General features: G+C 33.5%; 1 protein-coding gene and 1 pseudogene across 3 annotated transcripts; one reads left to right on the top strand and one right to left on the bottom strand.

Annotated features, from left to right (window-relative positions):
- Nucleotides 1-6134: 6134 nt before the first annotated feature.
- Nucleotides 6135-8186, top strand: LOC149534676 (cellulose synthase-like protein H1; annotated as a pseudogene).
- A 14435-nt stretch (nt 8187-22621) lies between these two features.
- LOC149534675 (E3 ubiquitin-protein ligase RHF2A-like) lies at nt 22622-59700 on the bottom strand. 3 transcript variants are annotated; one of them, XM_089807138.1, is made up of 9 exons: nt 59424-59700; nt 59146-59289; nt 58153-58199; nt 58010-58072; nt 57545-57653; nt 57032-57411; nt 56664-56771; nt 56192-56564; nt 22622-23204 (listed from the first exon to the last, which is right to left on the bottom strand). In XM_089807138.1, exons 2-9 carry the CDS (start codon nt 59275-59277, stop codon nt 23133-23135), a joined length of 1284 nt encoding a protein of 427 aa, XP_089663264.1. In that variant the 5' UTR covers nt 59278-59289; nt 59424-59700; the 3' UTR covers nt 22622-23132. The 3 variants fall into 3 exon arrangements, with proteins under 3 accessions (XP_089663264.1, XP_089663265.1, XP_089663263.1); XM_089807139.1 differs by having other exon boundaries at nt 59522-59700; XM_089807137.1 differs by having other exon boundaries at nt 59146-59700.
- Between the last annotated feature and the right edge of the window lie 12389 nt (nt 59701-72089).

Below are 72089 nucleotides of genomic sequence, written 5' to 3'. Positions count from 1 at the left end.
GGCCCCTAAAATGTTTTTTTTTCGGCCAAAGCACCTTTTTCAAGGCCTAGGTGTCCTTTTGGGCCCCCAAACACCTTTTCATAGGCCTCAAGAGTGCCTGTCTTAGCACACGCCTAGAGAAACATCCCAATGTTGGCTTGTAATCATCTATAAAGGATATTAATATACACAAAATTATGCCTTATACATCATAGCTCTCCAAATGTTATGCAAATCTGTACTCATCTATCATTACGAGCCCACACAGACATTCAATTCCCCCCATACAAGTAAGGTTTTCCTTACTCTATAGATCATATTGTTCCCACTTTTATGAAGATTAAAACTTTTCCAACATTTTTCAAAAATCACAAAAACATTTGAATATTCCCAAAAATCACAAAAACATTTGAATATTCCCAAAAATTCCAAAAACATTTCAATATTCCCAAAAATTCCAAAAACATTTCAATATTCCCAAAAATTCCAAAAACATTTTAATATTCCCAAAAATTCCAAAAACATCCACATATTCCTAAAAATGCTAAATATGTCCAAATACATTCCAAAAATATCAAAAACAAACACAAACAATGTTCATTTGATACCTTAACATTACCGCCAGTTGTCCTTTTTCTTGCCACAAAAACAAATACAAATTTTATTCTATTATGACAGCAATGACAACATTACATTCACATATCCTCTGGCAAATCATTTATTCTAGCCTCCCTAGGGGAGGTGGCAAGACAAGATGTCAAATCAATGGCATTTCTTCAGACCTAGCTCCTGAAGAAGAAGCCCCTAGCATTAATCCTCTACCCACATCGCATCCATGGGAATCAAAAACTTACCACCACACAACTACACATTTAACAGTTGTACAATTTCCCTATCCACAAACTATGTCTCCCATCAGTTCTCATTCAGGAATGTCTGATGATAAAGTCCCATATAATAGGCACCTTCCTGGTGTACCTATGTCATTTGTTGCATGTCCACGAACACATTCTCTACTAGCTTGTTTATTCCTAGTACAATAATCACTTGTTGAGCTACATCCTGCTCCTGCTACATTTGATCAGTAGCCATTCGCCAATGCTCCACATCTTCTTTTGTCTCACCAAACCGCTACTGCAACTATCTCACCTTTGACTCACTCAATGCTAACCGCTCATGTAGCTTTAATGACAAGGAGTTCGATTTTGCAATCACCTCTTTGAATGACTTAGACTGTGATTGCAACAACACCAGCTCATTTTGCACACTTGCCAACCCCATTTGCACCATCTTTAGGGAATCCTAAAATCTCTGAGCTCGTGACCGCTCCGCCTACATCCCTACATCATTCCCTTTAGAATGCAATTGCTCTACATGAAGTTTTGCTTCTAGTGATTGCACCCACGCCCGCTCTATATTCACCACCACTTTGAGTGTTCTATCTTCCCGTGCCTTCTCTGTTAATCCCAGCAAAAACTCAACTTCTTGTTTGGCATTCTTTGCTTGAACTCTCTCTATAACCAACATTCTTCATAATTCTTCCATGTCACTTGATGATTGATCTCTACCCCCCGCCTCTAGCCGTGATTCCTCCACATTTACATTGCTTGCTTCCCTTCCATTGATCTTTGTCCCAAAATTTTGAGGCTAATCAACTGACCTACTCCACTCATCCCCTCACCCACATTACTATCTCCCACACTCCTTGGAGCTTCTTTCATGGACTTTTTAGAGATTTTATCCCCCCTGCCTCCTCCTCTGCTCTGGACATACTCTTCGTCATCTCAGGAAGACTATTCTCTGCTTAAGTCATTGGCTCATCATCATCTAATACCACCTGTAATGTCTATCGTGTTGCAGTCCCCGACAACATCATTAATGCTAACAAGGGCATTCCTTCTACCATGATCCCCACATCTTCAGGTTGTGCCAACCCCTATCTTGCCTAACTTGATTCACCTTGCAGTTTGAGCTAATACACTAGTTCTTTAGAGGTTCACTGAATGTGATTTGCTATTTGCCCTTTCCTAATCCACTTTCCTTGGCTAGCATCACGCTCTTGCTATTATTGATCTAGTGAGCCTGACCTACTTTCACTTACACATTACCTCAAACTTCTTAATCAATCAAATGATGATGTTTTACTCTTCACCTTACTTCATTCCATTTCCATGTTATCTGCCTGTTTATGACCATCACTCGCTTGGACTCACTCTTTAACGACCTTACCATGTCTCTGCTTCCTGCCGCACCCATATTAAGTACACTTCTGCCATTCCCATGCCATAATTACCACTGAAATATTTTTGGCAACCTTCTCTGCCAACACACACTCCATGTATGTTGCTACCGATTTCCACTTACACATTCCATAATTTGTTGCCCAACCATTACAACCACTTTATCCATGGTTTGAACAAATTTTACACTATTGCACACACCTGTCGACACTTCTGGTCTGCAATTACTAGTTTTTGTATTGTTATGCACTTCTAGTACCTCGATGATGTACTTGACTAGAGGTACCAAGATGAAGTCATGATACTTTATTTTCCTTTGATTTTTCACTATTCAATTCCTGTGATTCTCTGATTTCATGCATTTTTGGTGTCCACTTGTAAGTGCCTCCTCTTGTTTGGAAAGCCATGTGTACCTTAATCATTTTTTTATGATATCTTAGGTGAGGACTTTATCTGACATTTGATTGTTTGTGTGTCTATTTTTATTTACTACGGCTATAACATTTATATTTCAATAAATTGTCATACTTTTCATGTACATTATCTATGATTGGTGGTACTTCTTGGCATGACACAGTATTCATATCACCATAGTTGAGCTAGTGGTGGTTGTACTTGGTCACTTTTTATTAAATGCTCTATGATGACAGTTAATTTGCATCTCTTTACAATAAAAGTGGTAGTTAGTTGCATTCATTTAGTTTGCATTTTCATCTTGGGTCTCTTGTGATCACGCATTGGCACATAAATCATGGATAACACACACATGGATCTCATCAACGGTGCTTAACAAAAAGGCTACAACCAACGAGTTAGGTTAGTCAACAATAAGTCACCATGATAACATACTCGGGTACACTTCAACACTCAGCTATTGTGGACTTTCTTTCATCACACTTCATTCTCGCCTATCATCTATTCCACCTATTGCATTATGTGGCTTTTGAATCTCAAACAATTATGATCACTAATTTATCCTATTTTCACATCATATTACATTGTGTGACTTTCAAATCTCAAACAACTTTGGGTCACTATCCATAACAACATTAATAATATTTCATGTATTCATTATTTCACCCATTCTTAGTTGGATCTCAAGTTTCATTTGTAAGTTTCAAATCTCAAATGTTGAGCCTCATTCCTTCATGTCTTTTCATCTCCAACATAACCCTTTGCTTCCATACGTTTCTTTCCATCTATCATCTCATTTACCATTTCATTTCCTTGCATTTCACCTTTCATTCACTTCATTTATCTTTTTCTTTCCATTTATCATTATCCTTTCATCTCATCATATTCCATTTATTGCATTTCATTTCATTCCATCATTTTCATTACCCTTAAACATATTTCATTTCTCACATCAGATATATAAAGTCCATGATATAACAAGTACACAAGTTTGAACATCAGAAAGCTCGAACATCTCAAATATCGAAAGGATTGAATCATCAACATCAACATCAAAAGGTCATCAACATCAACATAACAAGGTCCTCATCATAAATGACATACATGACAAGCCAATAAAATAAACACAAAAGCTCCACAAGTCAACCCTATGTCACACCACTTACATCATATGTTTGTGTCTGATCCAAAGGTTCCTACTCACTGGGGGCACTCATCCCATCTCAAACAATCGAACACCAAACAATGACTTCAATTTTTCATCAAAAGTGATCATCTTACATCAATTGAATCTCAACATTTAGCTATTCAGCTAATGGTTCTATCTTGAACCTATTATTTGTCCTACTCTATATCCTAAGATGGACATGTTAGTTTTCCCTACTCCATATCTTGAGGGGGCACTATTTTCTATCCAACATCACCAAATTTCTTTTACACATCACTTTGTTGAAACACATTGTTGAACCTATTATTTGTCCTCCTTTGTATCCTAAGATGGACATGTTTGTTTTTCCCTACTCCGCATCCTAAGGGGGGCACTTCTTCTATCTACCCAATATCATCTGATTGATTCTTCACATCATGTTGTGACTACACATTCCCTATCAATTGTTCTCATCAACATTTTCAGAAATAAAATTGGAATATTCCTATTTTGCACATTTATTTTTTCCAATTTCATTTCTAAGGGGGCAGTATACTGGGGCATCAAAAATTTTCAAATATCAAAAGCATTCTACTCTGGGGGCATCAAAATTTTCAAATATCAACCCCAGCCAAAATTTTAAACATTGAATCAAACAAAACCAAGGCATCCAAGCAAAACATCGCAATATCAAAACATTGAATCAACAAAATCAATGACACTCAAACATCAAGTTATTGACAATCATACATCATATCAATCTCGAAACATCAAAACATAATCGATCAAACATTCAATCATCAGAATTTGACCTAAAATCAAAGAATCAAGACAGCCTTTGAACTATTATGCTTTGCATATTAGCTCAAAGAGGAGCATTTGTATACACTGAAAAATTGGCGAAGACCTAAATTACGCAATTTTGATCAATTAATGTAAATTAAGAAGGAAACAAGAGGAAAAAAATGAACTTTCAAATTAAGGATTGCATCAGGTCATTAATTGATTAAATTATCTATCAAATTAATAAGAAAAAAATCAACTTCAAAAGAGGAGAAAAATAATTCAAAATCATAAAATGAAATTCAAAAGGGAGAGGGAAAAAGACAAACTTTTGAAAATAAATGGAACTTTTATTAAATCAATAAATTGATTTATCCTCACAAAATGAAAATCCTCCTTTTATATTATAAAGAATGGAGAAAAATCCACATTTATCTTGAAATCAAGACTTTTGGACTCCTCCTCTTGTCTCTTATGAGACATTTTAGTTGAAATAAAACCCACATTATCCTCAAATCAAAACTTTTAGGCTCCTCTTGTCTCTTATGAGACATTTTCAATTTCACTTATATCCACCAATTAAAGGTAAAACCCAAATTCTTATCCCAACCCCTTCTAAAATCCTATAAATAAAAGGAGAATTCAAGAGCAAAGGGACCCAAGTTTTAGGCATCTGCATTATAGACATATTCAAAGTTGTCATATTGAGCATATTAGCATTGTTATTCTAGCAAGTTTATGTAATTTTGATAGCATTTTAGCTTTGTTTTCATGTTATTTAGTATCATCTTAACACATTTTTAGCTCATTGCATGTCCATTTTGATAGTATTCTAAGAGTTTTTATTCACACGTAATCTGCATTTTCATCTTAGATCTTGCATACATATTGATAGATCTGCATTTTAAGCATACTTATCATTCTAGAATTGTCACTGAGATGCTAGTCTGAGAGCATTCTTAGCAGTTGTAGTTAGAGAAACATGGGACGTTCATAGAGTTTACATTTGGACAATGATTTCTTGGGTTTAGTCTAGTTCCTTGTCATTTTGTTTGCACTCTACATCAAGGTTTCATGAATACATGAATATACCATGTACTGCACTAATTAGTGATCTTTATAAATATATAGTCTAACATGTTTAAAAAAATTCATAGACAGCACATCAAAAGCTACACAAGCGAGACTACAAAAGGTTGGCCAACACAAACTCGGCTCTAGTGGCTATATGAAACTTCACTCTCAACTTGTAAGTAGCAGCAATGGAACTTCATATTTAAAAAATTATATAATGTTGCAAATAATTTTGTTTAACTGATATTATTAAGAAAAAAATACAAGGCAAATTTACCTCTTACAAATTTTGAAATGAAACTTTGCTAAATCTGGAAAACCAATGAATTCTACAATATAACGTACCCAGATTTTTTGTTTTCTTGCCCTCCTTATCTCTAATTTTTTAAGAGACTTGCTTGTTGTTGTCTAAATTGGCCCTTCCTAAAAATTCCCCCCTCCCCGCCCGCCCTTTAGATATTTCTCTTCACCTTATGATAGATTATTGCTCTTTTAGGATGAGTTTATTGCAATACCCAGAGAGGCCTGTCAAGAGGTAGAAATAAATGTTGTTCATTTACACATTTTTTTATTATCATAAAAAAAGGAGGTCTTATATGTTTATTTCTCTATGAGTGAAGGTCTTATATGTTTATTCCTCTTTGAAACACTACAAAAACTTGGGTGTTGTGTTATGTTTTTATCTTGTAGATATAGTGGAGAATCTATTTCCAAGCTTCTTGTTGTAGATGTTATCATCACTACCATAGATCCATTCAAGGAGCCCGCTATGATAATTGCCAATACAGTTGTTTCTATTCTTGCACTTGATTATCCAGTAGAAAAATTTGCTTGTTATATCTCAGATGATGGTGCATCTCCCATCACTTTCTACTCTCTTGTAGAAACTTTGAGCTTTGCCAAAAAATGGGTACCATTCTGTAGAAAGTTCAAAATAAAGAACAGGGCACCCTTTATGTATTTCTACAATAAAAATGAGTCATTTGATCTTGATTTTGTCTAAGAATGGCTAGATATGAAGGTGATGATGATGTGATTAAAATACAGAAATCAATGGTTCTTGTGTTGTTAAATCATCATGCCTCCTTAACATTGCTAAATGATATTTTGTAGGATGAGCATGAAGGTTTCAAGAAAAGGATAAGTAGAACATTGGAAGAAAAACAAGTTCCACCTGATTTTACTTCTCATTACAGTGTTGATGGTTTTATGTATAGAAGCTCGGGTGTTAGAAACCATACAAGTATAGTACAAGTAATAGGGAGAGTATGAAGTTATAATGATTGTTTACTATGTTTTTGCAGTATAAACTTTAATCAAGATATAAGAGCTTCTCTAGAGGATGAATATCTCAGACTATTAATTCTTTATATGTACATGTTATTCATGAAAACAAAATGGTTCATGACAAGAAAGTTGATGCTCTGCCCCACCTAATATATGTTGCTAGAGAGAAACACCCCAAGGTTATCCATCATTAAGGTTGGCACCATGAATGTCATGGTTAGTAGATTTTTTTTATTTATTTTTATAGAACTTATTTACAAAGTTTTTGGTATAAATTGTGATTGAAATATTTTTTGAATAATTGTTTGGAAATTCTAATAGTAATGTCAACTATGAAGAATGACATGAAATATATAAATATTGTACTGACATCTATGAAGAATAACATGAAATATATAAATATTGTACTGTCATCTATGAAGAATAACATGAAATATATAAATATTGTACTATCAACTATGATAGGTTTTGATGGTATTGAAAATATATATTGTTTCTTAACATGCTTTTTATTGATCTAATGTGGTGTTGGATTTTCAGGCAAGAGTCTCAGCATTGATGACAAATGCTCATTTCACACTAAATTTGGACAGTGATATGCATGTCAGTGATTGCAAAGCTATACAACATGCTATTTGTTTTTTCCTTGGATGTAAATTAGAGAAAGAATGTGATTTTGTTCAATTCCCTCAAGTATTTCATGGAAGTCTCAAGGATGATACCTTTGGAAACCAATTGAAAATACTCGTAGAATTAAGAAATAATTTACGATCTTTTCTAAATTGATTATTTAAGAGCTCTATAGCATTTTTATGTGAGTTATTACATGATTATATATGTAATAATGGAGATGTTGGGTGTATGCAGACTATTGGGAAGGGATCAAATGCACTCCAAGGCCCTCTTTATGTAGGAAGCAACTACTTTCATAGAAGAAAAGGCTTGTATGGGTTGCCACCTAAGATTGATCAACACCACAAGAAAGGAAGTGAAAGGCAAACACAAGGTAATAGGAAATTTTTGGCATTAAATTGGTTTAGAGACTGAAGTTCAATATATGGCATTTTGTTTTACCAAATTTAAATAGTTCACATGAAATCATGATATATATTACTAAATGTCTTTTAATATCTTAATGTTCATAATAGTATTTTATATTAACAATAAATGTTTAATTATTTTTATATTTAGGTATAATCTTGATATCTTTGCTGATTTTTTTTTTGTTATTGACTGCTTGTTGTGTACTGACAGCATTGTAAAACTGTGGGAGTCCTTTGGAAACTCCCTAGACCTAATTAAAAAATAATAAATTATAATTTCAATCCTATTTGAAGCAAGCTTTCTATAAGTTACTTTTATAGTTGTACACCACTTTGTTTTCAGGTGCACAACAAATATAGTGTCTAGAAAATGTTTGAGGCAATTATGATAAGGACTCCTCTTTTTTACTTTCTTTTATTTACTAAGATTTTATTGCATTCAATCCTATTTTAATATATTGTTTTTTAAGAAGCTTCATATGATAATGCATTATTATCTTTTATTAAATAAAATATATTTATAGAAAATGGAATGTGAGGAACAGTCATGTTGACATGTGGTTGGAATAGTGATTCATAAAAGGCTTATAAAAAAAATTATAAACCCTTTAAATATTCAATCAATAACATGCATGATGTTTCCTAAGTAGAGATTCCAAACTTTGCATCATCTTGTTCGTCTGTGGCACTGAGGAAAGCATATGGAGAATCCCATGCCCTAGTTGAAGTAGCTCGGGCTATGCTAAGTGACATTTCATGTAATAGTCATACCATTCCTTCCCTGATTACAGAGGAAGCTTTGAAGGTTGCTAGTTGCAAATATGAAACCAAAACTGCTTGGGGCAAAGTGGTAAAAGATGCATAACCTTGTTTTTTTTCTTAAAAATAATTCCTACTAAAAGATTTCCCATCATCTTATATCAATCTTATCAAATGTCCACTATCCATTTGAAATGTAAATTTTTGTTTTTGGATTTGATTGTGTATTTCTTTTAGCATCAATTTTTTGGATCACACTCCACAATCCATCATCGAGATAAGAGAAAGCAAGAATGGAAAAGTGAAATATGCAGACCAATCCTCTTTTTATTTTCATTTCCCTTTGGTTGGGCTTGGTCTGTATATTTCACTTTTCAATGTATTCTCTCATCCTGATGATGGATCATGAAGTGTGATCCAAAACATTGATGCTAAAAAAGCATACAAAATCAAATCCAAACACAAAAATTTACATATCACCTTATATATTAGATATTTGATGCAACCCACAAAAATCTTCCATAGCATAGATGCTAACTCACTTTTGACCAGTTGTAGGTCGGATGGATGTATAGATCTACAGTTGAGGATGTTATGATAGGAATGAAGATTCATAGTCTAGGTTGGCATTCCATTAGTGTCCAACCAGAGGAATCAGTTTTCGTGGGATGTAAAGAAACCACTAGTCCAGATACCCTTGTTCATCAGAAGAGATGGGAAACAAGACTACTTGAAATATTTGTAAGCAAACTTTTTCCTTTCATTGGACTCAGAAGAGGCATTAGCCTAAGGCAGAGGATGCTTTATGCTTATTTCTACCTATGCGTTGTTTGGTTAGTACCAGTTATGTGCTATGCCTTACTTCCTACCATGAGTTTGCTATATCATAAATCATTCTTGATGCAGTACAAATATACTTGAACTCTTGAGATAACTACCTAATATAAACTATAGTTGTCTTATTATTCTTGAGAATACTATAAGCATTCACTCTATTGGGAATTCAGTGTCTAGTTAAAAGTTAAAACTATATGCATGGCTCTCTGTAAGTGCACTGTATCCCTTAATAATATATTATTAATATAAATTATAAATGTGGATCTATACCGAGAAATTTTATTTTTTTCTTTAGTTTCCTGTAACAGTATGATATTAATTCCTTTTAGATCAACAACTTTGTATAAAAGCTAGACAAGTCAATGTATACACCAATCATGTTATTTAGGAATCATGTCTAAAAAAGATAGCAATAGAAAAACTACTGACAGCAACAAGTAAAGAGGCATCATAGAGTATTAGGCTCTAGTTCATATCATAATGAAGAACACATTGAATAACCTAGGTATGATAGGAAACTTCTTGTAGTTTTGTTCCTACAATTTAAGTTTGATCATCCTCACATGCAGAAAGAAATTGGTAACATGCATCTATTGTAATGTCCCCTGTAGAATAACTTAAATTCTACCCTCAATCTAAAATATCTAGAAGGATCCAAGGTTGCGAGCAACCACTAATTTTTAAAGGTTATATAAGATTATATAACTAGCTATAGAAATTTACTAGTTCACCCTTGGTTTTAATCAAATTTGAACTCCTTTACACTAGAATTTATTAATAAACACCGTATATGTTGATAGAGGAAGGTAATAGATAATATTATCCACACCCAAGTTTGCACCCTTGAGTTTATTCGAATTTGGACTCCTTTACACTATAATCTACTAACAAACACCTTATACATTGATAGAGGAAGGTAATAGATAATATCATCCACACCCAAGTCTAATATGATTTGAGGTAATTTGTTTTGAGCACTAGTTCGATATTGAGACTTGACAAGAGTATGAAGTTGTTGTTCTTGATATATTTTGATATCTATAAGATAGCACTTATCCAATTATTTTTTATTAGAAAAGTAGGTTTTACAGGGATCTTGAAACCCAAAAGTTAAAACATATCAAAAGGTTGATACTAAGCAACAAAGGCCCAGCCATAGTCCATACATACCAAAAGGCTGATAATAAGCACAAAAGCCCAGCCACAGTATTACGGCCAACCAAAAGGCCAGAACAACAAACAGAAAAAAAGTCAAAAACCAAAAACTATAGAAACCAGTCATACCAAAGGACAGGAAATGAAAAACCTATGTTACTCCTTTGTCTTTCTCTCCAACTCCTGCATCGTTTCGGCCACTTCATAGGCCTTCTGGATCTCCTCAACCATATACTCTTGCTTCTTCTGACCTGTCTGATCCAAGTTGCTGAAAGTAATGTCTGTAGCCATGTCCTCATCCATCCTATCTCCAGCTCTATCCTTTTCCTCATTATCCTCCAAGAAGCCCTTGGCTTTCAGCTTTTCGGCAAGAGAAGAGATATTTTCATTAAGAGAATTCAGTATTGAAATCATCTAGTTTGCCAAATTATGATTGCACTTATCCAATTGTTGTTTTCTATTTAAACCTCTATATTCTAGGGTGGCCAGCTAATGATTTATCTAATATAATATCACAATACTAGTGCATGCTTATTCTAGTCATAGATGGGTCATGTACATTGTTCACTGAATGTGTGCTAGGTTATGAAGTCTTTCCTATTTGAATTCTTCAAATATGTAATTGATAATTCTCCTCCAATCTACTAGCTTATATATATATATATATATATATATATATATATATATATATATATAATTTATTTGTCTTTCCTCCTCAATATGTTTCAATGGACTCTTGCTTGATAACATTAAGTGAACCGACGAATGCATGAGTAGATGTGTTTTGCACCGTTGTTGCATTGTACAGGTCACGTTGATTGAAGGTTGAAGGCACAAACATTGTAACCCTCATTCAACAAAACATTGGTGGGTTCATAGAAAACACTAGGTTTATCTTTATTGTTATATCTTTAGGGGTGGATGGCATGACTCACCTGGATGTTATGGTTAGAAAATGTGTAAGCATTGGCCACACTAATTCCACCAAACATTTAGCAGATGTTGCAAAACCCTACCTTGACTTCTTTGTATAGTTCTTCAACGCCCCACCTCACTCGAACCATCGAATAAGCATTGGAATCTATCATTTGACATTTCGTTTAACCATTAATGAGATTAATTTCGCATAGGCATGTTAGAAACCTCAATCGATAGAAATGTTGTTTCTTCCTTCGATGTTTCATATACTACTATAGTTACAGCGATTAGGCTTCATAAGTCGAGATACATTATAGAAATCGCAGTATGGTCAAAAGAGATTTTGGGTACTACATCGCTATAAAATATAGTGAACTCTTCTATCACTAAACAGAGAAGGCCTAATCTTGACATAGCGATGAGTGATGAGGAAAGTATATCACTATGAAATATAGCGATCCTTTTTATCATTATGCAAAGAAACTACAAAAATAATATAGCAACAAGTAATAAAGGAGGCTTATCGCGATAACATATAGCAAGCATCAACAAACAAAAAACAAAAATATAGTCATTACAGCAATGAGCGATAGAGATGTTGTATCACTATAAGTCATGGCAATGAGTGTTTTGTTGAAATCTAATTAAAAAGATCATTGATTAGAAAGATTGTTATAAGGGAGATTGTTATGTGTTTCAATCATTGTTTTATCACTGATGTCAAACCTGCTATTTGTTGGTAAGACAATTGGTTATATGTTTCAAGTACTATCACTTAGTTGATTGATGAGGAGGATTTGATCAACAAGATGTAACAAAAGCACCTAGAGGAAAGGTTGAGTTATGATTATATAATGAAGTACAAGGATCAGTCAAGACAGCGATGACATGATGTATTGATGATCTACTTAAGGTTACAAAATGGTTGGCTACACTTAGAAAGTTTAGAGGAATAAGTGAAACAAAGTTTATCTGTCAAGCTTAACTGAGTGGATAGTAGGTGCTGAGAAAAGTTAGTAAAAGCCGAGCAAAAAGTCAGTTGGAGCTGAGTGAAAGAAAATTGTAGTGGATGTCAAGCAAGACAGTAGATGCCAAGTGAATTTCAGTTGATGCCGAGTGATTTTACATTTGATGCTGAGTGATGCAATATGTATCAAGCATCAAAAGATTGATAATGTCGAGCTACTGCATTATGATAAAAATCATAGATTTGTCAAATAAAAGTCAACAAGTTTTTTTTCTTGGAACTTGTGAACCAGGGGGAAGATAAGATTGATGAGCTGGTGGTACAGAATTTTATGTAAACCTTTTTAGAGGCAAATTCAAATGGATTCTAGGAGAAGTTTCTAGAGAAGACAAGATATGGGGTAGATACATTGTATCCTACCTAATCCATCCAAAACCCTAATTTAGACAATGGATAATGAGTGGGAAAATATTCTAATTTCCTTTATATAGGAATGTTTGGTCATGAAGCAAAAGAGTTAGAGAGTTTGGTGTCATGTGTGAAAACCTATGGAGGAGAAGGAATTAAGGGTTTTGCTTCATCAAGTGGCCCAAGAGAAGTGTCTGCAATGGCATATTAAGCAAGAAGGCTTAAGGAGATGAATGCTTGAAAGGTGAACAAGCTATCAAAACTACAAAGAATGAAAGCCAAGCAGAATTGAGGACTGAACAGAGATCTATAATCTGCAAGTGAAGTTGTAAGTTGTATCAGATCAAAGCTCTACTGTTACTTTCTAACAATTGTATCAGTCTAGGGTAAATCCGTTGGATTAAGGTTGACTTAATAGTCATTGGAAAATCCTTTAACAAGGTGGCATTCCAAATGAATGGCCTAAAGTCCTCTAACAAGGCTCACTTTTAACAGGGTGATTGAAATCCCTTAACCAAGTAACATTTAATAGTGTGTATTGTAACCTTTAACAGGGTTGGCCTTTCACATGGCATCACTTCAGAAGAGTGAAAAGGAGGAGCATGTTATTAGTGGGTTTTCTCAAATTGGGTTTCCACGTTAAATCATTGTATCAAATGTGTTGATGAATATGTTGTGTTTCATGCTTTATATTTTCGTAATTTAATTAGACAGTAACCTACAAGTTTCAAGTATTTACATATTCATTTGGATGAATGTATGGATAATGGGTTCACTAGGTTAAGAAAAGTTTTATTTGTACATCTAGACCTTGAATAATTGATTTACCGCGCCCCCCCCCCCCCCAAGTTATTCTAAAAGATTTCCAACATGTATTCAATGATAAAAAAGGAGGAGATATCGCTATAGAATATAGTGAACTCTTCTATCACTACAGGGAGAAGGCCTAATCTTGATATAGCAATGAATGATGAGGAAAGTATATCACTATGCGAAGAAACTACAAAAAATAATATAGCAATGAGCGTTAAAGGAGGCTTATTTCTATAACATATAGCGATCATCAACAAACAAAAAACAAATATAATCATTACAGCGATAGAGATGTTGTATCACTATAAGTCATGGCAATGACTATTTTTGGTGATTGAAAAGGAGGACATATCGCTATACGAAGAAGGCCTAATCTTGATATAGCGATGAGCGATGTGGAAAGTATATCACTATGACATATAGCGATCCCTTTTATCGCTATGTGAAGAAAGTGCAAAAGCAATGTAGCGATGAGCGATAAAGGAGGCTTATCGCTATAACATATAGCGATCATCAACAGACAGAAAACAAATATAATCATTATAGTGATGAGTGATAGAGATGATGTATCGTTATAAGTCATGGTGATGAGTGTTTTCGGTGATCAAAAAAGAGGAGATATCGCTATAGAATATAGTGAACTCTTCTATCACTATACGAAGAAGGCCTAATCTTGATATATTGACGAGCAATGAGAAAAGTATATCACTATGATATATAGTGATCCCTTTTATCACAATGTGAAGAAACTACAAAAATAATATAGCGATGAGAGATAAAGGAGGCTTATCACTATAACATATAGCGATCATCAGCAAACGAAAAACAAATATAATCATTATAGTGATGAGCAATAGAGACGTTGTATTGCTACAAGTCATGTGATGAGTGTTTTCGATGATCGAAAAGGAGGAGATATCACTATAGAATATAGCGAACTCTTTTATCGCTATACAGAGAAGGTCTAATCTTGACATAGCAATGAGTGATGATGAAAGTATATCACTATGACATATAGCAATCCCTTTTATCACTATGCGAAGAAACTACAAAAATAATATAGTGATGAGCGATAAAGGAGGCTTATCGCTATAACATATAACGATCATCAGCAAACGAAAAACAAATATAATCATTACAACAATGAGCGATAGAGATGTTGTATCGCTATAAGTCATGGCAATGAGTGTTTTTGGTGATTGAAAAGGAGGAGATATCATTATAGAATATAGTGAACTCTTCTATCAAAAAGGAGATATCACTATAAGTCATGGCGATGAGCATTTTCGATGATTGAAAAGGAGGAGATATCGCTATAAAATATAATGAACTCTTCTATTGAAAAGGGCGAGATATCTCTATAAGTCATGGTGATGAGTATTTTCGGTGATTGTAGAGGAGGAGATATCGCTATAGAATATAGTGAACTCTTCTATCGAAAAGGAGGAGATATTGCTATAAGTCATGGTGATGAGTGTTTTTGGTGACCAATAAGGGAGGCGTATCACTATAACATATAGCGATCATCAGCAAACAAAAAATAAATATAATCATTACAGTGATGAGCGATAGAGATGGCACATCGCTATAATTCATGGCGATGAGTGTTTTTGGTGATTTAAAAGGAGATATCACTATAGAATATAGCGAACCCTTATATCGAAAAGGAAGAGATATCGCTATAAGTAATGGCGATGAGTGTTTTCGGTGATCAAAAAGGAGGAGATATGCCTATAAAATATAGCAAACTCTTTTATCGAAAAGGAAGAGATATCGCTATAAGTTATGGCGATAAGTGTTTTCGGTGATCGAAAAGGAGATATCGCTATAAGTCATGGCGATGAGTGTTTTCGGTGAGCAATAAAGGAGGCTTATCGCTATAACATATAGCGATCATTGGCAATTTGGTCAAAATTTTGACCAAAGCAAAAATTGGTCAAATTTTTTATGAGGAAAATAATGATAAAATAGTTGGTCAAAAATTTGACCAATATGAGTTGAAAATTCGACCAATTTTTGTCAAAAAATGAGTCAAAATTTACTAGTGATCACTTTTGTTTTAAAATGAAAAAGGTGTCAAGGTTTTTAATAGCTAAGAGTTAGGTGTTACAACTTGATGCTTCATTTTTTATAGTATATTTTCTTAGGCTCATGCTTTTCCTAGTTACAGAAAGTGACATAATATAGCATTTATCTCAAGCATTTATAAAATGATTTTGTTATGAATTATCTACTTCTTGTGTTGAGAGTTATTACCATGATCATTATCTTTGGGGAGTCAATAGAATACTTTTCCCAATTTTATTAGGGACGCGTAAGACTTGGTATCCTCACAAATTTATTGTGGGATAGAAAACATAGTGGGCATAGATTACATGTTATTTACACCACATATGAGTGTGAATTTTTAAAGCCATCATGATACATATCATGACCATTTCATCCCAAGATGATTAGCCCAAGTTGACCAATACTAGTTGTAAGAGTCTAGGATTGGTGGAGTTACAAAATAGCTACCAAAGGCTCAAAATTAATTTTGATTCTCTCTACATTAAGGGAGTGCATTGGATACTTGTTAATCAAAATATGTACTACTTATGCTAGTTAATGTGGTTATTTCTATAAGTTAGTGTTAATTTTGAGTAGGTAGTTGCACAGGAAGTTTTTTATTAAGTGAAAGATAGGTTTTGAAGGGACCCAAAACCTTGTACAAAGCAAGTTTTGGATAGATATAAAGATATTCAAAACTACACACTAATTGAAATAGGACAAAGATGAAATGGAGCAAAGCCAAGAAAGAGGAGAGAAACCAAAGAATTTCCCTCAACAAACCAAGAGGATGCATGAGAGGAGAAAACAAACCCATGAAAGTCCAACATGCAATCCAAACTATCCAAAACCCCTTACAGTTTTCCAACCAATTCACCCTTATGAGAGATAAAGGTCATATCAAACATGGCTTGAGGTGTTAACCATGATCCATCCCTTTTCCATCTTTGCAATTGCACTTTTACAAGAAATTGAATCTAGTGCAGAAGTACCCCCACCCTGGGAAGGAGGACCAATAGAAGAACCTGAGGCAGGGTCAACATAAACCTTGGGAGTAGAATCAATAGAAGCTTGAAAGGCAGAAGCACCTAGGATAGGTACAATATAATTCTTATAAGAAAGACCAATGACAGGAAAGGAGGATAAAAAGACCAATGATAGGAAGGGAGGATAAACCATCACCCATCATTGGGTCACCAGAAGTGCCAATAACCAAAGACTCATTAGCACTAGTAGGAGTAACACAAGTAGCACCAATAGCCAAAACCATGAGTTGTTCCATATGAAATTTTCCATATAAAGTTTGAATAATGTACCTTTATAAAGGCATCTTTATAGACAATGTTTAATCAAAAGTCACTAAAAATCTGGTAATGTGTTTCTTTGTCTAAAAATATACATTTTGAATATGTATGTTGTATTAATGTTGAAGCTTCAAGGAAAGAGGGTGCCAAGATTCTAACCATTTGTATTGTAGGTAGATTCCACAGGTCTTTATCATTGCTTGCCTTATTTATCTTCTTTAAAGAATCAATTGAAATTTATGTTAGACCATATTTCACATCTAGTGTTGTGGGAGATTTGAGTATTTAATATGAGTTTTGTCTAAAAAATCAATAAAATTGTTCACCTGTATCTTAACTTTTGTATTGTAATTATTTTTCACTTGTCCAATCTCAATAATGAGTATGGTAGGCAAACAATTCTTAGAGGCTTGTAGTCTCTAGAAATATCGAGTTTTTCCCATGTGCAAAGGGATTTTTATTGTTATTTTTTATTATGTTGGAGAACGTGATTTTCTATTGAGAAATTTTTGGGTAGAAGCAAGGATATGATTCCACCTCTTTGATGTAGAAGATACTTCTCTTTTGATCATTAGGCTATAGATTGTTCTTGCTTGTGTTGTAAACATGTTGCCACTTTGTGGAAGGATGCAAATGATGATCATTTGATTGTCATGGCCTCTAACTCCTCCACTAATGACTCTTTACATGCTAATGGTGTCTACCACCTAGGTTGTGTTGATTTGTCTCAAAAGGATATGATTCCATCTCTAGTTGTTGCTTTGGATATGAAATTTTTGGGTGAATGGAAATCGTTCTCATGGCCAAACCTTGGACAATTTCATTTAACTCTCTAACTAAACTACTCATTGCGTGTCCAATATGGGTTCATCTCCACAATTTTCCTTTTCATTTTTGGGAGAATTCTCGCTCTGAGGTCATTTGTGACTCTATTGATCATTTCTAAAAGGTAGATGAGGTTGCAAGTACAATGGGCCCCTCTAACTTTGCTTGCATTCTAGTTGACATTGACATTTTCACATCCTTTGAAAGGATGTAATTCTCATGTTTGGGGATAGGCCTTGGACCCAATCACTAGATTATGAGGGTAGTCTCTTTGATGTAGAAGATACTTCTCTTTTGATCATTAGGCTATAGATTGTTCTTGCTTGTGTCGTAAACATGTTGCCACTTTGTGGAAGGATGCAAATGATGATCATTTGATTGTCATGGCCTCTAACTCCTCCACTAATGACTCTTTACATGCTAATGGTGTCTACCACCTAGGTTGTGTTGATTTGTCTCAAGAGGATATGATTCCACCTCACAATGTGGACCCTTCTCTTAAGTGCTATTGTTCCTAATTAGCCCCAATCTTTGGTCATTGAAGTTCAACATTGTCAACACTCTATTCTTAATGTCATTGCAAATTCTCTCTTTGGGATTCCTCCACCCTCCTCTTATGGTGAGGTAAGTTGCATGGCCACTCTTGATGTGGGTTACTTATTCTGTTGCTAGTCAATTGTCAATGGTTTCCTTTGACTTTGTTGTAAATAATTACTTTGGTATGTGGTTTTTATTCGAGTTGTAGTAGTGTAAGGGACAACACCCTTGTTTTGTTGCTTTTAATATCAATAACAATGAGCAAGAAAGTGCAAAATTCATTAAAGATAATATGTCGAAAAATTTATCTTATAGCATTAAGACATTTGTGTAACACAAAATTAAGAAAACTTACAATTTAATACCAATTAGCTAGATTAAGGTAAGACCCTTGAATTCGGTGCCACCAATATAGACCTATCATCTAAGTGTGGAAAAGGTAGATTATTAAAAGAGGTGATAAAGAATAAGTAGCGTAACAATTGAATCAATGGAAGACTTTCAATCTACTTATATGGTCATCGTTGGGGATCAAGTACATAAACTTATTTAATGCCTACCCTCCAAAAGTGCCACCCTTCATGGCTCTCAATAACCTCTAGCTCTTACCATCCATATAGCCCTTCCTATGTAACATAACCCCTCCAAAGGACCATTTAGGAAATCTACAATTTATTAAATAAAGATGATTCCGAATAATAGGGCCAACGAATGTATGAGCCACTCCTCTTTGGAAAGGAACTCGCATTTTAGTAACAATATGATGTGCTCACTCCCTAAATGCAATGAACATTTTTAACCGTGCTACATAAAGTAGCAACAAGAAGTAAACGGAAGAGGCAAATCTTGGTAGTATTTAACGCCACGATAATGGATAAAGTTTTAACCCTATATAAAGTAGGGATAATAAGTAAAATGAAGGAAATAGAATAAATGGTAATTATGCCCTTTGATAATCTAGTCTTAGCAACTAGAGACAACCAAGTGTGGATAAGGACCGCTAATATAGTCACCATCTCGACACTTGACTTTCATAATCAAGCAAAATCAAATTTAGAAATAAAACTAGTGTCAAAAAATTATATCTTTGTCTTTTTCATTTTTAAGACCAAATTGACCCCTAGAAAAATACTCTTGAATCTCAGAGGAAAACTATGGTGTAATGGTTGAAGAATTCATCACATTTAACCTATATAATCAAAGAGAAATCTATTCAGAATGGAGTTTGAATTGTACCATTCAAACACCTTCTTCAAATACCTTCATTTCTAAAAGAAGACATTTAAGGCCTATTTGGTTGATGGATCTGGAAATTGGAAATTGAAATTCTGGAGCTTAAAATCCAAATTGTGATTTTCAGAATTTAGTTTGAGACCAATTGGTTGAAAGCCAAAAGCACTTGATATTCAAAATTTGTTATTCCGGACCTGTTTGGTTCAAACCCAAAAATCTGACATTACCATCAGATTGGGATCTCTGCCAGCAATATCATGAGAGATGGATAGATTGAAAAAAATTAAATACCTGGAGAATAGAGGTGTTTCCGTTTGAATGCAGGATAGTTTACATAACAAGAGAGAGTTGGGGGAATCAAAAGAATGAGACAATGCGTAAAGACGGGTATTCAAGGGCCATAAAGAGTAATGGAAGAAATAGACAATCAATCAACGGAGGATGGCACCAAATGTTACCAATGCCCTTCGATATAACAGCCATGAATATCATGTATGTAGACATTCATTTAAAATGTAAGTAATTAATCAAGTAATCACATTTATTATTAAACAAGTTGGCTACTTTGGTAATTGAGGAACCCAAAAAAATTGTTAGCTATAGGTGTTCATAGACCACCATGGACCACCTCACATAGAGCTTCATATGGAAAATGCTTATCAAACAGCAGATAGCTCGCTATTTTACCAAATCCAACACAAATTCATTGCCGAGAAAGCTGAACCTAATGAGCTAAGGTATCAACAGATTTAATAGTTCACTATCTTATAATCAGGCACAAATGCATTGACGAGTCAGCTGAAATAAAGCAAGGATATCTTTCCCAAATTTGTAACCTAATAATGGCAATCAAGCATAAGTTGCAGCTAGCTTTTTTTGTGTGGGTGATTTATCATTATTAATTTTCTTGGTATCAAAAAGCTACTGGTACCTTGCCAAACTATGAATCCAGGGGCTTTAACCCCGAAAAACCTTTAATCAAACATTATATATCAAAACGAAATATTACTGCCCTTTATAACTGTCTATTTTGAATCTTACAGACTCCTCAAAACTCCTAATTGCTGACATACGATAAATTCAGAAATATTTTAATAATAAATCCAATTAGATTTGCTGTGAAAGATCTCTTCTACTTATGGACAAGAGACTACACCATTATAAGCAAATCACGTCATCCAAAAGAAAACTATTATTGCACAGTCGAGAATTTAACTCACATCAACCAAGTAAGAGAGTAGATTATAACTTAAAGAAATGAAATATAAAACCCAAAACTTGCACATTATATATTGATAATAAAAACAAATGTAATATTGCTATCAGGATTCAACTGTCATTTTTTTACTCAAATTCATTGACTCTTGTTTCATGAGTAGTGATTCACACGAACCCATCTCACATGAGAATGAATGGAACACTAAGCACTCATTGGATCTAGGTGATGCTCACAGAGGTGAGTGTTAGTAAACTATAGCATCAGCTAGATCCAATGAATGCTTCTCATGAGAGATGGGTCCAAGTGAACTACTCATGAAACATAGGTCAATGAGTTTGATTCAAAAAATTACACAGTTGAATTTTGATAGCAATATCCGACTTGTAGAAAAACATATCTACTTATCACAGAAATCAAAGCTTGGAGATTTCGCTTTAGATCTAAGGACTCATAGAAACATCTATCAAGACAGATAAACACAACATCCAGCACGTATAATGTTAACAGACATCTCTCAGTTTTGTTTTGATTTAAATTGTTTCATTATTCTTCACAGTTAATTAGTAGGCATTTGCAAACAGTCAAAGGGAGCGGATGAAGCACATCACAAAAATGTGAAGACAATAAAGCCTAAAACATTTTAATCATCCTTGCTAGGTTTAAATAGTGCTAGAAGTTATCATCATATCACATATGTAAATGTAAACATTTTCATCCCAATTAGGTTTCATGGTATAGATACATATAATATCTAAGTTTTCTATGCAGTTAGATTTCAACTTCAGGGAAAAGCGTAGAACCTTAATTATCCTTTATAGTGCTAGAAGTTGTTATCATCACATCACACATGTAAAAGGTAGAAATTTACTTTCCATGGTATAGATACGTACAAAATCTAAGTTTTCTATACTGTTAAATTTCAACCTCAGGGCAAATCCTAGAAGTTTAATATCCTCTGGTGTGCACCTCCGGCTTCACCTACAATTGGAGACTGAACTGGTTAGAATAAGATTATTGCTAAGCATATCAAGGGCATAATAAGAGAGAACTTATTGAAAACGTGTTTATTGAGCCTCAAACAAAAAGCCATCAAATACACACTCGTTGAAATCTTGTATGCAAGTAATTATGAACGGGAAAACCGTTAAAGGTCTTTCTTATCAATGAACATCTCCCATGGGCTAATTTCTGTAGCCGTTTGCCCTCATCTCCTTACCTTACCACATTACGACCTAATAATGAGGCACCACCCACCACCATAAACCATTCCCTGGACTTCAAAATGTATTTTAAATAATTTGATCCAGCTTTTTGTCTAGCAAGTTGCTAACATACAAAACAAACTTACCTAGACTTCATGCATAAAATAGACCTTTGCAAATGGCAATAAAACATAGACCCTATAAAAACACAAAAATGATATAATAATCAACATGTAAGTGCAATCCAACAAGCATCACAATACTCAAACTTGAATTGAAACTGCTGCCATCTGACAAAGATCTATTTATTGATCACTTGAACACGTCTAACTAATTTTTTGTCGAAACACAAACAGCAATAATTAATTTAGAAAATGGGAAAGTAAATCTCTAAAATCTCTGTCCATTCCAAATCAATTAGTCACCCGTAACATGAAAATCATGTTGTTATTTATTATTTCCTTGTCCATAAAGATAATTGCACCACAATTGTCTTTTGAAGGCAGTCCTAAAAAATCTATACATGGCAAAAGTTTGTTTTCTGCATCAAGACCTTTTAAGGCATTTGTCATACATTTCCGTCTTCATGGTTGTTTCTTACACTTTAATACCATCATTAAAGGAGTAATCCAAAGACACTGCTGGTAAAGCCAATTTCTGCTGATAATCACTTCTGAGAAACACCACTTCTGTGATTTGTTACACTCCAATCTAAAAGTTGACTCCAACAGAAAGAAAAGGATGATCAGAGTTAGATTAAACTTGAGATAAACCACTTAAAGGATGAGGAATCCCAACTGTTTGAACGAGCTATACAACAACTATGATGAATTTGAACCGTAGCAATCAGGATCACTTCTTCCAGCTCACCGTGAATATACATAGGTATTTTTTTAAATAAAGGAAACACTGTGTTTCCGTTTCCTCTGTGTGCAATTTTCATGATATGGGGGAGATAACAACAGCAGTATGTTGCACGCAAGCTTCGCCTCCACTGCTATCTTCTCTGTCCTGTAAAAAAACACTAACAATGCAATGAAAAAATTCTCTTCGATGGATGACATTTTTAGTTGTCTTTGGGGGAAAAAAGGGCAATATCATGGCATGTTACATAAATATACAGAAATTTCAGATTTCTATTAATAACAATGTTAAAGTAGAAATGTATCTCACTAAAACCACTATGACATTACACTGAAAATAAGTAATCATAATTCTGCTACATTGTGATATTATATTCTCATTTTGAATGACAGTTAAGAGCCTGACTTCTCATGCGGAAGCACAAAGATGGGAAGAGGAACCAAAAAGGACCTAGATAACATGCAGTGAGCAGGCTCACTTGAACTGGAAGCAAAACTCATTTCAACAAAGTGCCACAACTTAATCCGAGACTAGAGCCTAATAAAGTGCCGCAACTTAACCTACGATTCACTGATGATAATCCACAACATTTCATCTTCAGGATGGGGCTGCAGCTCAAAGGTTTCCTTCTGTGTCCAGGCAGCCTCAGCATCAAAGGAAAGGTCGGGGAATCGGGATGGGCATTGGACAACTCCTCCCTGTGGAGTTCTGAAAATTAACGCTGATGGTTCTTCCCGAGGGAATCCAGGCCCTGCTGGTATTGGGGGAGTAGCTCGTTGCAATTCTGGTGATGTTAAATTCTTTTTCTCAGTTCATAAGGGTGATTACACTAACAATCTCATGGAAGCTTAGGCTATTTTATATGCTGTGGAACAATGTTGCTTGCGGGGATGGAGTAAGATTATCTGTGAGTCTGATTCCCAAGTGGTGGTGAACTTGCTTTCCTCGCAGGAGCTGGAGAATGTTAGTTGGCAGCTGACCACTGTTGTTAATCAGATTATTCTCTTTTCTACCTCTTTTCAGTTCATTAGGTTCACTTATATTCCTCGTGAATGGAACAGAGCTGCTGATTGTTTAGCCAAATGGGCTTCTAGTCATGCTCCGGGTTGGAATATTATGGATAGGGGGCAACTTTCCTTTGAGATGGTGCAAGAATTTGATGATCTTGTTGCTCAGGATCGAGCTCCTTGTTGAGCTCTCCTTGTTGTATTTCTTTCTGTCTTAATAAATTTTTACCCCTCTTTTTCCTCAACAATAAATCTATATTTTAAACATTCCCATTCTTCCATGTGTATAAGGTTTAAGACTTGGCTATTAAATTTCTGAGTGTGCGTAGTCAGAAGCTTGCCCTCAAAAAACTTGTCTTTACTTTATTCTTGCAATTACTTCAATCAATTTATATAACATTTGAAACTAGTCTTTATATAGTATCTGAATATTGGTCCAAACAACCGCCCAGCCATATTTTAAAAAGAGTAACTGGATGCATGTTTACTTGCGTAAACTAAAATTTGGAAATTAGAGCGAGTAAACCAGAGGTTAGGAGGTTTAGTAAACAGATCTTAGTTTACTCTCTTCAGGTCATTTCAGGGAGATGTTTTAAAAAAATTATACCCATGCCTATTCTCCCAATATGGTAAAAAATATTAGTATATTATTCACCCAATAACCGAAGCTTCAACTTGATTAACAACTTGATTCTGAATTCAAAATTTTGTATCTAGATACTATCCACCATGATGTTAAGGGTGGTGAGCCTAGTGGCGACAAACATTCAAATGAAAACCACCACCGAGAAATTCAAATGGAAAATGGCTGTCACCTATAATTTGTATAGAGGTCAATGACAAAAGCATTCTACTTGGAGCAGAAACACTCCCAAAACAGAACAAACTTTTAACATTGACAAGAATAGCATCATCACTATGTAGTCAAGCTAAATACAAATCCTTCTGAGACTCGAAATATTTTACCCATGTTAAACAAAACCCAGCTGCTCCTTGTGGGCTTGCTTTCAAGACAAAGTTGATGTCTTATTTAACAATCTCATTCGCTTGGAGACACTTGGCCAATTAGGAAAAACAAAAATATTGAAAGCATATAATTCAATTGCCTATTATTAGAATCCTATCCTACGAAAATTAAGATACAAGTCTACTTTTCAGAATGCCCCCCTTAACTGGTAACATAGCAAAATTTCAATCAGGATTCAATCTTGTGAGTTAAAACGATACCTTGTGGGGCTTCTTAGTTTCAAGAAATAATGATGTTTTATATGACAAAACCAGTTCTTTGGGGACTCTTGGATGATTAGCAAAAATAACATATATCGAAAGCACATAATTCAGTTGCCTGTTATTAGAGTGTTCTAAGGAACTTATGATGCAAGTCTACTTTTCTGCCCCCATGTGGTAGCATAGCAAAATTTCAAGTAGGATCCAGCCTTGCATAAGTTCAACAAAACACTGGCAATACCTCGTGGGCTTGCTTTGAAGACAAATTGATGTATTATTTTACAATCTCATTTCCTTGGGAGCAATTAGATAATTACGAAAAACAACAAATACTAAAAGCACATAACTCAGTTGCCTATTATTAGAGTCCCCTGGAAGATAATATGCAAATCTACTTTTCAGAATGCCGATCTGGTAACATAGCAAAATTTCAAGCAGGGTCCAGAATTGCTTAAATTTAAGAAAACAATGCCGATACTTTGTGGGCTTCCTTTCAAGACAAAATTATGTTTCATTTACCAATCCCTTCCATGGTGCCATTCAAATGATGAGGTAGAAAGCAAATATCAAAAGCACATGATTCAGTTGTCTTTTATTAGAGTCCTATGGAAGTTGAGATGGAAGTCTACATTTAAGAATGTCCCCTGGTCTGGTAACATAGCAAATTTACAAGCAGGATCTAGCCTTGTCTGTTAAAGTGAAATTCAAATGTTCTGCAAAGAAGTTGATATATGCGATCAATGATTCAACCTTTGATCATGTACTATTCCCAGAGTTCTTTGATAATATCTTATGTCATCAATGATGCTAGTACGAAAATCTATACGTGCAAATGGCAGCAAACATGTTAACCATGAGAAAAACAAAACATTTGTTCATAAAAATTGAATGGGTGTATTATCCCAAACAAATAAAATGGGGGAAGAACATGCGGCAAAATAAATGATATCATCCATAGCAAATTCCCATCAAAGGGACGTAGAATGGAAGCAAATGTTCCTTCCAGTGACCACATGACTTCAGCAGGACAAATATAAGATAAATCGACATTAAATAAATCATATATGAGAATACTTGTATATTTCTGATAGCAAGAGCTAAACTGCAATACTAACATCATCATTGATTATTTTCCATATAGGAATTGATTCATAACAAAACTTGAAACAACAAGTTATAGAAAGCAATAAAGAAACAATGGAATACAATAATAGAAGAAGAGATGGAAGCTATTTTGGGAGCTTGTAAAGCTGCCACAAAACAAAAAATGATGGAAACTAAAATGGATTTGTAAGATGAAGCACAAAAGTGATGGTACAATTGAAAGATACAAAGCTAGATTGGTTGCGAAAGTGTATGCACAATGGCATGGTATAGATAATTAAAAGACCTAGGCACCTCTCCCAAGGCATAACAGTATTAATAATCATATTATCACTAGCAGCCTAGAAAGGATGGAATGTACAACCATTGGATGTGCGGAGTATACTTTTGAATGGTTAAATTGATGAGCAAGTATATGAGGATCAGCTCACAAGGATTTAACGAAGATCTAACAAATTGAACAAAAACATTATGATTTGAAAAAACAACAAGAGCATGGCATTCAAGAACGATGCACAACTCTTACCAAATGCACATATATTATATTTCAAGAAGGAAGGTAGTGGAACAATTTATGTATGTCCATATAGTTCAAGACATAATCTATTTAATGAACTAAAACAAGATAAAGAAAGAATGGAATTGAAATGACTGATGTAGGAATTATACAATATTATATTGGCATCAAGGCATACCGATCTGATGGTAAGATATTTATTTGTCAAACTAAGTGTGCAAAATAGGTTGAAGAAATTTACTATGCTAGATTGTGAAGGAGTTAATAAACAAATTGCAGAAGATATAATGAAAGAAGATAGATTGCAAAAGTAGATAAAATGGAAATATAGAAGTTTTCTTTGGAGTTAAATGTGCACCGAACATGGTACTCAAACAAGATTTCCTCTAATTTCTCATAAAGTGATGCTGCAAAGGTATATTTGGGCACTATAGAGGTTGGGGTGACAATAAGGGAAAAAATAATATTATTTTATTTTAACATATATAAGAAGTTTACAGGTTTGCTTCATTCAAGCGAACTGGTTACAAATGAGGCTAATTCTTAGTACCTTACAAGCACTGATGAGACTAACAGTAACCTCATTGTGTGCACTAATAAGACCAATACCTAGCTCCTTTCAAGAATTACCAATAGATAAATATCCATGCTAGAAGACAACAATGGAATATGAAGAGTCATGACATAGGAATCCACATTCGATGTCACACAAGAAGCCAATAAAAACATGAGTCGCCTCTTAGTATTCCAAAGTCATGTCCTTTTGGTTTGAACTTGGATCTCCACAATGATTTAACCAATCGAGCTCAAACCCTTAAAATTCCGCTAACAATTTTCCTTGCCGTTTTCTTCTCTTACATTTCTACTCTTCTTCTCTCTCTCCTTCTGACTTGTCATTCACCAAAAATCCAGCAAAGTGGGATCACAATGTCAAATAGGAAACCATGTACCATCACTGTTCCACGTGCCTTCAAGTAGATAGGAAAGCGTTGTGTATCAAAGGTCTGGTAAATTAAAAGAATTGTTCTTTTAGAAAATTTGACATGGGAAGTCTTGGTATATTGGAAGGTGGGAGTGACAATGTCCGACCAATAAATGTTTTCTTTTGAAAGTGTTAAGACAAAAAATCTGGCCTCAAAACATATGAAATGCTGAACACATTATTTTTGTAGACTTATCATCATGCCATATCGGAGAAACTTCATCTGGGGATGTTGTATTCAGATCTTGGCTGCAACCAAGGTCTAATGTCGTCATTTTTTCTCGAGTAATATTAATGGAGGCATGTATCACTTCAAATGGCATTTGGTAAGAGCCAAGACATGACACCACTACTTGCCCAAATTGCCTTCCAGATATTATATAACTAGCAATCGCACCTTAGCGTGCAATGGGTATGCTGTAAAGGTATGTAAGATCAGATAAATACTTATCCTTGGTCTATTTCTTCCTCTCTATGTCTATCTCTTTCTATATTAACCTATCAATTTATTGCTCTCTATATCTATATCTATGCTTTCATTGTACATCCAGTTGCTACATCATAATAATTTCCATAAAATTTTGTGTTTTCATCCATTTCTCCACCATGTCCTTCTAAATAGTTTGTGTTATATGACATGTGACATATATCCATACATGTTAATAAATTTTGCACCCACCGCCAATACTATCCTTAGACCGACTGGCATTTAATTGAGTCCATGTTCAGGAATGAAAAATAATATTTTTAATGTACTCATTCCTAATTAGATTTAGAGAGATTGAAGATATGTTTCACATTAAACTTGACTAAGACACTCCTACATTTCTTATAATTAGCAACTTGAACTACTACAACTATTTTGCATCCCTATTTTCATCATGCTTCCATGCCAAATCACTGTAAAGAAAATAAAAGTGTGATTTCAAGCAAATGTAAAGGGCAGACATGGAGCCATGTTCTTAGCTATTGTCCTCACTACATGTACCAAATGGGATGCGGATTTTCTTGACAAGACACCTCAAAGAGATGTGTCATGGGATGGAGGAACTGCAAAGTTTGTGGAATGGATTTTGTCTTGGTCATAAAGCTTATGCGTACTTAACAGCATACTCATTTAATAAAGAGTAAAATTATGTTCAAAAGAAAATATAAACAATGGTGATGTCCAATATTTCTGCATTGCTGGTAGGATAAGATTGATCGAACAAGGAAATATGTTATATCCTTATGTAAATGTCATGTCATGATAAGGAAAACAATTGTGCCAAAGAAACGATTGTTATTAGTTGGAGCATAGTGATTTAAATAGGTTATATATATAGGAAGATATGTACATAATTTAAATGATTTTATAAATAATTTCGGAAAAAGCAAATCTAATAATAGAGACATACTATTTTTTAATGGTTTATATTCAAACCAATTTATGATATATATTTTGGAAATTCTTTTAAATCTATTATTGAGAGATACTACGGATCTAATCTTAAATCAATTTATCATCATTGCCAATAGTTTGTTTTATACTATTTCAAACTCTACCGTTAAGTTTGTAACCAGATAATCTACAGGTCTGAATGTGCAGACCGCACTTGATCTTCTCCATCTTAAATATCATATGAATGGCATTAAGTATACTCCTCTTGTGATAGGCAGCGACTTCTTAAAGGGTTGTTTGATATTCAATACTAATCTAACACATTGTGTGTGTTAGTGATTAGCATTAAGAATCTTGCAGATCACCGATTTCTAGGAGAGGTTATATGTGCCGACTTAGGAAGGGACATGTCCCTTTGAGGGACATGCCCTTTTGTCATGATATTTAGGGAGGTTATTGTTGTAGTTTTGAGGACATACAAATACATTTTAAGTCTGCTCCCTCAAGCAACAATTTCCACTCGATTTATTTGTAATGTCCCCATTGGTTGCTAGCATCAACATTTCTGGGATTAGCCTAATATTGGATCCTCGTGGGCTAATGAGGATGGTTAGAGGGTCTTCTGAGGATTGGTTCATCTCCAACATTCAGCGATTCATGGATTTGGCCTTCGTACGATGTCATTCAAACTCTATTTGCCATACTATGTATAGTAAGTCAAGGGTTATAGAGATGGACCCTTCGTATTTTTAAAAAGTGTATTTGGTCACATGGGGAATTATGAGGAGAGATTCCTATTTCAGACGGCATGGCAATCTGACAAGTATTTCAAGAGATATTAAAGTTTAAGTGACTTTAGTGATTTATTTAAATATTTTAATGTTATAAAGTTATTGAAGTCACTTAAGTCACTAAAAGACGAAAATGGCTTTTAATCCCACATTGCCTAGTTGTTTGTCTTCCCTCATATCGAGGTTATAAAAGCGTGGAGCTGCATTGGCATTAAAACAACGAATGAATATATGAAAACTCTTCAAATCCTAATGGTCGCTTAAAGTGTGACTGGATTATTCTTAAGGACGAAATCCCTTAATAAAGTTGTGACACTAGATGCCAACTTAGTATTCACATTCAAGTTCTGAGAAAACAAGGAGGATACAGTTTAGAAATCGACAGCAAGTTACATATTTTGATAAGGAAACTCGTAGAGAAGATTGAGCTAAAACTGGTATGTACTTTGTATTCTAGGCAGGAGTATTTAGTCAAGGATTGACCAATATTTACATAGCGGAGTAAGAGGGCAGAAATAGAGCGGCTTCATCTCAGAACGGACAGAGCTGAGATAATCAAGGAGTATAACACAGGGATATCGGGCATTCAGGCAAGTCGATTTTCTATCAGTATTTACAGCTTGCAACAGTGACAGGTCGGGTTGACATTCACACGTCTGAAGCAAGCAATCACGTCTGAAAATGATATAGAGTCTGGACGTTGCTGTGGTACTTCAGTGCAGTGGTCTTCAGACACAATACGCATCAGCAGATAGCAGACTGGGCTGAATCTTGGTAGTGGCATCGGGTCCTAACTCCATTTCAACCCCCTACCACCATCGGCACACAAAGACATTCACGGTTCTGTCATCTCTTCTCTCCGCCCGAAATTGCTTAACTATGCATATTAATATCTCTAATACTGGAAATGTAATTTGGCCATCAGTTTAGAAAACATTTTATAACAGACGAAGGTATTGCAAGGTGTCCATGATTATTGATTATGTATTTAATGGAGTTCTGAACTGTCCGTATAAATTTCAGAGAAACAGTAATTTGTGACTGCGAATAATTTTACTTAAAGACTAGTTCGTACAACAACTGTTTGATGAAATGTCTGTAACCTTAGTCCGATCATACTGAGCCAAATCTAGTAGAGGTTATTACAGTGGTATCAGAGCTTAATACCAAGGTTACATTCCAACTGTTTGACATAATTTCAGTCTACAGAATCATGATTAAAGGATAATGTGTGCTGAGTCTGAAGTCTAGTTAAGATTATTACAGGTATGTTTCCAGAATCAAGTATTCAGTCATCTGAAAAGGTTACCAGTACATTGTGAGAAGTACACCAATTGTTTGATATATTGTCTAGTGTTTGGAACTCTCAGTTTGAGAGATATTGCTCAGAACAAATAAATCAGATTGCTCACCAATTATTTGTTCAAATTCCTATGGTCTGAAATATGGATTACTTCAAATATAATCAGTGCTGACACATAATAATCTAGTATGGATTATTACATTATTGCAGAGATAAAACTACTTTCAGATCAGAATAAAGGTTGACAATTACTTCATACTTCAGAATTTAAGAAGTTCATTTTCAGCAATAAAAGGATAGATTTACAAGTCTGATCAGAGGCACAGAATTTGCAGAAACTTTACATCTACGGTGTAGACTGCCATTGTTACTATGAACAAATTTGTGTAAAACAAAAAATGATATCATTGCCAATTTGAGAAATCAAAAAACCCGAAAAATTGTCAATCACAATGAAGGCATTAATGAGACAGTTCCTATCCTTACAAGTTTACACAAGATACACTACATCTGCTTCTCTTGGGCAGCCATGGCAGCACCACGCTAAGATTCAAATTATTTAGCTACTCGATGATACATATCTACATCGAATATCTCTCCCCTGGTACATGCAATATTTGCGTTTACAAGCCAGTACCAATAGAAACACATTTAACAGAGGAAAAAAGTTTGTCTTATGTCGTTGCCGCTAGCCCAAAAGCATGGTCCAACTCATTTCAAATTGTCTTCTTTTTTTCTTGTGTGCGATTAGTTTTTTCATTTGTAGAGTTCAAAAGACCCAACAGAACGTAGGTAGGGGAAGAGGGAACTAACAGAAAATTGCAAAGTGAATGAGCTTGTTTTTCTTCCATACTGTTGAATTTCTTTTTTTTCATTATTGCTCAAAGGCCTTAAAGGAATTTAGGAGATCTATCTACTCGCTCTGTTATGCTTTGAGAGCGTTGGAACTTTAAAGCATGCATGTTACTATGTTGCTACTTCTCTGCTTTGAATGTTCTGTGTTGCTCCTTTGCTTTGAATGTAGACGGGGCTTATTTTGGCTATATTATAAGATTTTTTATCATTTTTTGTTGTTTTAACGTCCCTTAAGTGGGTTGCTAAAACTTTATTTGGATATATCAAAGAGAAAATAAAATTATTCTGCAGGAGTGGCTTTCAAATCAACTGATGATCCTTTATCTTTACCTGCATCAGAATGGCATGCATGGATGCAATACGCTGTCCAATACCGGTGATATGACAGAAGTGTTGTAATGAATTATGTCAATTATAACGACAATTTCTGTCAGTTCTAATGAAAGTTTTCAACTTGGTTACGTGTTGAACAGTCTAATCATCTGAAATCACTGTGTTGAAGGTAATTAGTTTTGCTTCCCACTGCCTAAATTAGGGTGGATTTGCATTTGCTTCACTTTATTTGCTGATCTCCTGTCTTATTAACTACAAATTGTTCCTTTGCAACTCCTAATGATGCCTTGGGTCTGATCTTGAAGCACTCACAAGCTGGTGCTCCACTTTAACCCTTGCCTAGTCAAGATGACCTCACAACACCCAGTTACAAAGACTGCTGTCCCTGTTAGGGCCAGAAAATGGTTGAAACAAGAAATCATCAATTCTTCAAGAGAAACCTAAAAAAAGCACACCAAAATATACTTTTATACCTATTTGTGAGCATTAAAAAGAAGTGGATAGATTGGCTCCAGAATCCAAAAAAGTTCAAGTCAGCCTAGAACAGATTTTATTGTAGCTAAATATTATTATTAAAATAACTAATACTATTTAATGAAAACAATTTATACTAATATTATAATATGATATAAATGGGAAATGACAGTACTTCAGTCTCAAATATACTTTGTCCTTGAACAATTTCAGACTTGGGTGATTGAAGATGTCCGCCAACTCCCAAAGGAGCATCTTCCATAGGCAATCTTTTCCATTTTATCAAATGGTTTGGTATAACCTTATTTTTGAGCTTTTTTACCCTCAGTTCAATGATGCCTTCCAGTTCCAAAATTTAACTTCCCTTCATCATCGTGTGCATACACCAATTCCAGATCATTGTTATAAAGTTTGCTTGGGAATTCAAAATTGCTACGGTGCCCCAAGGTGTCTCCTGGAATGTGGCTTAACTCAGACTGGAGGAGTGCATAGATGTAATTACATGAGTTGCATATTACCCCAAAATTCGCCCTTGATGTTGCTTACAATGCTGGAATGTGTATTTATTTGGTGCTCTACACCTATATTTCCTTCTACTCATTCCCATAAGCTCAGAATCCTCCTCTATACTTACAGGTCTAAGACTACTTAAAAAATATTCAGCCAACTAAAACACCCTACCATGGTTGTTTCTTAGCTTTTATCTACTCAAAAATAATGGTATTCCGGCTACAAGATTTCCTTCATCATCCCAAAATAGTAAAATACCAACATTAAGGCTAAAAGTGGAAAATAACATCAACTTCTTTATGGTGTAGAAGTTAGATTCAGGAGTCTTACATATTTATTGTTGTAATATAATTATTATATTATTAATATTATTCTTGTATATTATAGTAGTATTGTGATATAATTATTGTAATATAATTTGTACAATATAATACAAGGTAATTATTCTAACTAACTAAACTGAGCCAAGAGTGGTGATACTTGGTGAAATGGCACCACCAATGTATAAAAAGACCAAATCTTCCTCTTCAGGAAAATAAAGGAATATAAAAATAAAATTAAAAAATCAGAAAATCAACATGGTATCAGAGCGGTTTCCTTACCAGCCTGTGAGGTTTAGAAGGACAATATTGCGAAGTCTCCTTCGCTCGAAATGAATTTGATGAAATAAAATATTTGCAGGAGTTTAGCTTTGAGAGTGGGCTCAATTCAGATATCTGGAACGCTGAGTATTTAATTTAGATTGTCATGAATATTAAATTTAAATGAAAAACTGGTTTGGCAACATTCCTGAATGCATTTTAAAATGGTATATATTGTATTCTCAATAATTCATAAGCTTCTGATATACTTCTTTTTGGTTTATTATGGTGGGCCCAAATTTATTGAATTCAGAGAGCTATGAATGTTTTATGGCATTGTTGGCCTTCATTAATAAAGTGTCCAAGACTATTCAATATTAATTGTCTAGAATTTTGGGATGGTTAAAAAATCAAGGATTACTGAGTTATAAATCTGCGATAATGTTTGCAGAATAATATCATAATAGATGTGGTGAAATATAATTGTGTATGGTGAAAATATTTTTTGACCCATTCATTATTGTATCATTACCAAGGCTATTGTGTATTATCAGAAATATTATCATTGACTTTCAGGTACAATTATAATATCCAGCAAGAATAATTAATTATAATTTATTCATTAGAGTTGCTAACATTTGTATTTTGGTGCCGGAATTTGTCGTCTCAATTAAGAGACAATATTATTGTTCACTGAAGATATATGCGGGACCCTATTCACCAATTAGCGTTCATTTGATTTACAAAGGCTGCTCTACATGTGAGCTGTGATTGTTTTTCAGAAGACCCTGTGAGCTTTGTTTGGCTCATGGCTACTGTGCAAATATTGAGTTGAGGAGCTTGTATATTGATGTATTCTAAATATTCCTTCTTGATTCATGGCTTCTAATATCCTAGTTGGTATATTTGGAAGATTCACAGAAATACAATAGTTGAGGAGAGAGGAGAAGTATGGTGCTTCTACTGATCAAAACAAGAGATTATAGGCCCATTTCATCTGCACATGATGTAATTTCATAAATCCTGAAGACACTGAAAGCGAAAGATTCAACGCACTAACCTTTCTCTTTCATGTGCTCTATTTCCATGGAGTTGTGTGAGGAGGCAGACTCGATTTGTTTTTAAATGGAACTAAATTTGGTTGGTGCCTTTCTTCATGTGGCAGTCTAGTCGGCTTAAAACACGGACATGTTTGGAAAGAATGGTGGTGGTGGCTCTTAGAGATTAAACAAAGTTGCCTGAACAGAATAAGAGTGCAGTTGCACGTGGTTGCATTAGGGTTTCTTGACAGCTACTATTAGGAAGCTAGTATTTGGGTTGTTTCTTCTCATTTTCTGGGCAGTGAAGGCAATGAGTTTGGGTACAGTGATATAACTGTGAACTGCATACAAATTAGAAGCTCCATAAACAATGACATCTCTAACAATGTGAATGCCATTAATTTGGTTGAAGAGTGCTTGACAGAGTTCCTGAAAGAAATTTAGGCCTCAGATCAATTCATGAGATGAAGTAATGGAACATGAAATCTTTTATCGAAAAGTTAAAACTATTGCAGATGGACATGACTCCAATTATGACAGTGATACAATTGACGGGCAAAGCTGAAAGCTCAACCTGATCGCTCCTATCATGTCCCTGCCGTAGTGGAAGTAGACTAAGGTTCTGAGATCTATTAAATATTAAAAAAGTATTCCATGCCTGAACAATGTACATGAATTTTGTATAGTTATTAATTCATGTTATAACTTTGGTAGTGAATCATGTATGCTTCATTTGCATTAGATAATCTCTTTAATACATTCAGGGCAGACCAAGAAGCAAAAGAGATTGCATGCAAGGAAGTAAGAACATGATATTTGCTACTGTGACAATGAGTTGGTAGCTGGGGACGTTTAATCAAAAGGAGTTTAACAATCCACTAGAGGCAACCTTAGATGACTGAGGTTGATACAAGAACTTGAGTTTTAGAAGGAGCAGCAAGGATCTGCTTCAATTGATTTCCAAGGAACTTGGTCATGTTGATCCAGAGGAAGTGGACCGTGACAAGATGGGTTTTCTACTGATCGGTCAGAGGACTACAATTTATGGGACGGAATCCTATGGATGGAAGACCCTCATGCGGGCACCTTCATGATATTCTTAGATGGATACTTAGTGAGCTTGGGATTCACCAAGGGTGATGCAGACTCCAGACCTGTGCTCATGACAAAACAAAGCACATAGAGATATGGTGCAAGGAATGCTATACATTTGAAGTACATGAACACCACAGACCAAACGGCTGATATTCTAACTAAACTACTTGCCAAAGCTAAGTTTGTGCATTTTGGAGACAGCCTTGATATTGTGGAGAATGAAGCACTGACTAAGAGGGTGTTTCAGTATCAACAATTCCTTGAGATATACTATAATGAGTTCTTCTCTGTAAGGGACAAATTTGAGGCACAATTCCTTGTTAATGAATTTATCTTCAAGAGAGACTTGAGGTATAAGCTATTATTACCACCCTCGAATATGGTTCATGGTCGATATCATGTGTGTTACGCCAGGACAACACCGTGTGAGAGAATCCATGGTGATGTTTTTCTTGTACTTGCAAAATGAATATCTTTGTGAGGTGACGATCTTACAATGATAAGACACTTGTACATTGTTATCTTCATTGTGAGGTGACAATCTCACAATGAAGGTTGAAGTCTCAAAGTAATTTTCATTACTCATGTCGATTTATTTAAATCCATTATGGTGGATAGCACATGTCATGGTATCCGAGGACATGCCATAATGGTAGATATCTTAAAATCCTTTATGGTGGATAGCACATGTGATGGTATCCGAGGACATGCCATAATGGTAGATATCTTACAAAAAATATGGTGGATAGTGCATGAGATGTATCCAAGGACAAGCCATAAAGGTAATTTTCTAAATCCACTATGGTGGATATCGCGCAAGGCGATATCTGAGGACATGCCATGTTGTAGATATCTAAATCCATAATATTCAGACTCACGTGAGGTGATATCCGAGGACATGCCATATGGAGATATCTAAAGTTCATTGTGATGTTTATGGTGAACCATAATGATAAAATCATTATGACTTTAACCCAATAATAATCATATATATAATAATACAAGATAATTATTCTAATTAATTAAATTGAGCCAAGAGTGGTGACCCTTAGTAAAAGGGCACCACCAATGTATAAAAAGGAATACCAAAACTTTCTCTTCAAGAAAATTAAGGAATATAAAAAATAATCAGAATATCAACATATGGCTATTCCAATGAGGCAAGCAGACTGAGAATATGGGTAACAGCAGTGCTGGAAGGGAAAAGTATCTCTTCTAACTTCACAGTGAGCTCTCTCATAGGATGTATCCTTGACATGCCCAATGTTATGCTGGACTCTCCTATCACAGAAGTAGTTGCATTCCATGTATCTCTTCCAACTTCACAGTGAGCTATTCCATAAGATGTATCCTGGACATGCCCAATGTTATGCTGGACCCTCCTATCACAGAATTAGTTGCATTCCATGTGATTGTTGTAGATGAGGGAAATAAGGATCTATTTTCAAATCATTCCAACATCCAACAGTGAAGGCATTCTATCAAACACCCTGCAAAATGTAATTGTCCCCATTTTAAGCTCACTTTGAGTTGCAATCAGGATTAGCCAATTTGTAGCTTCCGTAGGCTAATCAGTTGATTAAAAGTCTCATTGGTTGAGCCAGTGACTAGTTTCCTACTCCAGTGGTCAGTGGCGTTCAGAGTTGCTCTTTGCTGGAGCCAGCTAGCAAACTTACTATTTGTAATTACTATTTATTCTGAGCAAGGACTTGAGCAATTGGTAGTCATGTGGAATAGTGAGGTCATTGGCAAGTTTCCAGTTATGACTTACAATATATAGCCATCTGTAAGCCAGATGTTATTTTGGGCATGTCATCTAGGAGTCAATATCTGTCAGAAAACACTTGGATTTTATATGGATTATTAATGGGGTTTATAAGCTATATATTTGATTAGTAGTCATTAATTTAGTTTTACTTGATTAATGACTAAATTAAAAGCTTATTATTAAGATGTTGAAGGTACATTAATTATTATTATTATGGACTTAGATGCCTAAGCAAAAGTGGAGGCTTAAAATGAATTAGTGACCATTAATTAAGTTTTAATTAATTAATAATGGAGTGGAGGTCATTTAGTAAATACTCTATATGGCCCCTTTAAAAGTGAATTTTGGTGATGAGAGAGAAATTATAATTAAATATCATAATTCAAAACATTGGATTTTCACCATGTAATGAAATATCATGAAATGGTATTAATTAATTAAAATTCGTAAGTGTGCAACAAAAGCAAATATATGTAATCAAATTCATATGATGAGTAACGCTGAAGCCAATCGATGGCTTTGGCAACTGGCAAGTATGAATTATAAAGGCATGAGCTGGAAATTGCACAGGGCATTCTTGTGTGCATTCTTCTTGATGAAATTGTGATGTGGTGAATATTTCAAGGGTTTTGGTTTTGCTCCATCCCGTTGAATTGTGAATTCACAGTGAGTTATGCACTTTGAATTAGTTGAGTATTAGTTGAATTGTGCATGGAATGAAAGTTAAAGCAGCGGTTAGGTTGAGATAAAAGGTGAGATTTCCAGAACAGATGATTTTTAATAAATATATATCTGCAACCTTAGACTTTTGTCTGCTCATTTTATCAGATTGCAGAAAACCATCTATCTAGGTTGCATTCAAATTCCACCAGCTGTTGTTGTGGGCCACTCTGAGAATCTTCCAGCTGACAGTGCAATCATTAGGTAGGGTTGTGTTTTTTTTTAGAGGTGCAGCATCTGATATTAGGGGCTCGATTTGCTTGAAAGGCCCGCGTTTATCTCCCAGCATCCACATCAGAGCTTAAAACATCTTCAGGCAGCTGCAGTCAGCATCAAGGTTCTCTTTAACATTAATATCGGCTTTTCCAGGGTCCATAAATATTTAACAAATAAAGTTACACTTACTCTAGTTATTTCCAGCATTCTACTTATTTTGTATATAAATTACAGAGAATAAAGATACGTGTGCAAGCTTGAAATTGGAATCTCAAATTTTATGCATTCTATTTACTCTTTTTTCAAAGAGTTCACAAAAAACATATATTTCAAAAACACAAACACAATTGCAAAACTCAAAAGTTTCAAAAAATAAAGAATTCAGTGCAAGCAGTAGAGTTCGAGCAAGCAGGGGCTCTTATACAAAACATGAAATAAATGAACAAGGACACATGCATTTGAAATGAAACCTCACTTCATTGCACTCCTGTCTATCAAGATCTCATGCTTAATATGAATGCTCTGAGCGGCACGTGCACAAGAAGCTATGAAGAACAAAGATACAAATATGAATGATAAATATGCAAAATCCAAGAGAAAACTAGAAAGCAAAACCTATGCAAATTATGAATGTAAGCAAGAATGGATGCAAGAAAATGATGCTAAAACTAAATGAATAGAAATGAGAGGGGCAGTTTCAAATAGATGTCCTCAAGGTAAATTCCCTATCAGGATGATTGTGGGATAAAGGATTGAAAATAGAATTGTAAATGTGCTTGTCCCATGTGCATGGATGTAATTGCTAGAAAGTGGAGGTACGAGAAATCTAGGGAAAAAAATAGAATATGTTTATTTAATGGATTTAATAGAGCTATATAGTAAATGGAATATTACTAAATAAATTAATGGCAAATAAAATACATATTCATGTAATGGGGATAATGGAGACATGAAAATGAATAGATATATTTAATGGAAATATGAGTAGTAATACAAAGAATAATAAGAATATAACAATTTATCCACCTGATTAATTAAAAATTGAGATTAATTAGAGGACAACTTTATGGATCAACAATTATATACTATGTTGTCAAACTGGTGCGCCCACTCCTTTTTCTTATATGGTAAAAGGATCCCAACCCCCTTTTTAGGCTCCATGACTATATCCTTGATCCCCAATAATAGCCATAATGGTACTGCAGGCTTATCGTTTCAATACATAATGCAAAACAGCTAAAAAATAATCAATGGCATCCATTAATCACTTGAAATCTCCTCAAATCGAGTACTAGAATGGATGGAACCTTTTAGATCCGTTCAAAATGCATCAATCTGCTGCTATCAATGACTGTGAGCATTATACTCAGTACTATGAAATCTGCCATGTGAGTAAATGAAGAGAGGGTAGCCTTATCCAACTGTAAACTCCTCTTTGCTCACGTCCTTGTGCTTTGTCTGCAATCCCATCCAATCATACTTATGCTGTGCCACCTGTTGATGTGAGTTCTATGCAATTACTTGTAGAATGAAACACTTAGTATTCCAGGAAAGAACACCAAATATCAAATTCTCCCTTGAATAAGGATCTCATATGCTAAACAATGTATGTGGATTGTGTGATCAAATGACACAATGCCAAATTTCATTCTTATTGAGGTTTTCACTCAGTTATAATGGTATGATGTGTCGGGTATCACAAAGGGACTTCCGTTGTTCATTGAAAGGATACTAACTACTTCAACCTCTTCCAAACATACTGCAAAAGGAAAGTGTTTGGAGAATCTAATCTAATCTAATCCTAGAATGCAAGAGTTAATGAACGTATTTGCAACTCTACAAGACTTAGTTTAGCCATTGACATCAACCAAGCTAACGTGACCTCCTAAAGTAAAAGTAAGATGTTCAAACTATCACCATACCATTAGCATCATCCATTGATGCATATTAATGTGCAAACAATAGTGAAAGTAAAGTTCATGAGTATGCCATTCAATCACACAAGGCAAACTTACAATCAGCAAGCAGCTAGTGGTTCAATGTAAGCGATTCACCAAAGACGCATCCAAAATATATTCGATTCAACTATACTTCTAAACAACATAAAATGAAATCCTAATCTGAGGAAATGAAGAAACTATGCAATGCTCCAAAGCAACACAACTAATCCACCATGAAGACCAAAGAATGAATTAGTAGTTACTTTAATAGCATTATGGCAACAATTTCAACAAGTCTATCCATTTTACAAATGAGAGGAGTAGGGTTTATATAGGAGCCCCAAATACAATGGATAGAAATGATTAATTTGAACCCAATGGCCCATATTAACTCAAGGAAACCCCTAATTAGGGTTCACATTAAATGCATAGCCAAAAACAATGAGGCCCCACCTTGTGGGCCAATGGGAAAAAATTCAAAAGTAGGAGAACCAATAGGAAGACACTTAGTCATCCAAAAACTTATCCTCAAGAATATATATGCCTCTTTCTCTTGTCAAACTTATTTTAATTTCACTTCATTATCCTTAGAGATAGATGTCTAGACCTTGCGGTAATTAAAGTTTTAGCACTTACACCTATTGAATCCAAGAGCTTGCCACTTCTCCAATAGGACTCCGCAATTAGTTCTAGCCAACGAACGAGAATCACCTTGATTCCCATGCACTTCAGGCTCTGCTACACCTTGGCGAGTAAACCTCCTCGAACTTGATCACTGGGTTCAGAGCTTTTCTATAGTGAATTTAAGCTTTGGAGAGTTCTTTGGTTGACAAAGTCCTTGAACTCAATTAAAATTAAACTGAATGCTAATTGTTTGAATTGAATGAATTGTATAAGGTTTTAACAATGGATTTAAGGTTTGTAAGAAGAGCGCTATAGAATTTTTGACTTCAAATATAAATTGAATACTTCAATGATAAAAATACTAGTGCTTTAGCTTATTTGGGCAATAGAGTCAACTACAATGAAGATTATAATGTACAACGTTCTAATGTTCTATGCACATAAACTATAAACAATTTAGTAATCAAGACGTGACGAATCAATATATATACCCAATTCTAAACTAGTCCAGATTGCACTTTAACTCCTAAGGTCGGGGAGACAGACTCGACACGTATTCGAAAACAATTAAATATTTCACATAAACTATAAACAGTTTAGTAATCAAGACGTGATGGATCAAATATATATATGCAATTCTAAACTAGTCCAGATTGCACTTTAACTCCTAAGGTCGGGGAGACAAACTCGACACATTCAGAAACAATTAAATATAAATGCCATAAATGACCTCGTCTGCTTATCTAACATAAATTGTTCATAGAATGTTTTTAAAAAAATTATAAAGGACGAATCAACTGTAGTTTAAATCTCCATGCCTCGAATACAAACAAAAGGCATTTTATGTTATTTATTAAAATAAAAATATTTGAATTCTTATTACAAAGTCATATTAAAACTCGTTATTCCTCTTTGCAAGTAAATATATTACATCTATTCTTTCTTTTTTCGAATATCATCTATTTGAATGTGTTTGAATGTGTGTTGCTTTTTCTTATTTATATCTTTTACTTCTGATGATCGTGTCTTTTTTAAAAGAAAAGACACACCCTTATAATTAATAAATCCTTTAATTGACTCCTCTTTACGCGACTAATAACCACAGTTTACTGTTTTAAAAAAAAATGATTCTTTACAATATCCACAACTCCATAATTTGTGACAGTCCCAACTAAATCTCACATGAATTATTTGGAGTTCCATCTTAAGTTCTCGTGAGCCATCTATTATGCTCTTTTGCTTGACTTGGTTAGAGCTTTACATTACAGGCCTATTTTTTACATTGGCATGAAACAATTATGCGCATCAGACTTCTAGTGGTTGATTCATATCAGGTGGAACAAGGTGCCATTTTGGAGAGATGCAAATGAAGGAAGAATAAAAACGTGACTAGAGAGAAGAGGTCATGAATGGTCAAGGATTTTATTTTTTATGTTTTCCAAAATTATCCTGTTGATGCCTACAATGGATTTCATTTCAGAAGACACTACATCCTTCACACTTTGATGGGTTTTCCATGGCCAGTGATGTGACAATCATCCTGCGTAGTGTTCATCAACGATTGTATGTCATGGCATGTTACTGAATTTTATAGTATTGAAAACTTGTGAAGCAATCTCCATATTCACTACAACCATTGCTAGACCCCTTTTATTGTTATCGAGCCTGCCATATGTACATCTGAAGTTACATGAGATGACTAAGAATTTTGAAAGCACCATACCTGCAGAAGTTTTCTCCTCTCGATATCCGTATGATCGTGAACTCAATTTCCTGAGTGCTGAAAGTCCATATGAGAATCACTTGATGCGACAATTTCATCTTCTTCAAGTTCTTCAACCATTGCTTCTAAGGCAGCCAAAGATCCAAACTTCTGGGGAAGATATCATAGGGAAGAAATCTGATGTGTATTCAACTTTACATGATGAGAATGCAGCCTCACGTTCAATACCTTCTCTAACAAGTCTAGTGTTTGAACAGACATGTGGATATATGGGTAAAATCATTGGTAGAAACTCCTCAATAGAATCATCAGTAACTGTATACCTCTAATGGCAACTTACAGACCAGAAATGGAAGTCTGTAGATCTGGTGTGTTATGTATTAATTATCTGCATCCTCCTTATACATATATTTTGTACTGTCTTTTAGTTTTATTGTTGCCTCATATATCATGCCAGTGCTGATGCCTTTCTCAATAGGTAGATATAGTGGAGCTAAATTGATGTATGTTGGCCATCATGTTTATCTGCTTTTAACAACCTCTTGAAATAGTCTTTGATTCTATCTCTAACATTCTTCTATATAAGATCGAACAGCAATATGAAAATGTCTTGACTATATCACTGCTTCCTACTAAAGAATATTATCGAAGTAAATACTCAATCAAATATATTTCAATAGTTCTCTTTTGATTAATACTATCCTTGCCCATATAGGAATGAAACCATTTCACATCAATGATAATCTCCAACATATATTGTTCTGAAAATCTTTGACATTCATGACCATACTTCTTTCAATTAATATTATTCAGAAATGAAGCCCCCAAATTTTGCAAAAAATTGGGCTCCATCAACACCATCATTGTTTGGAATTCCTTGCCTTTATCTCTATGGTGATCCTCTTGATTTGTGGGACTTATTCATTTTCCTTACTTGAGGATCTTGTCTTTGCTCCTCTTGGAGTGGTTAAACCTCCTTTAATCTTGATCACTTTGAACCAATCCCCCTTCATTGCTTAGGAGTGCTAGTCATCTTCATCCTTACAAACATCCTTACAAATATCCTTACCAATGAACTTATCCCCGAACTTAGTCGTGATATCTTGACTTGTTCACACAATTAATTTATCTATATTGATCATTGACTTGTAAAGCTTCTTGTCCGTAGATATTTGATGATGACAAACCTTTTCTTTTCTAGACCTTTCCTCCTTGCATATACATATACTATACATGTGGTACTAAAAATATGTGTAACAATATAAGACATAAAGATGTAAAATACAACTTTACTAAAATTTAAATACTTGAGTCTTGAACATCGAACATGAAAGTAGAACAGTGAACAATAAATATTAAAATTTTAAATACTAGAATAAACAAATGAAAGAGTTCTAACTTCTATTATATAAATATTAAACAATAATAGTCATAGATATGAAAAGTATGAGTATCTCATCATAGAGATGATTACATCAAACAACATGATATGATATTCAATACACCCAATAGAATATTTTAATATGTTTACTTTAGTTATTTTTTGGTTGGGTGTGGCACATCCAGTCGTCCCATGGAGGGGTCAAGAGACTTGGGGTTATGGTACTAGGATGACATCTCTAATTATATCCAAATAAGGACAAGGTTTTTGCTACTAATTGGAGTTTCTTGGGGACTATGATGCTTTTAGTAGTAATAAGTATATTCCTTTAATAGAGTTTTAGCTTCAAACCTAAATTGTATTGAAGTGTTTTGAGCCAAACTTCCATAGTAACACAAAGACGCATCCCCCCCTGTTTGCCCCACGTCTCAAAGAAAGGGACGCACCGATGACTTGGAGACTCTATCCCCCCGTCCTGAACAGCGCCACCAAATTCCGCCACCTCCATCGAGGGTGGGGGGTTGTATCGGTGTTGACTATTTGCTGACTTGACTATTTATGTTCAATCTTCGATGTTCCAATTCAACGCAATGTACATTTATCTACTCTTTTGCATTTTATATCTTATTCTGCAAAACATCTTTTCATAACTAGCATTTTAAGTACCATATGTATAGTATATACAACCCCTCCCATCCCATGCCACAATCACAAGTGTTGGACATTTTGAGGGCAGTGGATCTTAATTTTGGAATCATCCTCATATTGATCCATTGCTCATGTCTTTTGCCTTTCTCAACCAACAAAACCCAACTAACAATCATCCTCTTTGGTGCCTACCTTAGAAGGGCAACAATATTGAGCATAAGTGAAAGAGGCCAAATAATACTAGTTTTGCCAAAGATGATTGCCTCCATCAGATTATTGCATCAACCTCCCAAAGATGATTATCTACATGAGATTATTGCCAAAAATCTTGCCTTTAGTTGTGGCACTTGGTTCCCACAAACGTTCAACAAATAGTGGTCGTCAACTCTTCACGACACAACAAACCCTATTTGATCTCCTTTCCTTCTGGATGCAATAAATGGCAAATTTAAATCTGGCACCAATGCGTCTATCATCTTTGATACCAAAGAGATTTCTCGTATCCCACCATATGCCAAAATTATTTAAAACTTGAAACCAAAGTCCCAATGCCCTATAGTATATGTTGTAGCTCTTACTCTATCGCATTCTTTTGCTTGCATTCCATGGTGAATAAAATTGTGCAATAGCAGTAAGCACCGAATCTGAAGTATTTTCATACCTTTGGCTGCAAACAAAATGCCCATCATCACTTACAAAAGAGAGTTTAACAAGATATTCTCAACACCTCTATTCTTGTAGCTCAAAATCATAGAATTAGAGTTACCACAATGTTCTTCTCAAATCTATAACCCTCCACAATTGTTCTGTAAATCAATCAATGGTTCATCTTTTAAAAGCTCAAAAGCTATTACATGATTTGACACATTCCTTCAACTTGAACTCGCACCCAACAAATGGAGTATTTCCCACATTTGCTTCATCAGTCATTTGCTGTTACAACAATCATTAGAAATCGACAATAAATCTTCACCTTCAACATAATTATTGGATTTCTGTAGTTCTTGCTTCATGATGTCTTGTAACTTTGAATTTTCTTCCTGCTCCACTATCACAATTTCTTTCACCACCTCTTCTTGTGATTTTAGCTATGATGTACCCTTCACTGCCTCAAATCCCACAATCTTGGGCTCTTCTTTCGAGAATGATTCATTTGGCTCCTGCTCCATGCCAACTTCTAAATCTTCCTCTTATTTTCTCTTTCATCTCATGTAGTCATAAAGTCCGCTTTTGTTTAGGTTTCTCCATTCAAGACATCTCAAACAACTATCAAAAGGAAGAACAGATTTGATTTCAGAATAGTCCACTTTTATTTAGGTTTCTCCATTCAACACATCTAAAATAACTATCACAAGGAAGAACAGATTTGATTTCATCAGCCGTTCTTTGATCTTGGTCAAAGATTGATCCTTCTGCATTTCAAACATTAGCTTTTGAATGCAATATGTATTCTTACTCGGGTAAAACTTTAACTCGCAACTCCATGTTCTCTCTCCTAAATACTTGGATCCTTTTAACTCAATCAACATACAAAATCATATCTGCAAGGTGGCAGAACATGCTACAGTAATTCTATTAATACCAACAAAATGGTTCTAGGGTTCAGTCTTGAATTCAAATACAAATCAAATCAAATAATAGTTGAAAAATCATTATCACATACACTAAAATGTGATAAAAGGGGCACTACAGATCTAGAAAGAACTAATAAATTGTGGCAATAATCAACAAATGCACTCAGTTTTAAAAAATCAAGCCACTCTAAATGACGGCAAATTCAGACCAGGAAAGAAATAGATGCCATACATTAAATTGTGTCCCAGAAATGAAATTGTGGTATAAATACGAGTTCACAGCAATAAGTTCATTGGTCAGTCCACTCACAACACAGAATTGATTGCTAGCAAGTCTCTGCAAGGAGATAGGTGGAATTTTCAAATCAAGCAAACGGGTCAACCTATGATTTGCCTAGATGATTCTGAACAGCTAGAAAGGAGTTTAGATCTGTGCAGTAAATCCAACAGCGCCCAACTAAAAATTGAGGTATGGAGCCATCGAAGGATTGGCAACCTTTTACTGAAATCTGCAATCATTGTATTGATGGCGATTAGTTTGCTTTCCTGGTTGGCTAAATTAGAGTGGGTTTGTAGGTGCTCCACTTCTAATCTGCTGATCTCCTACCATGATGACTATAAATTGCTCCTTGCCAACTCCTATGTAGATCTGATCCAGTGATCACTAACTGTTGAACTTGCTAAATGCTGACAGTCTGGAAACAAGACAACGCCCTGGATCTAATCCAGAAGCCCTCACAGGTTGGCAGTCCACTTTAATATTTGCCTTGCCTTGTCAAGTCATATGACCTCACAATACACTGTACAAAGGTTTCTGTCCATGTTAGGACCAGAAAAATGGTTGAAACAAAATATCATCAAAGTCATCAATTTTCCAATAAATGTATCAGAAAATTCAATTTTATACCTGTTTGTGGGCATTTGAAAAAAAAAAGGATAGGCCAGTCTAGGAATAAAAATGACAAGGTAGACTGAGAACAGATTTTCTATTATTATTATATGTTTATGTTATTTTACTAAGTTACCGATTTGGATGTGGATTCCGAAGCGGATACAGGATGCGGGGATTTTTTTTTTTTGGATGCGGATGCGGGAGGAAACATGTATATATATATATATATATATATATATATATATATAAGTTTTTTTAATGCATTAAATTCAGATATTTTCCTCTTTACGTATTTCTATTCATAAAGTATGGTCCAAATTCAAGCCTCAGCACAACAATGTGGTGAGCAATTATTTTGTGGTTGGTAGTTAATCATAGTTGCATTCTTTTTTCTGCCATCATCCACTTTCACATTCAAGAGAGTAAAACCTGCTCACTTAGCTTAACGTGATAGAGGTTTACCCCTGAGAGAATTATTACTCAGAATTGTGTTGACTCTAACTTGACACATGTGACTGTTTCAGCTTCAGATTTGAGCAATATTTAGAACAAATTTTTCCTGTTCAGATGACTCTTTTCTCAACCAGTTCGACAATTTTTTTAAAAAATCTAAATGAGTAACTCAGTTAATTGAGATAAAAGAAACAGATTCACCTCGATTATATCAAGCTAGCTTATTTGGTCCAAAGAAAAGGTTTGCTTTGGCTCTATCTGTGGAACTATTCTGAAGGTTTGTCTGGCCTTACGTGGGATTTGTTTGTCATTCTATGCAATTTTCCATGTATTTATTTTGTGCAGAGTAGGAAATTTTTTGTGAGGCTATCTGAGATAATCTTGTCTGAATCAGTTATAAGATGTTTTTAATTGTTTTTTTTTTTTCACTTTTCCGGCTGCTGGGTCCGCAGATGCTTCCGGAAGCCCTGCGGATGCTGGCCAGAAGCCAGCCGCAGGCTCCCGGATGCATCTGACTCGGCTGGCTTCCGGAAGCATCCCACATCCGTCCACATCTGATACAGATGCCTCTGCCTTTTGATACGAACCGGTATCCTAGTTATTTTATTATAATTAATATTATTATTATTATATTAATACAATGGGGATACAACATTCTTGGAGAGTTCTTTAACACATTCATTTCAAGAAACAAACCATCTAACACAACAGAGGAACAGCTTGAAAGGGCATCAAACACCAGCAGAAGCAAAGGTACATGAACGGCAGAAACAATTAAAAATACAGCAGAAGCATTCATCATCAGGGACAAGAGAATATCAGAATATGTATGTATGTATATATGTATATGTGTGTGTGTACAGAGAAAATAGCATCGATCAGACCCACAGATCCACATCAGTAAGCAGCGGAGGGAAATATATTTACAGCAAAGATAACTAAGCAAGCAGCAGCAGCAATCGGAATATGTCATAACACACTACTGATATACGACTAAAATATTAATTATATTCAATTCACACTTAATGAATATTTTTGAACCATAAATCATTATAGGATCTACTAATTACATTAACACAATAGGAATACACCAATATGATATTATTATCAAATAACAGAAAAAACAATTATAATAATAACTGATTATACTTAATAATTGGAAGTAATATATTACATTCCCTATTACTCAAGACAACTAGTATACATAAAATATTAGGAAAGGATGAATTAAATAATTAAATAACAACTAAGAGTAAGGATGCAACTATTCAGACCCACTCATATAAATGAGTAGAGGATGTGGTGAAGGTAAACAATCGGGCAGATAGACAAAAAAAGCACACATCGGTATTTGGATCGAAGACCGTGAAATATAATGAGTGGGAACAGGATAATAAACATTGCAATATTGCTTGCAGTCATTGCCGACAGACATCCACATGGATAGCCAGCATTTGCTACGGATGTGATCAGAGTACGGGTCACGCGGAAAGTCACTGATGGAAGGTGGCAACAATAGTAAGTAAATACACAGAGTACGGGGGGTATCCTAGTCAACTTCATCGGGCACATTGTCAAAGTGCAAGTAATCACCAGCGGGAAAGTAATTTTGGACTCATACATACTTAAGATATGTAATATCTATGTGATTGTTTTATCACCTAGAGTGTCGTTTATTGTTAAAAGTATTTATTATATGTCCCTCTCCATATATATATATATATATATAAGATCAATGGTTATTTCAATAAATAATTATTTTTAATGTAAGTTGTATAAGGAAATAAAGGGTAAAACAGAAAGATCTAATGATCCAAGTTTAATCTTGGTGGAGGGCATCCATTGTGAATGTCAAGATAGCTTGGTGGAGGACATTCGTCATGAATGTCATGATACGATCCAAGTGCACTTGGTGGAGTGCTGCAGTAGCAGAGCGGGAAATAAAATAAGAAATGTTTTATGTTTTCAATATTTAAATTTAATGTTTCCAATAAACGTCCTACATGTGGTGGCATACCTAGAGTAGCAGTTCGATGAGCTCTCCAGATATAGCCACCTAGTACCAGGTATAGGTTTTTTAAATTAGAATAGTTTTAATTCGTAGATAATGATTGTCAGATTCCAATAATAGGTAGTAGGCAGTTTCGGATTCTTATCCTTTTCTTGGATAGAAGACGAAAAAAACGTTTCTCATCCTTTTATTAGAAAAGGAGAGTCACTTTTAAATAAGCCGGTTGGCTATGTAAGAGAGGCATTCGAATTCGGGTAATAGAAAAAGTTTCAGTTTTTGCCTTAGAAAGGATATAGATAATCGACTATGGAGTTTGGCAGCAATTCGATCTTGGTCTCTCTTGTAAAAGTGCAAATATATTTTCTTTGAGGATATTCCGGGTTAAAGATCTTGGTGTGCATGTGAAGATTTGCATTTAGTTTGGTTCGAGTTCGATCCTTGCTATTGTAGATGCCCCTTGAAGTAGCTCAGTGGAGTGAGTTTTCCTCCTGAGCTTTCCAAGGTGTGGCTCTGCATCATTTTTGGTATCAGAGCTCAACAAAAGGTTTGCAAAAAAGTAGTTGTGTATATGTTTGTGTGATTGTGAAAGATTGAGAGAAATAGTCTAAGAAGAAGTCCAAGAGACTAGATAAGAAGAAAATAACCTAGTTGAGGAATGATGGGACAAGAAGAAGCAGCTTTATTGTATCTTTTTAGAAGGTATCAGCAGAGAAAGGATTCTAAACAGAAGGAGATAGAGGAAAAGAAGAAAAGAGAGAAAGAAGAAAGGAGAAAACAAAGAGAAGAGCTAAGCAAGATAGAAGAGGAGATAAACAATTTGAGAAGGAGACTTGAGGAGAATGACGCTAAGTTGAAAGAGAATAAAGCTAAGTTGAAAGAAGTGCAGCAAGAACACAAAGTGCAGCAACAAGAAGTGCAGCAAGTATCTCTTGACGAGAGCAGTAACAAGACAAGTCCTATGGGATTTGAGTGTGAACAATTTGTGGTTGGAACAGTAACATGTCCTTTGAAAATTGAGAAGAGTACAATGTTGGAAGGTACTCCTACGGAAAAGATTTTGGAGGCAACTGATGAAGCCTTAAATATGCATAATGAGGAAAAATGTCAAGAGGAATGGCATGAAGATGAAGCTAAGGAATGTGTAACAGCAAGTTCTAAAGAAGAATCTGATTTATGGAAAAAATTTGCAGCCATTGTGGGAGAATGGAAAAGGCATGGCGGTAGTATGGAAACTCAGCTTGAAGAAGAAAGGAAAGAGTGCAATACTGTTATTGTTCTTGAGAAAAGTTGTAATAAGAAAGAGATATTTGAAAGTGAGATTACTATAGAAGATCAAGATGATGATAAATGTTTAATAGAGGAAGAAGAGATAAATACGATTCTTAAGACTCAAAATGTGAAACTGGTTGATAGTCAAGAAGCAGATAAGTTTATGGTTACTATTGATGAAGATAGATATGATGCACATTACATGGTGTATAAGGAAGCTCATATTCAAAAAGAGAACTCAAATAATCTTAATGCTGATGATATGTTTTCTTCTAATAATGTTTATGCAGGGATGCAGATTTCATGTATAGTGAATCATGCTGGAGAATTTTCTGTGACATTTACAGCATTAAAGAATCAAAGCTACAAGGTAGAGAAGTTGGAAATTATTTTTGTTTTTCTTGTAGATATGCTCATCCTAGTTCAAAGAAATTGGAAAGTTCAAAAGAAGAATGAGATTCATTTCTACAACACATCATCTCAAGTGGACTTGAGATTCTTCCTACAGGGGAGTATGCTGCAGTAGCAGAGCGGGAAATAAAATAAGAAATGTTTTATGTTTTCAATATTTAAATTTAATGTTTCCAATAAACGTCCTACATGTGGTGGCATACCTAGAGTACCAGTTCGATGAGCTCTCCAGATATAGCCACCTAGGACCAGGTATAGGTTTTTTAAATTAGAATAGTTTTAATTCGTAGATAATGATTGTCAGATTCCAATAATAGGTAGTAGGCAGTTTCGGATTCTTATCCTTTTCTTGGATAGACGACGAAAAAAAAAACGTGGATATTTAAAATGTGGCCTATTGCATGATTGTCAGATTCCAATAATAGGTAGTAGGCAGTTTCGGATTCTTATCATTTTCTTGGATAGAAGACGAAAAAAACGTTTCTCATCCTTTTATTAGAAAAGGAGAGTCAGTTTTAAATAAGCCGGTTGGCTATGTAAGAGAGGCATTCGAATTTGGGTAATAGAAAAAGTTTCAGTTTTTGCCTTAGAAAGGATATAGATAATCGACTATGGAGTTTGGCAGCAATTCGATCTTGGTCTCTCTTGTAAAAGTGCAAATATATTTTCTTTGAGGATATTCCGGGTTAAAGATCTTGGTATGCAGGTGAAGATAAACTATGGAGATTTATATATTCTAATTAATCCAATCTTGAGTTTGGTTCGAGTTCGATCCCGGCTGATTGATGTCGTGCCCCTTGAAGTAACTCAGTTGAGTGAGTATTCCTCCTGAGCTTTCCAAGGTGTGGCTCTGCATCATGGAGAACGATCCAAGTACGACTTGGTGGAGGGCATTCATTTTGAATGTCATGGGACAATCCAAGATAACATGGTGGAGAAAATTCATTACGAATGTTAAATATTTCAATTTAGATAACTTATTAAAGCTATGAATTATTGTAAGCTTACTGATTCTTTGCAGTTATTATTTGTTCCAAACTAATCCTATTAGTGGGGACAATACAGAATACAGCCAAAAATTTAAAAAGCGTATTTGTAATCCCTCTATTGTGTGGTAAGTAGTAGATATGCATACAGTTATCATTACATATATAGATAAGAACATTGGTTTATTTTTCATTATAAAGATCTAAATGTTCGTGCATTTATCAAATTGAGATTCTGTAATAATCAGTCATATGGGATGAAGGGAGGAGTGTGAGGGGGAATGGTGTAAAGACCCCACTAGAAATGCCACCTCATGATGATGGCTAAGGACCATTTGAGGCCACAGAGGATAAGGTCCTGCTGTTGGGCCTAGGCTAGAGGATACTTGGGTCATCTCATCATGTCTTGCAATGACACCCTCGGTATGGTTGAGCTCCCAAGTCCCATGAAATCACAGAGATTTGTTGTGTAAATCAATATATGTGACCTAACCCTAGCATTTATTATGGTTATATTATTATTATCTAATTGGTTGCAGGTTTCCAAGACATGCTATCTCATCTTATTTCTAGGTTAGGGCTATATCTCTAACTATTTTGTGTTTCTTGTTTCATTTGGAATTGTGAATTTAGGGCAAAGTATGATATGACCCCAAAATAGGGACATTTCAGTTCTCCATTAACAAGCAAAAACTAAACTTATTACCAATAACCCTGAATACCCCAACACTAAGAGCGTCAATTATTGAAATCATATTAGAGACTAAGAATAGAGTTCGGTAACTGTAATGAGCTCTCTCTTCTCTTCGGATAATTGTTGTCAATAACATTTGATCACACTTATAAATTATGTGCCAATTGGATCATGGCAATGGATTCTGGTTGCTGGACTGTCAGTTGCCTGGAATCTGGTTGCCAGCCAGTGCCTGAATTCCTAATGTAATAATCAGCACCCTGATTTGTGAAAGATCATAATGGTGACTTCAAATGGTTTTTAGGTGTACAATTTATTTCAAGATCCCTATTCATTAATGGAGCTTTTAGAATGGGTTTATTTCTATGTTCCATGGCATTTTGGGGATGGGGATGGAGGATGGCAGGGGGCATGTTTCTGGGAAGTTTCCTAGAGGGCCAAAAATAGGGGACTGCATTGTATCTGTTTTTTATGTTTTGTATAACTTTTAATAACAACATTTATGTTGAAGTCTGAAAATATCTTGTCTGAGACACAATATAAGCCTGCAACTCCAGCACTTTGATGCATGCATTAAGCATAGAGTTAACTCAGAACCATTCATTAATGTCAAAGCCCACATGGATTCGGTTCTACCTTGCTGTCTTAAGAAAAGCACTGACTTGTATTGGTTTTTAAAATGTTCAACGGCATTTCAGCAGGACGGAGACAGGGGGTGGCAAGGGACTCAATTCCTAGATGTTTCCTAGAGGGCCAAATATAGGGAGCATGTCCCCATGTAACATAGGTTTATTTTACTACGGAGCTCAAGGTCCTGCAACCCTTAATGCTTATAGGAACGAAGTTCCAGAAACAATTGTGTAAACATTATAAGATCAGCATTTTAAGGTGCCTTAAGACCCATCTTTTGGATATACGATAAGATTACAATTTGGAGCTCATTGTACAGATAATGCCATGTACATCAGGGTATTATTAGGTATCATGGACAATGTTTTTATTTATCAAATGATTAAAAATAGCAGCATTTTAATGTGCCTTGTGACCCATCTTTTGAATGAATGATAAGATTACAATTTAATGCTCATTGCATAGATAACTCCCATGTCCATCAGGATAATATTAGGTATTACGAGCAATAACAATATATAACAAATGATTAAGAATAGTGCATCAATCATTAACTCATGTCTCAATAGTATTACTTCGCCTAAACTTGTGGATGATGGGCTTTAGGTTTTTCACATGTAAAGCTTTACCTTATTTTATGTTCATAGATAGCCCTCTTTTACCAGAAATTAAACCTCACACACACACATACTGGGCAGACACAAAAGAGAGTATTCTTGGATAGATAGACTTTTCATAAGACCACAATTGTCAGACTCAACACAACGTTTTTTATGCTTTTTGAAAAGATCTAATTAGTTCTTGAATACATCACAATATAAATTCCTTACAAATGTAACTTCTTTTCATTGCAGCATAAAAATGCTACTAAAATTTTTAGCATCTTTGATCAAACCTCTTGTTAAACACTGAAATCAATTTTCTTAAAAAGTGTCTTTTCATATGTTTCTACTTCCTCTGCATATCCATATAAATTGTCTATTTCTCATAAACCACCACACCTGCCATGCACAGAATCTATAAACAGGATAATATATAATACTTATCAACCTGATCCAAAATATGGGATGCATTTTTTTTTAGAAACAATGCAATGAAGCAGATGTAAGTATGAAAATTGAGGCCAAGGAAAATACACAGCTCTATGTGCTTCATGGGAAAAAAGACACATCCTTAAGGTATGCAGTTCTTGACCAAGTATACATACTGCTGTGCGTCATGGGAAAAGAACCACATCATTAAGGTATGTGGTTCTTGTTCAAAGGTTACAACCACAGCACTTTGAGACATCCATCGTGAAAATATTACAAACCAAAATTCACAAAACATAACCACATATGGAATGTTTGGCATTAAAAACACAGCATCTAACAATGCTTGGTTGAGCTTTAGGAAAATCAATCCCTACAATATTCGGACTCGTATAGGCTCCAGTCAAGATTAAAGGAAAAATATTGCAACAGCGAATTATACTAAGGTTATGGTTTAAGAATAGATGAAATAGAAGATATCAAAATAAAAGCAAGGCTGAAGAGATTTTACTTCCCCAAATCTTAAACTTACTATTTTTGGCCGTAAGAAAATCACATCCCATTAATAGAACAAAAAAAAATTTATTTCTTACACAACCAAAAAAGACATGGGAATGAATTGGTGTGTGAATGAGCTGACACTCAGCGGGACCATGAACTTGCATAGGTACCATAACAATGACATAATCTTTAATTTTTTATGATTATAGGTCAGGAATAACAGATGCTATCATAAGATGTCACTGTACTCTCATATGCATTCCAAAGCAGATTCAAAGCTTGCAAAGCAAAAGAAAAGAAACCACCAACAGAAGGAATAGCAGTTTCAAATCGTGTGCATCATCTTACAGGTTTACATTATTAAATATGTGAATAATTTTTTATTAGTTAGAACATGCAACTCAGCATTTGGAGCTTATAAAGACATTGGCATGGAATTTCATGGAGATCAGAGTTCCTCACCTTCACAGAGGCCTCGTCAATGCAACTATCTGATTTATCACTCACAGTTTGTGAAGCATTGGTGCTCATACCCGAACTTGTGCCACATGAGCTTGATCCACCACTGCTGTCCAAAGATGCAGAACCCTGGTGCTCTTCAGTGACATGTCCAACTGGTATTCCAGCTGAGCTTCCCTCCATACTATCAGAAACGGGGGCAGTTATTTCATTATTTTTACCAGAAGGGTCAAGGCGTTCCATTATTCGTGTAACACCTGCAATCCCAGCAGTAACTTCCCGTTGAACTTCTCTGCCAAGTTCAGCTACTGCATTATTGCGTGCAAACAACTTCTCCTTAAAGCCTCGTGTACTCCTTGATATTGATTCCTTGTACCTGTAAATTACCAAATGTTACTCAGCCTTAAGAATGCAAAAAAATAGGATTAAACTAAAGCCATCAATTCTACAGAAAACACATAAGGTAGAGTAAAACCTGGAGGAAACAGCAGAAAATCGAGACTTGAGTGACTCTGAGAAGGACTGGAACTCAGAGGGCCGACCTCTCTGTTGATTTTCAGGAGAGTGCTGTCCTGGAGCATTCCTGAATGAATTTTGGTGCAAGATTAAAACAAATCCGCACGGTAAGAATCAAGAAATGTCCATTCCAACTCATTTAAGAAGTATAGCCATTCAAAAATACTTATGGCAGAACTAAAAGCAAGTATCTTCAGTGATATTCTACATTAGCAAACAAATGAAAAATAGCAGATGAAACACAGAAGTCGTCACTTTGATGACTAGATAACGCAGTCAAACAGCTCAAATTCAATTTCAACTAACTGCGAGCTGAAAATTATGTACCTCTGTGGAAAGGTTTCACTTCTGTTGTCCAAAGGTCGGGCTGCAACATTAGCATTCCTGTTTGTTCGTGAACCCATTTGTACTGGTGTGGATGGCAAAGGACCATGTTCTAATTGCCCATCCCTTACGATAGGGGTTACTGGTGTAGCAGAGTCAACTGCAGTAGTTGCCGGAACAGTTCCATTCTCGGATTCAGCATTATTAGGAGAGGCAGGAGGTGGAGAATGAGTAGAAAATACCAAAAATTGTGGATGACCTTGGCCAGATGATCTATGCCTCAGACTTTCCCTTCTGCTGAAATGGCCTCTGCCCATTGCAGCAGCTGCCAAATGCTGCATTAGCCTTTCCTCAAAATCAGAGTCATCTGTATAAGCCGGAACCTACAACCATAACCAGTCCTCAACATTGGTACTCAACTACAATCCTCCAATCTCATAATGAATGAGAAACTATAAGTTGCAATTCATCCATAACAAAGTTGATGGCCTAACGTAAGGGAAAAAGAACACTAACATGGTGAAATTCTATTTCATCAAGAGAATTCCGAGCAAACATATGAGAATTTGAAGACCGGCTTAATCTTATATTCCTCTCTTGCTCAACTGCTGCAAGCAATTCTTGGCTGCAAGAACAATAGTGAAAAATTAATGTCTAAAATAGATTCTGTGAATTGTTATTGTTCTTCCAACAACAACGAATAAGATCTGTGATCCTTGTTGAATATCAAACTGTTGTTAATATTCAAAGATCCAAAACAATAGTGCAGAATCCATATTTAAAAAAAATAAAAAATAACAATCAAACTGAGAATGCAATAGTTATAGTTTTTTAGCATGGCACCTCCAGAATATTATCCCAACATTCAGAGACAGACAACAAGGTCTACCATATAACCCCAAAAACAAGAGCTCAAGAAAAAGAAAACGAGTTACTATATATAGGCCCCTCGAAAAAAATTAAGTCAAAAATTATACACACCTTGCAGGATCCTTCAAACTCAAGATCCTCCAACACATGGGGCATTCCTTGCTTCTTTGTGACCTGTTCAAAACATCTGGACATCAATGCCTAAAAAAGTATAACTTTTCAATGTGCTAAACAAAGATTTTAGAAGAAATTACCATTCAAGTATACACTGCAAATGGTACTCATGTTTGCAGCTGGTAACCTGAAAAGCTCCAGCAGATCTAAGGTCAGTTTCTCCAATCAAAAAATTATGCTGGTAGAAATCCAAGAATAAAATTCATTATCCGCTTAAGCCATTGACTGAATCGATATAAGTGGCGTAAGACCCCCTAAGACCCCCTACAAATAATTGAGACCCAAAGTCTGCTGCAAGTACTACAACAAAGAAAAAAAATCTTTTATTTTTTGGTGTATAGCTGCGTTGGGGAATAGGGCGTGGCAAGCAGAGGTCATATTGTTGATTCCTGCAGATTGTTTAATCATTCTTCTTTGATGAGAAACAAACATTTTAAACTAGCCACAGTGACAAATATAAGGAGTAAATGACAACAGAATCGCACAGAGTCCAGTTATCATAGACCTGACTAGGCGTATATAAAGGCGAAATCTTTATCAATTGAGTTCAATTATACTCGTGGATACCATGACATGATATACATCGTGGAAGAAATTGAAGATGAAGTATATATTTGTGGCCCAAATTATCACTCGGTTTACATAAATTTAAATTCGAGACAGGTAGATGGACATCACCTAAAGAGGCACAAAAAGGGTAGATCTCTGGTGGAAGAAATAAACACTTTATCATGGAATGCTGGCTTATAATTTTTAATAAAATTCTGGTCAACTCTAAACCCTTGGAGTTGACTCCATGTTCGAACCCTCTGGAAAGGCAAGAATTTAAAATACGGGAATTCTGATCAAAATCAATAGAAAAAGATCCACAGAACATTGCCTTACCTTAAAGCCTTCTTTTGGTTAATGAGATAGATGTAAGTTTTATGGTGCAACAAGAAGTGGGTCTCGTGGTGGACTTCATTAAAATCAATTCATTTCATTAGTACAGAATTCGCCCTATATCCCAGATTGCAGGGTAAATGTTAAAATTAAACAAGGAAATTAATAATAATTTCAGGAGAGAATTTTACAGTGGCAGGATCGTTGTCGGTAAACGCTTCCAGGCAGATGCTACAAGCATCATCACAGGCGTCCTGCACACCTCCTTCCACGAACGCCGCCGCGGATGACAAATGGGTATCTGTTACTTTGTTTTCCTCCATCCCAAATTGAATCTTCCAGACAAAACCCAGGACCACACAAACAAAATAATAAATAGGCCTGAACACCAACAACCAAATTCAGAAAGGAAAAAGGGAAAACAGAAAGCTTGCAGAATTATCGTCAACAGGATCTCCAAATAACTAACCGACAAGAACAAGCAAATCCTTCACCCAAATATAGGGTATTGGCATTAAAAGATTGAAACAAGCTTAATAATCAACCAGCCAGAAAACATGAACCAACCCAAATCAAAAGGAAATCAGGTCATAGCATCACACTTATGCAATATAAGAAACAGAACACAAAAACCAAACAGAGATCGCCATTTCAATTTGGAGGACCTCCAGAAATGGCAGAAGGGGAGCAAGTTTCGATAATGATGAATGTCGATGCGGGAAGAGAAGACTAGACGATGTAAAGATGGGAAAGACAAACAGATGGCACCCAATGTCAATGTAAATGAAGATCGAAGTCTTCCTTACGGGACGGTGAAAAAAAATAACATATCTGCCGTCCTAAACCCTCGTGATTTATTTATTTTTACATATGCATCCTAAGAAAGCCAATGTCCTACCATGCAACCAATCATTCAGCATGTGGGGTACTTGTGAAATGGTAAAATTTAAATACCCATGTCATTCCCAAAAACATTTTGTGTAACTATTTTATTTTATATTTTTATATATGTGGATATGTGGTTGTGAGCCTTTCCTTTTAAAACAATTAGGTTAATCTGAAACTATATATGTGGATATGAGAATATCTAGAGAAGTTGGATGTTTCATCTCTGTTTATTTATATATTATATACTTTAACATATTTAGCATTTATCTTATTTTTAGGTTGTAATGTGGTGTTATCTTAATGAAGGATGGTAGTGTATATGACAAGTTGTGATTGTGTGAATTTTTTTGAGTGATTAGGTTAATCTAGAAAGATATCTATAAGCCTTCTAACATTGATTTCAAGCATATTCCAGCCTTTTTTGTTTGTTGTGATTGTGTTGGTTTTGTTTTACATTGGTTTGGTGTTTTGGTTATATGTACTTGTTTGTGCAGGAGCTCATTTTTCCTCGTGGTGTATTTATGTTGGTTGTGAGTATCTAGGAGAAGTTAGATGTTCCATCTTTGTTTATTTATGCATTATATACTTTAACATATCTAGCATTTATCTTATTTTTAGGTTGTAAATGTGGTGTTATCTTAATGAAGGATGGTATTGTAGATGACAAGTTGTGATTGTGTAACTTTTTTTGAGTGATTAGATTAATCTAAAAAGATATCAATAAGCCTTCTAAAATTAATTTCAAACATATTCCTTAATTTGAGACATCAATTGGTCTACTTATGCTTAGATCTAGCCTTTTTTGTTTATTCTGATTGTGTTGGTTTTTTCGTAGATCAACTTGGTGTTTTGGTTATATGAACTTGTTTGTCGGAGCTCATTTTTCCTCGTGTTGTGTTTATGTTGGTTGTAAATAATTGTATACATTGGTCTACATATTTGTGTGTGTGTATATATATTAGTTATATTACACATATGTATGTATGTATGTATGTATTAGTTATATATATATATATATATAACTAATGCATATATACATATATATCCATTCATATATATATACATATATATATATATATATATATATATATATATATATATATATATGTGTGTGTGTGTGTATATATGTATACACACATATATATGTATGTATATATATAATATATGTATATATAACATACATATATATATTATATATGTATATAAGTTACATACATATATATAATATATATGTATATATATATATATATGTATATGTATATGTATACATATATATCTATATGTATGTTATATATACATATATATGTATATAAATATATTATATATGTATATATACATATATTATATATGTATATATACATATATTATATATATAATATATGTATATAATATAATATATGTATATGTATATAATATAATATATGTATATGTATACATATGTATATAATATAATATATGTATATGTATACATATGTATATGTATGTATATGTATACATATACATATATATCTATATGTATGTTATATATGTATATATGTATATATGTATATATGTATATAATATATGTATATATACATATTATATATATAATATATGTATATACATATATTATATATGTATATATACATATATTATATATATATAATATATAATATATGTATATAAACATACATATATATGTTTGACGGGAAAAAAATTCTATATTTTTTGTATTTTTAAAAAATTAAAAAATACACTTTAAAAATTCAAAAAAAATAAAATTTTCACTCAATTTAAAAAAAAAAAATTATAGACATAAATTCCATCCAATTTTACACATTTCATTAGTTTACATCATTTTCAAATTCTAAGCACAAATACCACTTTTATTTCATTAAAATTGAAGACTTTAAATTTTGATATCACTTCTCTTTTACAAAAAGTGACACAAGTTTGTACTTTTACCCATATTAGTTACATATATCTATATGTATATATATATATGTGTGTGTGTGTGTGTATGTATACATATATATATATATATACATACATATATATACACACACACACACATATACTAGTTACATATATATGTATGTATTAATTACACATATATATAATATATGTATGTATTAATATTATATATATATTAGTTATATGTGTGTGTGTGTGTGTGTGTGTGTGTAACTAATATATATATATATATATATATATATATATATATATATAAGTTACACATATATTAGTTACATATATATGTATGTATTAATTACATACATATATATATACACACACATATATATTAGTTACATATATATGTATGTATTAGTTATATACACACACACACATACATATGTATATACACATATATATACATATGTGTATACACATATGTATACATATATATATACATATATATTATATATACATGTATGTATTAGTTACATATATATATACATACATATATAAATGTATGTATCTATACATACATACATACATATATATGTATGTATATATTAATACATACATATATATATATGTATATATATACATATATTATGTATATACATATATATTATATATATATAATATATGTATATAAACATACATATATATATATATATGTATGTTTATATTATATATATAATATATGTATATATACATATATAATATATAATATATGTATATACATATATTATATATAATATGTATATATACATATATTATATATGTATATACATAAATACATATATATACATATATATGTATATATAACATATATATATATATGTATATGTATACATATACATATATTATATATATATAATATATGTATATATACATATATAATATATGTATATACATATATATGTATATATAACATACATATAGATATATATGTATACATATACATATACATATATATATACATATATATTATATATGTATGTATCTATACATACATACATATATATGTATGTATATATACATATATTATATATATGTATGTAACTTATATACATATGTATGTTATATATACATATATTATATATGTATATATATATAAATATATACATGTATATACATATAATATATATGTATGTTATATATACATATATATATGTATATATAACATACATATATATATTATATATGTATATATAACATACATATGTATGTATGTATAGATACATACATATATATAATATATGTATATATATACATATATATTATATATACATACATATATATGTATGTATATATATATATATGTATGTATGTATAGATACATACATATATATATAATATATGTGTATATATGTATATGTATATGTATACACATATATATATCTATATGTTATATATATATATATATGTATATACATATATTATATATGTATATACATATATTATATATGTATATATACATATATTATATATATAATATATGTATATAAACATACATATATATATATATATATATGTATATAATATAATATATGTATATGTATACATATGTATATGTATGTATATGTACATATACATATATATCTATATGTATGTTATATATACATATATACATATATGTATATACATATATAATATATGTATATATGTATATATACATATTATATATATAATATATGTATATATACATATTATATATATAATATATATTATATATGTATATACATATATTATATATGTATATATACATATTATATATGTATATATACATATTATATATATATATAATATATGTATATATACATATATTATATATATATATAATATATGTATATAAACATACATATATATATATGTATGTTTATATACATATATTATATATATAATATATATATGTATATATATATATGTATGTATATATATGTAACTAATATATACATATATATGTAACTAATACATACATGTATATATAATATATATGTATGTATATATATATGTATACATATGTGTATACACATATGTATATATATGTGTATATACATATGTATGTATGTGTGTGTATGTAACTAATACATACATATACATATATATATGTATACATATATATGTAACTAATACATACATATACATATATATATATATGTATACATATATATATATATATATATATATATGTATACATATATATATAACTAATACATACATATATATGTAACTAATATATATGTGTGTGTGTGTATATATGTGTGTGTGTAACTAATATATATATAATATTAATACATGCATATATATGTAACTAATATATATATATAATATTAATACATACATATATATGTAACTAATATATATGTGTGTGTGTGTGTGTGTGTGTAATTAATACATACATATATATGTAACTAATATATATGTGTGTGTGTGTATATATGAATGTATGTATACATACATACATACATATATATAATTAATACATATAGATATATGTAACTAATATGGGTAAAAGTACAAACTTGTGTCACTTTTTGTAAAAGAGAAGTGATATCAAAATTTAAAGTCTTCAATTTTAATGAAATAAAAGTGGTATTTGTGCTTAGAATTTGAAAATGATGTAAACTAATGAAATGTGTAAAATTGGATGGAATTTATGTCTATAATTTTTTTTTTTTAAATTGAGTAAAAATTTTATTTTTTTTGAATTTTTAAAGTGTATTTTTTAATTTTTTAAAAATACAAAAAATATAGAATTTTTTTCCCGTCAAACAAATATATGCAAATGTTCATATTTTGGTTTGATTTTGGAATATGTTAGAGTTAACATGTATACCTGATGCACCGAAAAAGAAAAATTGAAATTTGGCTAATATTTTTGAAGTTATAATTGGTCAAAGTCAAAGTTATCAGAAATAGACAATTTTTTTCTCCCGTCAAACTTTTTTCATCAAATCTACATATTTTTTAAAATAAATTACATATTCTTGAAGAAGACTCTCCTCTAGTGCACCATTAAAAATAAAAAATTAAAAAATAAACATGATTTACTATTTTTTTCTTATTTTTGAATAGACATCTTCCTGAATCTTAAGATACCTACTTGTAATATTTTCAAATTATAACATATTATTCATAATCAAAACTTTAAAAAAATTATACAATCATAATCGTGACTCCGAGAACTACAAAACTATATTTTTAGTTTTAAAAAATACTTCAATTTAGTAGGTCAAATTGGCCTTCAAAGTGAGATGTTTACAGAAGTTCTGATTTTTGCTTGTTTGGCTGCCACATAGACTGTTTCGGCCATAACTGTTTCAGCCGGAACTGTTACGGCCGAAACAGTTCTGGTTGAAACACATGTTGGCAGAATAAACGTCTAGCGGTTAATGTGACTATTTGATATTAAAAAATATTGTTTTTCCTTTTTTTTTAAATTAAATATACAAGGACATCGAAAATTGGAAGAAGATTTTCAAAAAACAATTAATTTTGAAGCAATTTTCAACAACTGTTTTGTAGATTTAATCAATATTGCAAAGGATTGAATATTTTGAAGGTGCTTTTTTTCTCTTCTAATTATTTTTATTTTTATGTATTATATATTGAACCATTAGCTGATATTTAGTGAAATCTATATTTTTTATTTTTTTTCTATGGATTGAAATATTCAATGGGTAGTAAAAGGAAAAGATCAAGGAAATATGATAGAAAAAGAGATGACAAAATGAAAGGCCATACAAAACATGCTCAAAACCAACCTACTGAAATTCCTGAACATGATGAGATTCATGAAGAAAATGAAAGTAATGAAGAGGAAGAAATTGGCAGTTCTATTGATAGAGACAAATTAGAAAGCATAAAAAAATTGATGGATTTGGATGAAGAACTACTTTTTAACCAAATTCCATCTAAAGATATGATAAATGATAACACTATCGGAAAGCATTGTCAGAACATGTGGGATGAATATTTCAAAGATAAAAGTATATTTGGACAGGCACAATTTGTCAAGTTATTTAGGAGAAAAGATATGAGACTTGTTTTAGAGTTGTTGGGTGTTGATAATAGGAAAAGCCATGCCCATAATATTAATAAAACAATAGTTGAAAATTTGCAAAATGCTTATAACAAAATTGGCAACACAACTGGAGGAGGTGATTTGAGTAATGCACGCAGAGCATTGATGACTACTATATCTAATAGAAAATTGACACATAAAAAATAAGTATGTGCAATTTTTGATGTACTACATATATCTAGAAGAACTGTCCAGAGATACATCAAGAGGAGAAATATGCTAGATGATAACATTGAGAATAACTGGGTGAATATTTGTAGAGTTCCTCGAAAAGACAGGATTTTTGAAGAAGTAAAAAGACAAGTTATTGAATTTTGGACCACACATTCTCATGTTTCTTCCAACAGGCGTGATACTATGCAAATTAAAGATCAAGAAACAGGGGCCAAAATTGAACATCCAAAACATTTCATAGATATAACTCAAAGTAAACTTTTTGAAGCATTCAAACAAGAATTTTCAAATGTCAAAATATGTCAGAGAATGTTTGAGATTTTATGTCCTTCCTTTGTACACATAAATAAGATGCGAGAAACTTGTTGTTGTAGAAATCATGTTGAATTTGGTCTACACTTGCAATCATTTAAAAAAGTTATGGCAATACTTGATCCTAATTTGGTCATTCCTAGTAGTACAACACAATTTGTGAGGTCCATATTATGTGATAAATTAGAAGATTCAGATGAATTCAAAGTGCAATGCATCAAAAATCAGTGTGAAGATTGTGCAGATTTACACAATTTTTTTGAAATTATGCAAGTTGAGAATATTAATGAATCCACACCAGTTTCATGGATGAGATATGAATATGAGACATACCAAAATAATAGAGGGGATGAATCCATAAAAATTGTATTGAAGGAGAGTGAATTGCATTATGATGAGTTCATGGCCAAGTTCCGTCCATTGATATATCCACATATCCAACATTGTCATGGTGCACGATGGCAAGCTAAACAGTTTCGTGATTCCAAAAATTGTTTTCCACCTGGTTGTATACTTTCAGTTGTAGATTTTTCTAAGAATTATACATTTGCACCTCATACAAAGCTCCAAAGCCAATATTATCATTCTGAACAAGTTGCAATATTTGTGCAAGTGACCTATAGACATGCACAATTTGAGGTGGATCAAATAGAAAGATTGGATGAAAATGAATGCATATCATCAAAGAGGTTCATTTCTATATTAGTGATGATAGAGTTCATGACAGGAGTTATGTGGCTCATTGTTTTGCAATGTTCTCTGAAGATCTCAAAAATCGTGGAATAAATGTTTCAGAGCACTGGATTTGGTCTGATGGATGTGCAGGTTAGTATACACAAAATAGTTATACATTTATTTAACTTTATTTTAACTTATATTTATTTGGACATGTCTATTTCTATTTGATATATGTGCATGGATAATTGTAGATACTTATCATGTTTCATGTTCACAGGACAATTCAAATCTGCAAAAGCATTTAATTGGTTAGCAATGCAACATGCTAGAACCAATGTTAGGTTTTTATGGAATTTCTTTGAAAGTGGACACGAAAAAGGGGAGCATGATGGAGCAGGAGCATGTATAAAACGTGTGCTTCAACAACATGAACTTGCAAGTAAATATATGCATTTTTAAAATGTACATGTTTAATACTCTAATAGCATATATTTTAAATTTTATATATACATGCATATTGTATGTACATACAGGGAATAGGATAGAGAGCGCAAATCAAATTGTTGAATGGTGCAAAGTTTATTTTGCTACTCGAGATACTGAATACAATAAGTGTTACTTTTGGGAGGTGAAAGGTGAACTAAGTTATATTTATTTTTAATGTATTTTTTAAATCAAGTTGAGTTTTTAATTAAATATTTATTTTGAAATATGACAATTATTTTTTGTATTTGTAACAGATATAGATCGCTCTAATCCGTACAATTGTCAAACGATTCCTAGAATTAGAAGTTTACATCAAGTGATGACTGCGGGAAACCATAAACCTCCAGTAATTAAAGTAAGAGAGAAAACATGTTTTTGTGATGACTGCATTAAGGACAATGTAGTGAGTGCATGTGAAAATATTGGGAATGGATATGTTTCACATTGGGATTTGAAGGAGATAGTTAGAAAGCCTCCTTTTGAAGATGTTGACATTGACATTGACATTCATGATCCTATATATTCAGTTGATTATGAGCGCATTTATGATTTAGTTATGGCAGGTTTGTGTGCATATATACATATATATAAATTAATATACATGTATATTTATTTTAAAATTAATTTATATTTATCTTTTTATATACATGCAGGAGATATTTTTGCAGTTCAAGCCTTACCAGATAATGCGAAAAATGTGGACTATTATCTTTTAAGATGCACAAAAGCAAAACACAAGTTGCTAGAATGAACTACAGATGCTGATGAACGGTCATATCCAATTGGATCAGTTGTTATTGAAGGAACATATTATCAACAAACAAGGGTAATTGGTAGTGGTATTGAATTTATTGAATACAAGCCTGGAGAAAAGGTTTTACACTACAGTAATCATGTTATAGCAACCAAATTACAATTTGAAGCAGTACAAAGAAAAGGACGTCGTGGAAATCAAAAGTGGAAATTGCCTATTGAAGAACATGAAAAACTTCTAGAGATAATAAAAAGTAGAGAGGATCCTAACAATACATTGTTTGTGGAGCTCTAGTTTACCTATGTACTTATTGTGGAGCTCTAGTTGAGTTATGCCTGTATAGCTCTTACACTTTCATATTTAATATTGACAGGATATTTGTTTTATAAATTTTTGTACATTGGATCATTTATCTTGCATATGCAAAATTAGACATGTATTGTTATTTTTATTTAAATTTGACATGGATATCTCATTTAAGACCAGGTCTCTTAGGACCTCCCTTTAAGACAACCCTTTTAGTATTTGTATTTATTTATATGTACATTGTTTATGTTTTCTTACATATGATTGTTAATGTTGTTATGTATTTATGTACATATAATCTTTATATGTTCTTATATGATACATTCTTTATGTTTGTATATAATCGTTATGTTCTTACATGCATATGTTATATGAACTATGTTACATATTACATACATTATATTTTATTACTTAAATGTTGTTAATTATAGTTAATTAAGAATGTATGTCATTAAATAGAGTTAATTAAGTCATTAAATAGAGTTAATTATTAAGACATTAAATATAATTAGACTAAATATAGTTAATTAGATTAAATATAGTTAGTTATAGTTAATTAGGTTAAATATAGTTAATTAAGGCGTGTCATTAAATAGAGTTAATTATTAAGACATTAAATATAATTAGATTAAATATAGTTAATAGGATTAAATATAGTTAGTTATAGTTAATTAGTTTAAATATAGTTAATTATAGTTAATTAAGGCATGTCATTAAATAGAGTTAATTAAGTCATTAAATAGAGTTAATTATTAAGACATTAAATATAATTAGATTTAATATAATTAATTATAGTTAATTAAGGCATGTCATTAAATATAGTTAATACATGATCTACATTAAATATAATTAGACTAAATATAGTTAATTATACAGTTAATTAAGACATGTCATTAAATATGTGTTATATTGTTATGTACATCGACCATTAAAATTATATAGTTAATTACACTTAGATTAAGGCATTAGGATGAATAACTATACATATACATGTAAACTTGAATATTGAAAATATGAATAACATATAGAAACATGTGCATAACACATACATAAGTTACATAAAAGATGAAGACATCAAAAGATCAATAAAATAGACGTCTACATTAAAAGATCAATAACATACATGTGCATATATCTAGAGAATATAATGTACCCATATCAAATGTATAAAAATAGATCATGTATCAAATGTCTAGAAATAACATATATAAAACATCAAAATCTTCATATAAACATGTATCTAGAAATAACATATAAAACATCATTTAGTGTCCATGATATAAACACGTATCTAGAAATAACATATAAAACATCAAAGTGTCCATATAAACCATGTATCTAAAAATAACATATAAGACATCAAAGTATCTGGATATAAAATGTATGCATATGGAAATAACATATAAAACATCAAACTGTCCATATAAATATGTATCTAGACATAACATGTCTGTAATAAAATAAAAGGCCACATATGATCTAATAAGCTACATCCCCCCTCCTGATCCTGGGCCTTGTCCCCAAAAGGGTCTATCAGCTGCATTTGAACCCTGTGTCAAATAATAACTTGAACCATTTAATTATGTGTACAGACAAATTATATCAAGATCTACATGTGTGTGTGTGTGTGTATATATATGTAACATACCTGGGACTCACGACGTGTAAGATATGTCGGTGTCTGCAAATTAGCAAAACGTAACATACTATCACTCAAACCCTATAACACATACACAAACACACACATATACATTAATTTAAACATATAGACATATTATTTACTATAATAAAAATAAATTTAAACATATATAGATATTTACCGTAGCATTATGTAATGCTCTGTTGATCTAACTGATATCTGAATCATGTAATGAAAAAATAGTATTAGCATCCAAGTCAATAGTGCGGCCCTAATCTGAAAGCATGGAAGTAAATAAACCAGGCTGTATGGTGCCAACTAGATCCTGAGTGGGGGGGGGGGGGGGGGTGCTATAGGGTCCTGAGTAGCTGGGGCTGGTGCTGTAGCCTAGGCCTATGTAGCAGTAGGAGTAGTAGAAGGTGCAGGAATGTCCTCCTGCCTCTGTGAATCCTCTGGGACTATTGTACGTGACAAAATATGTCTAACTTGAGAGCTCATGTCACGAAGTGGAATCCTTGAGAGTGTAGATAATGCTCGATATGCATCTAAAAGATCAGATGCTAAATATGATGCCAAATGATGCAATGCATCCACCTCTAAGACTGCAGAAATGTCTACAGGAGAAGGTATGTCTGCAACTCCATAATCATCATCAACAGGTGTGCTAGATGATGCAGCTGTGGGAGTGGTACGTTGAGACTGTAGCATATATCGACTACATCAATTAGAAGAAATCTCGTATAATTGTGTGGCGATGGTGGCGATGCTCGAAAAAAGCTGTGTCCTAATTGTGTCATCAGGAACACTCTCACCTGCAGTAGCCATCTGTGGACCTCTTAGCATAACCAAAAGGTTTGGACCCACCATTGCTCGTTTGTTAACGGGTGAAGGAGTGTCCGTGAGTCTAAATTTGTCAGAAAATCTCTCCTGACCCTGCCCAACATGCCCTGGATAATCTATATAGTCAACATCATAGTGTAAATGAAATTCTGCAAACAATTGTTTGCAGAAATATAAGGGGAACTCATCCTTCTGTGGCCATCTATGATGAGTAGCCAACCAACAAGGATACATCAATAGTGCGACGAGTGGATCAGTACACTTCGTCGTAGAGTAGCCTCTGACTCTGCGACGATCTGCATAAGATGGAAACATGGATTTCACCATGCCGGTGGAAACCTCAATGTCAATCTATGTGTACTTCACAGTGCCAATGGCACTATGAGATAAAGAAGAATAAAATGTCTCAATGCTCATATCATCAAAAGCGTTGTATGATTCAACTATCTGAATCATACGAAATAACTCCTCTCGCATCGTTGTGACCTTCTCCCTATTAGGGAGGGTGGTAGAAGAGGAAAGTGAGGTATCCAAAACCTGCATAGCACGAGATAATCTCGCAACTGTATCTCTAAATAATTGTTGTCTATCATGAGTGGAGGAGGTCGATCTACGTGTTGTACCAGACTCAACACTCTGACCCCCACCACGAACACTGGCATCCCCTGAGGATGCAGGAGCACGATCCCCATAACTGGATGCCATAATGTATATATGAAAATAAATATGAGGATATGAATGTGAAGCTACAAGAGTGATAAATATCTAGAGATCTGCACATGCGTATATATACAAATATAAACATACAAGTGTATTTTAATTAAAATAATTAAAAGTTAAATTTAATTTGAAACACATGTACATATAAATACACAACATTAAATGTATGGTGCTAAATTCAATCATGTAACATACATATGTATTTTAAAACAAATTATCTTAGAGACCATATCTAATGTACATTGTAACATGCTCATGCAAATGTGAAAAATAAATATTCGTACATGTGCATGTATATGCAATAAAAATAAAATAAAATTTC

This window comes from Cupressus sempervirens, chromosome 10, assembly GCF_028749045.1.
Source record: "Cupressus sempervirens isolate cs-2001-9-10 chromosome 10, ASM2874904v1, whole genome shotgun sequence".
NCBI lineage: Eukaryota > Viridiplantae > Streptophyta > Pinopsida > Cupressales > Cupressaceae > Cupressus > Cupressus sempervirens.
This window is presented reverse-complemented; position numbering and strand designations above follow the sequence as displayed.

Coding starts and splice junctions, on each gene's coding strand:
- LOC149534675 (XM_089807137.1), bottom strand. CDS start 59,277: ATGGAGGAAAACAAAGTAACAGATACCCATTTGTCATCCGCGGCGGCG. Junction 58,073..58,152: donor TTGCAGTGTATACTTGAATG/GTAATTTCTTCT, acceptor TGTTTTGAACAG/GTCACAAAGAAGCAAGGAAT. Junction 57,412..57,544: donor ATGAAATAGAATTTCACCAT/GTTAGTGTTCTT, acceptor TTATGGTTGTAG/GTTCCGGCTTATACAGATGA.